Genomic DNA, 72,089 nt, shown 5'->3' with positions numbered 1-72,089 from the left:
AAAAAGAGCTATTAATCACACTATATGATGTGGGCCTGACACACAGGCCTGATGGAAAATGAAATTAGATTACACTAGCAAAATGATTTAAAAGGTTTTTTTAAAAAAATTACAATAATGTTAAGCAGATATGAGTGGTGGCTGGCACAGCAATTAACCACAGTATATGCTGTGTAAGCCTGACACACAGGCCTGATAGAAAATGAAATTAGATTACACTAGCAAAATGATTTAAAAGTTTTGTTGTTTAAATTTACACTAATGTTAAGCAGATATGAGTGGTGGCTGGCACAGAGCAATTAACCACAGTATATGCTGTGTGAGCCTGAGACACAGGTCTGATAGAAAATGAAATTAGATTACACTAGCAAAATGATTTAAAAGTTTTGTTGGTTAAATTTACACTAATGTTAAGCAGATATCAGTGAAGGCACTAATCACAGTATATGCTGTGAGCCTCACACACAGGCTGAAAGCCAGGCAAATGCAAATAAAATTACAAATAAAAAAATAAAAAAACGACTGAAGTTATAGCCCTAAAAAGGGCTTTTTGGGGGGCTGTCCTTACAGCAGAGATTAGATGAGTCCTTCAGGACTGTAGTGGACACTAAATACACTAGCCTAGCTATCTACACCAGATAGGAGTGGCGGACGGGCACTGAGGATGGAAGTAGGCACAGTATATGCTGGCAGCCTGACACACAGGCTGGCACTAATGGCAGCCAGGCTGGCCTGGCAACTAAAATTAAATAACACTAGAAGAGGACTGATGTAAAAAATAAAATAAAAAAAATGTACACTAATGTTAAGCAGATATGAGTGGTGGCTGGCACAGAGCAATTCCACAGTATATGCTGTGTGAGCCTGAGACACAGGCCTGATAGAAAATGAAATTAGATTACACTAGCAAAATGATTTAAAAGTTTTGTTGGTTAAATATACACTAATGTTAAGCAGATATCAGTGGTGGCACTAATCACAGTATATGCTGTGAGCCTCACACACAGGCTGAAAGCCAGGCAAATGCAAATAAAATTACAAATAAAAAAATAAAAAAATGACTGAAGTTATAGCCCTAAAAAGGGCTTTGTGGGGTGCTGTCCTTACAGCAGAGATTAGATGAGTCCTTCAGGACTGTAGTGGACACTAAATACACTAGCCTAGCTATCTATGTCCCTATAATATCAGCAGCAGCAACACTAAAGCTCCTCTCACTTAGAAAGCAAGATCGTAATGAATCTAAAATGGCTGCTGCCAAGGAGCTGGAAGGGTCTGTGAGGGAGTGTCTGCTGCTGATTGGCTCAAATGTGTCAGAAGGTTGTGAGATACAGGGTCAAAGTTTCCTCAATGATGACACATAGGGGGCAGATGAACATCACATATGTTCGCCCGCAGCGGCGAACGCGAACAAACTATGTTCGCTGGGGACTGTTCTCCGGCGAACAGTTCGCAACATCACTACTCAGGAACACTTTGCAGGTGTTATGGCTTAATTAGCTGATTAGAGTGGGACACTTCGAGCCTAGAATATTGCACCTTTTCACAATATTCTAATTTTCTGAGAATGTGGATTTGGGGTTTTCATGAGCTGTAAGCCATAATCATCACAATTATGACAAATCACGGCTTGAACTATCGTACTTTGCATGTAATGAGTCTATCTCATATATTAGTTTCGCCTCTTAAGTTGCATTAGTGAAATAAATTAACTTTTGCACGATATTCAAATTTTTCGAGTTTCACCTGTATATATAATTACTATTGCTTATTTTTTAGCTACTTTTGGGGGAGGGAAGGAAACAAAGTGGCTGTTGAGTAGGTCCACTATTGCTGTGTATTTATGTGTTAATATACATATATACACATATAAACACATATATAAACATATAAACACAAACACACACACACACATATATATATATATATATATATATATATATTCACTGTGTTTAAAATCTAAATATTTTACATTCCAATGTTCTTCAAATGTTCTTTGTATTTTTAAATAGATATTTCAAAATATATATCTCTCTATATATCTATGCCTGTATGTATTCATTAAATATATAAGTATAGATATATACTTTACAAAAAAATCATCACATATAAATATAGAAATTAATATTTAAAAATAAAAAGATAAATTTCTTCTATGTGAAGAACACCAGAAAGAAAAATATTCATAACTACCTTCAGCTTTAGTGCATTTGGTCTAATGTGGTGTCGGGTTAAAGCGTGAGTAATAAGTGTTTCGATTATTTTTTTAACAGCATGCTCTAAATATATGGAGTCCTGAAGTTAACGTGCATCAGACTTTTGCTTTCGCGCTAACTTTTTACTTTTAACTTGTTATACTAACCCATCCATTAGTGCGCCACTTGTAATCTGGCCAAAGGTATTTTAAGCATTATTCATACAACATTGAGATAAAAAACACCAGCATGCTCTATTAACTCCTAAGGCAAATAAATTTACTTGATAATTGCTACTGTTGGTTTTCCACAACCTGGTGTCCCTAGTTTTTATCAAAATTCGAAATACCCTACTGCATGGACTTACAACCTCATAAACGGCTAGTTTACAAGTTTTGCGTTATGAGGGGTGCGGTACTAACTTGCACGTTATTCTCACCACTCACTTTCCTATAGCACTGGTATTACAGGTTTTCCTAAACCCTGCGTTAAAAGACAAGAAGTGAGCATAGAGCAAAAACACCTGCAATAAAGCAGCGTAAAGCGCAGTAACGCAGCCCCATTGAATCCTATGGGGAAACTAAATTTATGTTTACACCTAACACCCTAACATGAACCCCAAGTCTAAACACCCCTAATCTTACAATTATTAACCCCTAATCTGCCGCCCCCGACATCACTGACACCTACATTATATTTATTAACCCCTAATCTGCCGCTCCGGACATCGCCACCACTAAAATAAACATATTAAAGGGACATTCAACACTAAATACATGCTAGATAGAATGATGCATTCAAAGAAAAGATTAGTCCATGACTAACATGTAGATGTATTTTTTAAAAGCTCATTAGTTGTTTAAAAAGTGACAAAATAAGTGTAAAGTTTTAGTGTCTATAAAACACTGGGAGCTGCCATGTTGTAACTTGTGTTACCTTCTCTGCTCTGTCCAATTAGGGACCGTTATAAATAGGTCACTAGAGTGTGCAACCAATGGTTGTGCTGGATTTAACAGTGTTCTGCACTTCCATTTCTAACAGGAACTGAAAAGCTCACAATTTCAGAATGGAATTACAGGCAAAGAGAACAAAATAAATAATGAAAGTATATTGCAGAGTTGTTTTATATATACAATTTATCATTTTATATTACCATCTCAAAGTGTTTAATGTCCCTTTAACCCCTAAACAGCCGCACTCCTGCCTCGTAAACACTTGTTAATTAGTATTAACCCCTAATCTGCCACCCCTAACATCGCTGCCACCTACCTACATTTATTAACCCCTTATCTGTCGCCCCCAACGTCGCCGCCACTATACTAAATTTATTAACCCCTAAATCTAAGTCTAACCCTAACCCTAACACCCCCTAATTTAAATCTAATTAAAATAAATCTAAATCAAACCTACTATTAATAACTAAATAATTCCTATTTAAAAATAAATACTTACCTGTAAAATAAACCCTAAGCTAGCTACAATATAACTAATAGTTACATTGTAGCTAGCTTAGGGTTTATTTACATGCAAGTTTGTATTTATTTTAACTAGGTAGAATAGTTACTAAATAGTTATTAACTATTTAATAACTACCTAGCTAAAATAAATACAAATTTACCTGTAAAATAAAACCTAACCTAAGTTAAACTAACACCTAACACTACACTACAATTAAATAAATTACCTAAATTAAATACAATTAAATAAATTAAATACAATTACCTAAATTACAAAAAAACAAACACTAAGTTACACAAAATAAAAAACAAATTACAAGATATTTAAACTAATTACGCCTAATCTATTAGGCCTATCAAAATAAAAAAAGCCCCCCCCCAAAATAAAAAAGAAACCCTAGCCTAAACTAAACTACCAATAGCCCTTAAAAGGGCCTTTTGTGGGGCATTGCCCCAAAGAAATCAGCTCTTTTACCTGAAAAAAAAAATGCAAACAATCCCCCCAACAGTAAAATCCACCACCCACACAACCAACCCCACAAATAAAACCCTAACTAAAAAAACCTAAGCTCCCCATTGCCTGAAAATGGCATTTAGATGGGTATTGCCCTTAAAAGGGCATTTAGCTCTATTGCGGCCCAAAGCCCTAACCTAAATATAAAACCCACCCAATAAACCCTTAAAAAAAAAACTAACACTAACCCCTGAAGATCCACTTACAGTTTTGAAGATCCGACATCCATCCTCAACGAAGCCGGGAGAAGTCCTCAACGAAGCAGCAAGAAGTCCTCAACGAAGCCGGGAGAAGTCTTCATCCAAGCCGGGAGAATTGGTCCTCCAGACGGGCAGAAGTCTTCATCCAGACGGCATCTTCTATCTTCATCCATCCGGCATGGGGCGACTCCATCTTCAAGACATTTTGATTGGAACAGCCAATAGAATGCAAGCTCAATCCTATTGGCTGATTGCTTCAGCCAATAGGATTTTTTTAACCTTAATTCCGATTGGCTATCAGCCAATCAGAATCTAAGATACACCATCTTGGATGACGTCACTTAAAGAGATATTCATTCTGGAAGAAGACTTCGTTAGAAGAGGATGGTCCGCCCCAGATGTTTTGAAGATGGAGCCGCTCCGCGCCGGATGGATGAAGATAGAAGATGCCGTCTGGATAAAGACTTCTGCCCATCTTGAGGACCACTTCTCCCGGCTTGGATGAAGACTTCTCCCGGATTCTTTGAGGACTTCTTACCGCTTCAATGAGGACTTATCCCGGCATCTTGAGGATGGATGTCGGATCTTCAAAACTGTAAGTGGATCTTGAGGGGTTAGTGTTAGGTTTTTTTTAAGGCTTTATTGGGTGGGTTTTAATTTTAGGTTAGGGCTTTGGGTCACAATAGAGCTAAATTCCCTTTTAAGGGCAATGTCCATCCAAATGCCCTTTTCAGGGCAATGGTGAGCTTAGGGTTTTTTTGTTAGGGTTTTATTTGGGGGGTGGGGGGTTATTTTGATAGGGTTATTAGATTAGGTGTAATTAGTTTAAATATCTTGTAATTTGTTTTTTATTTTGTGTAATTTAGTAGGGATTTTTTTTGTAATTTAGGTAATTGTATTTAATTTATTTAATTGTATTTAATTTAAGTAATTTATTTAATTGTAGTGTTAGGTGTTAGTGTAACTTAGGTTAGGTTTTATTTTACAGGTCAATTTGTATTTATTTTAACTAGGTAGTTAGTAAATAGTGAATAACTATTTAGTAACTATTCTACCTAGTTAAAATAAATACAACTTGCCTGTAAAATAAAAATAAACCCTAAGCTAGCTTCGCGCCGGATGTCTTGAAAATGGAGCCGCTCCGAACCGGATGGATGAAGATAGAATATGCCATCTGGATAAAGACTTCTGCCCGACTGGAGGACCACTTCTCCCGGCTTGGATGAAGACTTCTCCCGGCTTTGTTGAGGATGGATGTCGGATCTTCAAAACTGTAAGTGGATCTTCAGCGGTTAGTGTTAGGTTTTTTAAGGGTTTATTGGGTGGGTTTTATTTTTAGGTTAGGGCTTTGGGCCGCAATAGTGCTAAATGCCCTTTTAAGGGCAATGCCCATCCACATGCCCTTTTCAGGGGAATGGGGAGCTTAGGTTTTTTTTTAGTTAGGGTTTTATTTGGGGGGTTGTTTGGGTGGATGGTGGGTTTTACTGTTGGGGGTTGTTTGTATTTTTTTCAGGTAAAAGATCTGATTTCTTTGGGGCAATGCCCCGCAAAAGTCCGTTTTAAGGGCTATTGGTAGTTTAGGTTAGGCTAGGGTTTTTTTTTTATTTTGGGGGGGCTTTTTTAATTATTTTTTTCTTTGGGGCAATGCCAGGCAAAAGGCTCTTTTAAGGGCTATTGGTAGTTTAGTTTAGGCTAGGGTTTTTTTTTTTGTTTGGGGAGGGGGGTTATTTTGATAGGGCTATTAGATTATGTGTAATTAGTTTAAATATCTTGTAATTTGTTTTTTATTTTGTGTAATTTAGTGTTTGTTTTTTTGTAATTTAGGTAATTGTATTTAATTTATTGAATTGTATTTAATTTAGGTAATTTATTTAATTGTAGTGCAGTGTTAGGGGTTAGTGTAACTTAGGTTAGGTTTTATTTTACAGGTAAATTAATTAATTTAATTAATTTACAGGTAAATTAGGTAAAAACTATTCTACCTAGTTAAAATAAATACAAACTTGCCTGTAAAATAAAAATAAACTCTAAGCTAGCTACAATGTAACTATTAGTTATATTGTAGCTAGTTTAGGGATTATTTTACAGGTAAGTATTTATTTGTAAATAGAAATTATTTAGCTATTAATAGTAGGTTTGATTTAGAATTTTAATTATATTTAAGTTAGGGGTGTTAGGGTTAGGGTTAGACTTAGATTTTGGGGTTAATAAATTTAGTATAGTGGTGGCGACGTTGGGGGCGGCAGATTAGGGGTTAATAAATGTAGGTAGGTGGCGACGATGTTAGGGGCAGCAGATTATGGGTTAATACTATTTACTAGAGGCAGGAGTGTGGCAGTTTAGGGGTTAATATGTTTATTATAGTGGCGGCGATGTCCGGAGTGGCAGATTAGGGTTTAATAAATATAATGTAGGTGTCGGCGATGTCGGGGTGGCAGATTAGGGGTTAATAAGTGTTAGATTAGGGATGTTTAGACTCGGGGTTCATGTTAGAGTGTTAGGTGTAAACATAAATTTAGTTTCCTCACAGGAATCAATGGGGCTGCGTTACTGAGCTTTACGCTGCTTTATTGCAGGTGTTATACTTTTTCTCAGCTGGCTCTCCCTGACTATATGCAATTTGCATAAGTTGATTTGTGGTAAGGCCAAAAAAGTTTGCAGTGCCCCTAAATCTACAAAACTTGTAATAGCAGCTGTAGTTAAAAAGCAGCGTTATAACCTGATAACGCTGCTTTTTCACTATAACGCAAAACTCGTAATCTAGCCGAAAGTAATTTTAGCTCGCAAATCAATGGAGTTCTTGAGATTCATTTTAAGACATTTTCAATTCCCTCTTATGTTTGCATGTGGAGCAGGGTTCTCCACCTCTTGTTCTAACTTATTTTAGTCTGTTATGTATTTTCTATCTTACCACAATTTTTTGTAATTTTATACCCCTACCTTTGTACCCATCTCTGAGGGATTTTGTGGTACTATACAAATAAATAATGATAATATTAATAATAATAAATTCATATCTTGGTTGAAGTATCCACGTTTTTTTTTTATTTTTGTAATGGTAGGTTTTTTTATTTTTTGTAATTTTAGGTTTTAGTGTAAGGCATCTTAGGTTTTATTTCACAGGTCATTTTGTATTTATTTTTACTAGGTAGTTAGTAAATAGTGATGTCGCGAACCTAAAATTTTTGGTTCGCGAACGGCGGACTCGAACTTCCGGTATTGTTCGCGAACGCGCGAACCGCGCGAACCGCCATTGAATTCAATAGGCAGGCGAACTTTAAAACCTACAAGGACTCTTTCTGGCCACAATAGTGATGGAAAAGTTGTTTCAAGGGTACTAACACCTGGACTATTGCATGCTGGAGGGGGATCCCTGGCAAAACTCCCATGGAAAATTACATAGTTGATGCAGAGTCTGCTTTTAAGCCATAATGGGTCTAAATCAACTAACATTCCCAAAATGGCTGTCTCAAAACATCCCGGACAGAAGATAGATTGATAGTGATAGATAGGATAGATAGATATACATAGATTGATAGTTAGATAGAATCGATAGAAGAGAAATAGATAGATTTGTTAGATATATAATTACCCTAATAAATTCTAATAATCAAACATGCGTTCTTGGACCCAACTAGCTTGTGTTAATTAGTACTTTTCTTAGCACTTTAATCCATGTCCCCCCCCCCCTATCGGGGGTGTTCTATATGGCCTGCCAGATTACCCTGAAAAATTATAATAATAAGACATGTGGTCTGCTACGTATTTTAACTAGGTTGTGTTTTAAGTACTACCATTCTTAGCACTTTAATCTCTGTAACTCCCCCTATTTGGTGAGGTCTATACGGCCTGGATGATTACCCCTACAAAATATAATAATAAGACATCTGCTCTTGGTCTGCGACCCATGGTAACTATGTTGTGTTAATTAGTAATGTCCTTCGCATTTTAATAGCTGTTACTCATACTCACCCTATCGGTGGAGGTCTATATGGCCTGCATTATTACCCTTACAAAATATAACAACCAAACATATGCTCTGGGACCCATGGTAAGTAGGTTGTGTTAAGTAGTACTGTTCTTTGCATTTTCATACCTGTTACAACACCAAATGGTGGCAGGTCTATCTGGCCTTCATGATTAGCTGCACCCAAACCCAAAAAAAAGCCGAGTGGTCTTAGACTAACACCCATGGCTAACTCGGTTGTTTCAATTAGGACTATTGTTAGCACTTTCATCCCTGTTACGGGTGGTCTACATGGCCATCATGATTAGCCGAACAAAATACTACAATCCAACCTTTGCTCAGTCTTCATAGGCCCTTCATTGTCTGTATTTTGATAGTACAGTTCTTATTATTTTTATAGCTGATACAACACCGAATGGTGGCAGCTCTATATGGCCTGCATGATTAGCCGCACCCAATACAAAAATAAATCCAAGCGGTCTTGGATTACCACCCATGGCTAACTCTGTTGTTTCAAGTAGTACTATTCTTAGCACTTTCATCTCATCATCCCTGTTACTTCCAGGACTCTCGGTGGTGGTCTACATGGCCATCATGATTAGCCTAACCAAATACTACAATCCAACCTTGGCTCAGTCTTCCTAAGGCCCTTCATTGGGTGTATTTTGGTAGTACTGTTCTTATTAGTTTAATAGCTGATACGACACCGAATGGTGGCAGCTCTATATGGCCTGCATGAATAGCCGCACCCAAAGCCAAAAAAAAACCAAGCGGTTTTGCACTAACACCCATGGCTAAAAAAGTGCAATTCTAGGGCACGAGCAAACTGAGGATTACAATCATCAACAATCAAGAATTTTTTAATTTTAATTAGTAACTATACTGTGACAACAATTATGATTGGTGTAAATAGTTGGAAAGACGGCCTGGCACAAAAGGCTGGCAGGCAGGAGGTAAATGCAATTCAAGGACACTAGGGCCTAGATTTGGAGTTCGGCGGTAGCCGTCAAAACCAGCGTTAGAGGCTCCTAACGCTGGTTTTAGGCTACCGCCGGTATTTGGAGTCAGTGATTAAAGGGTCTAACGCTCACTTTTCAGCCGCGACTTTTCCATACCGCAGATCCCCCTACGCCATTTGCGTATCCTATCTTTTCAATGGGATCTTTCTAACGCTGGTATTTAGAGTCGTTTCTGAAGTGAGCGTTAGAGCTCTAACGACAAAATTCCAGCCGCCTGAAAATAGCAGGAGTTAAGAGCTTTCTGGCTAACGCCGGTTTATAAAGCTCTTAACTACTGTACCCTAAAGTACACTAACACCCATAAACTACCTATGTACCCCTAAACCGAGCTCCCCCCACATCGCCGCCACTCGATTTAAATTTTTAACCCCTAATCTGCCGACCGCCACCTACGTTATACTTATGTACCCCTAATCTGCTGCCCCTAACCCCGCCGACCCCTGTATTACATTTATTAACCCCTAACCTGCCCCCACAACGTCGCCGCCAGCTACTTAAAATAATTAACCCCTAATCTTCCGACCGCAAAGCGCCGCCACTTACGTTATCCCTATGTACCCCTAATCTGCTACCCCTAACACCGCCGACCCCTATATTATATTTATTAACCCCTAATCTGCCCCCCTCAACGTCGCCGACACCTGCCTACACTTATTAACCCCTAATCTGCCGAGCGGACCTGAGCGCTACTATAATAAAGTTATTAACCCCTAACCCGCCTCACTAACCCTATCATAAATAGTATTAACCCCTAATCTGCTCTCCCTAACATCGCCGACACCTAACTTCAATTATTAACCCCTAATCTGATGACCGGAGCTCACCGCTATTCTAATAAATTGATTAACCCCTAAAGCTAAGTCTAACCCTAACACTAACACCCCCCTAACTTAAATATAATTTTAATCTAACGAAATAAATTAACTCTTATTAAATAAATGATTCCTATTTAAAGCTAAATACTTACCTGTAAAATAAACCCTAATATAGCTACAATATAAATTATAATTATATTATAGCTATTTTAGGATTAATATTTATTTTACAGGCAACTTTGTAATTATTTTAACCAGGTACAATAGCTATTAAATAGTTAAGAACTATTTAATAGTTACCTAGTTAAAATAATAACAAATTTACCTGTAAAATAAATCCTAACCTAAGATATAATTAAACCTAACACTACCCTATCAATAAATTAATTAAATAAACTACCTACAATTACCTACAATTAACCTAACACTACACTATCAATAAATTAATTAAACACAATTGCTACAAATAAATACAATTAAATAAACTTGCTAAAGTACAAAAAATAAAAAAGAACTAAGTAACAAAAAATAATAAAATATTTACAAACATAAGAAAAATATTACAACAATTTTAAACTAATTACACCTACTCTAAGCCCCCTAATAAAATAACAAAGCCCCCCAAAATAAAAAATTCCCTACCCTATTCTAAATTAAAAAAGTTACAAGCTCTTTTACCTTACCAGCCCTGAACAGGGCCCTTTGCGGGGCATGCCCCAAGGATTTCAGCTCTTTTGCCTGTAAAAAAAACATACCATACTCCCCCCCAACATTACAACCCACCACCCACATACCCCTAATCTAACCCAAACCCCCCTTAAATAAACCTAACACTAAGCCCCTGAAGATCTTCCTACCTTGTCTTCACCATACCAGGTTCACCGATCCGTCCTGGCTCCAACATCTTCATCCAACCCAAGCGGGGGTTGGCGATCCATCATCCGGTGCTGAAGAGGTCCAGAAGAGGCTCCAAAGTCTTCCTCCTATCCGGCAAGAAGAGGACATCCGGACCGGCAAACATCTTCTCCAAGCGGCATCTTCAATCTTCTTCCATCCGGTGCGGAGCGGGTCCATCTTGAAGCAGGCGACGCGGATCCATCCTCTTCTTCCGTTGTCTCCCGACGAATGACGGTTCCTTTAAGGGACGTCATCCAAGATGGCGTCCCTCGAATTCCGATTGGCTGATAGGATTCTATCAGCCAATCGGAATTAAGGTAGGAATTTTCTGATTGGCTGATGGAATCAGCCAATCAGAATCAAGTTCAATCCGATTGGCTGATCCAATCAGCCAATCAGATTGAGCTCGCATTCTATTGGCTGTTCCGATCAGCCAATAGAATGCAAGCTCAATCTGATTGGCTGATTGGATCAGCCAATCGGATTGAACTTGATTCTGATTGGCTGATTTACTATACTGTCTGTGACAACAATTATGATTGGTGTAAATAGTTGGCTAGACGGCCTGGCACAAAAGGCTGGCAGTGGCAGGCAGGAGGTAAATGAAATTCAATGGCACTAGGAGACTGAATATTTGCAGTCCAAAAAATTATGATTTTTTTTTTTTAATTACTGTTACAAGAATTGTGATTGGTATTGGTACTAATAAAACTACTTGGGCCTGGCAGACAGGCTGGCAGATATGAGTCGTGGATGGTAGGTAGGGCAGCAATTTAACACAGTATGCTGTGTAAGTGACAAAAACACAGGACTGATAGAAAATTAAGTTAGATTACACTAGCAAAATATTTTAAAATTTTAGATTTTAATATTAAAATTATGTTAAGAAGTGCAATGCACATATGACTCTATGAGTGGTCGCACTGGCTGGCTGCTACGTAGGGCAGCAATTATAACAACAATATGCTGTGTAAGTCAGATAGACAGTTAGACACAGGCCTGATAGAAAATACAATTTGATTACACTAGCATAATGATTTAAAGACTTTTTTTTGGAAATTTAAAGAAAAAGGTTAAGTACATATATATGAGTCGTGGCTGATAGCCTTGGAAGGGCAGCTATTAAAAACAGTAGGCTCTGTAAGTCGGATACGCACACGCCTGATAGAAAATACTATTAGATTACACTAGAAAAATGATTGGAATTATTTTTTGGCGGGGGAAATTAAAAAAAGGTTAAACACATATGAGTCGTGGCTCATAGACTAGGGAGGGCAGCAAGTAAACACAGTAGGCTCTCTATGTCAGCAAAACACACAGGCCGGATAGAAAATTATATTAGATTACACTAGCAAACAAATTTAAACTTTTTTTTTTTTTATATTAAAATTAAGGTGAAGGAGAATAGATATGAGTGCTGGGTGGCTGCCTGGCACAGACCAATTAACCAAAAGACTGAAAAAAAAGAGGTATATTAATGCTGAGTGAGCCTGACAGACACAGGCCTGATAGTAAATGTAATTAGATTACACTAGCAAAATATTTTATTTATTTTTTTAATTTAAAATAATGTTATAAACGGATATTAACACTGGTGGCTGCTGGCTGGCACAGAGCAATGAACCAGAGTATATGCTGTGTGACATTGGCCTGATAGAAAATGAAAACAAATTACACTAGAAAAATAATTATATTTTTGGGTTAGTTAAATTTAAACTAATGTTGTTAGGGAGATATCAGTGGTGGCAGTAGTCACAGCATATGCTGTGAGCCTTAAACACACAGCTGAAAGCCAGGCAAATGCTAATAAAAAAAAAAGGAAAAAAAAAAAAAAGGCACGAAATATAGCCCTAAAAAGTGCTTTTTGGGGTGCTGTGCTTGCAGCAGAGATGAGTGGAGTCCTTCTGGACTGTAAATACACTAGCCTAGCTATGTTTTTCCTATTAATGTCAGGAGCAAAAACACAACACGTCCTCTCATTAAAAAAGCAAGGTCGTTATGAGTCTAAAATGGCGGATTCCGAGTAGCTGGGAGTGTCTGTAAGGGAGTGTCTGATGTTGATTGGCTCTAATGTGTCAGGTGGCTGTGACATAAAGGGTCAAAGTTTCCACAATGATGACACATAGGGGCGGATCGAACATTGCCATGTGTTCGCCCCACAAACGCGAATGCGAACAAGCTATGTTCGCTGTGAACCGTTCGCGGGCGAACAGTTCGGGACATCACTATTAGTAAATAGTTAATAACTATTTACTAACTAGTCTACCTAGTTAAAATAAATACAAACTTACCTGTGAAAAAATAAATAAAACCTTAGCTAGCTACAATATCACTATTAGTTATTTTGTAGCTCGCTTAGGTTTTATTTCACAGGTAAGTATATATTTAATTTTAACCCTTTCAGTGCTAATGACGGCTCTGAGCCGTCACAGAGTTTCTCACTCTGGTGCTAATGATGGCTTAGAGCCGTCATGAGCACTCTCCCACCTTGAGGGAGATCTGGGGACTTCTTACTGCTCCTACCCTGGCGATCGTGCCTGTAGAGTGACAGGCATCGCCGGGGCTTCACGTGATGCACGGTGACGTCATGTGCAAGTACGTGATGACGTCACAGCGCAACTTTATTTATACTTAACAATGTTAAGTATAGGAGGAGGGGGCATGCTGCTTAGAAGCCTGTATCTCAGGCATCTAAGCAGCTACAGACCCACTGTTGGAAAGGTAATTGCCTAACCTTTTCAACAGTGTAAGTCTTGGGAGTCTGTAAAAAAAAAGAAAAGTTAAAAAAAGAAAATTCAAAAAGAAAAAAAGAAAAGAAAATATTAGCACCCAGGTGGGAAATGGCTTTGCAGCCAAAGGGTTAAATAGGTATTATTTAGTCATTAATTATAAATTTAATTTCGATCTTCTTTAATTATGTTAAAGTAAGGGGTGTTAGGGTTAGGGTTACTTTAGGGTTAGGTTTAGGATTAGGGTTAGGTTTAGGGTTAGGTTTAGGGGTAGGTGTAGGGGTTAATAGTTTAATTTAGGTTGTTGCAATGTGGGAGCTGGTGGTTTAGGGGTTAATAGGTTTATTAAGTGGTAGTGATGTGGAAGGCAAGAGGTTTAGGGGTTAATAACTTTATTTAGTTGTGGCGATGTTGGGGAGCGGCGGAATAGGGGTTAATAACTTTAATATAGTGGCGACGATGTTGGGGTGTGCGGTGGAATAGGGTTTAATAACTTTAGTATAGTGTAGGCGATATCGGGAGCGGCAGATTAGGGGTTAATACCTTTATTTAGGTGGCGGTGATATCAGGAGCGGCAGATTAGGGGTTAATAACTGTAGGCAGGCATCGGAGATGTCAGTGGGGGGCAGATTAGGGGTGTTTAGACGTAGGGTTTATGTTAGGGTGTTAGGTTTACACTGTAGTTTTCTTTCCCCATAGACATAAATGGGGCTGCGTTACGAAGCTTTTCTTTAAGTGATCGCAGCTGTTAGACTTTTTTCTGACCCGCTCTCCCCACTGATGTCTATGGGGAAAGCGTGCAGGAGTAGGTCAAAACAGCGCTTGTTTTTGGTGCGGTATGGAGCTTAAAAACCCCATATAGACTTTTTTCTGACCCGCTCTCCCCATTGATGTCTATGGGGAAAGCGTGCACGAGCACATCAAAACAACGCTTGTTTTTGGTGTGGTATGGAGCTTAAAAACCCCATATCGCACGCACAAGCCGGTTTTGAAAAACTTGTAATGGCTGCGCTATAGGGGGTTAAATAACGCATATTATGTTGCGTTTGTTAATTTCCCTATATCGCTCAAAACTCGTAATCTAGCTGTAAGTTAATAATTCAAAGCTATATTGTGTGTGTGAAATGAGGCAGAGGGAAATGTAACAAATACATAATATCAATTCAGAGAATTCTAGTAGAAGACTGATACACAGAGCAAAAGGAACTTTGTCATTAGGGCTAAATATAACAAAATAATTCCATATGTAATAAAGAGTAAATAGCAATAAATTATAAAAAAAATAAAAAAGTAATCTTATCTCTGTATCCACCTCTTGGCAGGCGAAGCACCTTCTCAATAGCCTAAAAGAATAAATCAGAGCAGTTGCTGCCCCCAAGATTTATGAAAAATATTACCTAATATGGGTTCCCACATCTCTTGTTGTTCTGCCAACATACTGGAGAGAACAAAGTGTACATTAAATTAAATATATCACGGGAGGAGGAGCCTGCATTCAGGTTGTGTAGCGCAAGCACCTGTGTCCTGCAGGTAACCCACTGGCGGTGGTTTTTCGCGCGCCAGGGACCTCTGCAACCGAGGAAAAGAGACCTGCAACCGGCTTGAGCTGTGTATCAAGCCCTGAGGGACTCCCGAAGTGCCTGTCATCTGCGCTGACTTAATACATCTCAACTCGGTAGCTCCACGCAGGACATCGCGTGTAGGAGCTATTCTGAGCCGTATCATCCTTAGTGGCAGTCCCCCCTCTCCCACCGAAGCTGCGCGAGAGGGGGTAGATGGCCCGAAGACATCTGCCTTCATAGAGGGAACCGAGTACTCTTACCTGCTCTCCCCCCCCCACCGGTGCTGCGCGGGGGGAGAAGAAACAGCTACTTAGAATAAGCACGGCATTGTCCGTTTACATTACAGGAGTGTATCCACTTTGACCGCGGTCGGATTCAGTGAGACCGGCGGGTTTACAGGCAACTGTCATTCTACTGGCATGCTGTTTAGGGAGTCTCCCTGGTGAGCGTTGCAAACCACCTGGAGTCCGGAGGCTCGGAGAGAAGGGAACAAAGTTGCCATTGTACCTCATCCCTCTGGCTGTGGAGGCCTGCCTACACCTGACTGGAGGACGTCAAGGCCGGACACGAATATCATAGGGCATCAGCCCAGTCTCAATGAGTTACGGATCTCTCATCTCTCTGTGCAAGGTCAGTGAGCACAAGTCTCTCTCACGCCCGGGACAAAATTATCTTGCTTATGCCCAGCGCTCCTTCTAAGCACACAAAAGATCAACGGGCAACACTGAAGGAGATAATCTGGAAGAGGGGTGAGTGCAGAACAGCTGCAAGTTTGGTACTTTACTTTTTCTTACATATATGCACTCTGTGAGGAATATCTGTTCTTAAGACACCTACCGGTCTGGTGAGCCCTCTATGTTTCCCCCGTCTGCGGTTACCCCCAAGAAAAATTTGCATTACTTAGAATGGAACTATAAACAAATACAAAACTTGGGTTCTAGCTCCCTTTTCAATCTCTTTATCCTGTGGGAGAATGCAGGGGATTAATTGTTAGTAAAATACCTTCTAAAAATTATTCTGTCTGAGTCAAGATCTGTATTTGCTGGGAGTCAGTGTCTTAATGTTTGGAATCCCCTGGGAAAGTCTTACTTGCCTTAAAGGGACAGTATACACTCATTTTCATATAACTGCATGTAATAGACACTACTATAAAGAATAATATGCACAGATACTGATATAAAAATCCAGTATAAAACTGTTTAAAAACTTACTTAGAAGCTGTTAGTTTGGCTCTGTTGAAAAGTTAGTTGGAAAGCCCACTGCAAGTGGCAAATAAGACACTCCCCCCCTCCCCCTTATTTTGCATATGAAAAGACCCTTTACACAAACAGGAGCAAGCTGGAGTAGGTAGTCGAGCGTTTTCACATAAAACTTTGGGGCTTGGTTAGGAGTCTGAAAATCAGAGCAATGTTATTTAAAAATAAGCAAAACTATACATTAATTTAAAAAAAAAACTTTATGGGCTATATAAATAGATTATCTACAAAACATTTATGCAAAGAAAAAATGAGTGTATAATGTGCCTTTAAATTAAAAGACATTGCCCTAAAGGGTGACTTGGGACTTTGCAACAGCACTTGCAAGTATATGAGGAACACTACTGCCTAAAAACAACTGGGCAAGAGTTGGTCACGGCCATGAGGGCAATATTCTTCTTAAATCTATATTATTTAAGGCGCAAGGACAATATGTTAAAGCTATGTTAAGATAAGCACTTTCTAGGCCAATTGTTTATCTCTAGGATTAATTACTAATGGAATTATAAGTGTTTTTTTTTTTTTTATCAAATTAGTTGATGGCCCTGAAATATGATCTGTTAAAACTATAATGGAAGTTTATAATCTCATCATATGTTATGTGTATAATGTGAAGTTGCTCAATATGATTCAAGTTGCTGGTGAATATTAACGCATTTTTTCTCTCAATAACGAAAGGTCTTATATGTTCTAAAGGATCATTGCCATCCTCAGGGGTGAACTGAATTAGGTAAAGCTAATATTACCTTGAGAATACTGTTATCCACTAGGGACATCTAAAATAAGAAGGTTCCCTTGGGGAAAATTTTGGTAGACCAAAAGGTGCACTAAATTATCAGAGGGTATAGTTTACTCTTTGGGAAAGAACAACCCTGGTCGCCCCTCCCCCCACTTAGTCACTTATTCACTTGAATTCACTGGGATTTTATCACCTTAAGACACAGCACATTTTTTCCCTTAGGAGGGAGGGAAGGAGAGGGAGGAGGGGGGATTGACTGTTCTGTTTTCTCTCCCCTCTTCCTCTTTCCCTTCCCTTTTTCCCCTTCTCCTCACTTTCCTTTTTTAGCTGCACTCATTTATGGATAGATTTTTAAATTCACCAACCATTCACAAAAGCACTCCGCCGGCCATGGCTTCCAGTCTCAGGGAAAGGAAGAACAAAGCACCGCCAGAAACCTTAGTTGAACTGCACCCTGAACCTAGTTCCGCCAGAAGGACCAGCTTTAGCACAGACTCGCAAGGGCTAGTGAATAGTATTCTAGAAGCCTTGAACCCGAAATTTGAGTCACTCAGGTTAGAAATAAAACAAGATTTAAATTCTCTATCCAATGAGGTTAAAGGGACAGTACACTGTAAAATTGTTTTCCATAAATGTATTTTAAATGACTTGTTATACCAACTGCAGAGCATAAAATATTTGAGATATTGCATTTTTGGGTTTATTTGTGTATCTGAAGTAGCTGGTTTTGTGCTTTGAAATCACAGCCTATTACAATGGGTTGAGCTTCAGGTAATATCAGATCTCATTATGTTATCACTTTCATGTACACAGACTTGCTTCCTTATCTTATATTTGTCTGGAACACCAAAGCTCAATACATAGAGAGAACAATTAAAAATTATAATTTTATTACTTAACTATCATGCCCCCACTGAGGGTGTAATCTCTTCTGCTGGCTGTGTTTACTTAGGCTTGTCAATAGCGTATACGCCAGTATCAAAACTTTCAGTATAGGTTGGGAAACCACAAGCTAAATCATCTATTTCAAATGCTGAAATATGAGTAAAGGAGCTACTGGCAACCAATTTAATACACTCTAGAAGGTAAAAAGGATCATTGGGAATAATTTAAAGGGGAGAAAGTTTTTGGGTGAACTGTCCCTTTAAGCAATTTACGATGAGAATCGAAGAAGCAGAGCAAAGAGTCTCCGATCTTGAAGATCTCACATCAGTTCAAAGCACCAAAATACAGGCAAATACTTTTTCCATCAGAGAATTACAGAACAAGATCGAAGATTTAGAAAATCGATCAAGAAGGAATAATGTCAGGATAATTGGGGTCCCTGAAACTTCAGATTATTTAGATCTTCAGAAGTTCGCAGCTGAATCTCTCCCTAAATTGCTAAATTTTCCACAAGAACTGCTACCTTTAATAATAGAGAGAGCCCACAGAATAGGGAGACTTAGGGATGTAGAGGAAAATAAATCTAGGCCCAGACCTATAATTGTAAGATATTTGAGCTACCAAGATAATCTTAAAATCATGCAATTATCCCGTAAGAATTTGCCTGTGCTTTTGGAGGGGGCTAAAATATAAATTTTCCAAGACTTCGCATATGCCACGTCTCTGAAAAGAAGAGAACTCACCCCAATATGCGGCAGATTAATTAAAGAGGGTATTTTCGCCACTGTAATATATCCGGCTAAACTTAAAATAGAATTCCAGGGTCACACATATTTTTTTGAGACCGCTGCGGAGGCAGAAAAGTTTCTTTCTGAAAAAGTTGTTAAATAGGATAACAGGATTTTTGATAACTCAAATGTACTCAATCATATTTCTGATAAGCAAAATTAAATGGTTTTATAGTTTCATCTGTTTTTTTCTTCTGCACCAGGTTTCAAGGAGAATTAATCTTCTGGGGACAGGGATGGGGGGCAATATATTCTTTTTTTTTTTTTTTTCTCGTTCAGTGTAGGCTTCCTTCTTTTTTAAATTTTCCTTTTTTTTTTTTTTTATCTCTAAGTAATGTCTAAGAAAGGAAAACTGATTCTAACGTCCTGGAATGTCAGGGGTATCTCCTCTCCAATAAAACGCAAGGCAATAGTCTCGCAACTGAGGAAACATAACTCTGATATAGCCTTTATACAAGAGACTCACCTTAATGCGAAAGAATCAGTAAAATTTAAAACTTCCTGGGTGAAAGAGGTATTTTATATACCTAGTATTGGTAGGAAGAGGGGAGTTGCTATCTTATTGGGGAAGAGGTTAACTTATGAAGTACTATCAAAATACTTTGACTCAAACAGCAGAAGCCTAATCCTGAAAATTAAACTGGCAAATCTTGTCTATATACTTTGTAACATATATGACCCCAATAATTTTGATCCTAACTTTTGGGACTCGGTTCAAACTAATATTCTACGAATGGGGGAAGGAATTGTCATACTGGCAGGGGACTTTAATATGGCACCACAAACACCTATTGATAGATTCAGGAAAAAAAATATTTGTTTGCAATCTAAGAGAGACAAGTTAGAGGCTAGAATGTTTAGAACTTTAGAGAGCAACTTGGCTCTTAAAGATATTTGGAGGATACAACATCCAGATCAAAGAGAATTTACATGTAAGGCCAGAAATGTTAACTCTCTCTCAAGAATCGATTTATTTTTAGTTAGTGATAAAATAATAAAAATAGGTTCTACTACTAAGATTACACAAATAACTATCTCAGATCATGCCCCAATCTTATTAGAAATCCCAATTCATGGCAAAATGTACTCTTCACAACGGTTTTTTTTCCCAAAATTTCTATCAAAAAATTTAAAGTTTAAAAATTGGCTAACGAATAAAATGAACAAATTTTTTTCCTTAAATTTGGGCTCAGTTAATAATCCAAACTCTCTTTGGGAAGCGGGTAAAGCTGTAATGAGGGGGGAGATCATTGCATATATGGTTAAGTTCAAAAGAATAACTAGTCTTAGAGAAAATCAAGCACTGAAAGCCTTGACTAATTCTTATAATAGATATTTAACTCATCCCACCACTGTAAACTGGAAACGATACTCTGCTGCCAAGGGAGAGAGAGATACCTTACTGACCCATAATACGGTGCAAGCTGACTTAAAATCTAAAGCAAAATTCTATCGCCATGGGGACAAAGCCGGTAAACTTCTGGCCAAATTATACAAAAACATTCAAGGGAATCCCCCAATTGACTCACTTTTAGAATCTGACTCTATGATCAATGACCCGAAATAAATATTGAAAAAATTTTCAGATTATTATAAAGGGATTTACTCCTTTAAGGAGTCCGACTTGGTAGCTTCAAGAGACTTTTGGGAAGGCTTGGACCATCCAGTCCTAGGTGAAGATGCAGTAAATAAAATTAATGCCCCTATATCTGATCAAGAGATTCTCCAAACCATTAAGGAACTGCGGTCGGACAAAGCTCCTGGACCGGACTCATTGCCTAATGAGTTTTACAAAATTTTGGCACCGATTGTTACTCCCTATTTGAAGATACTTTTTAATTATTTTTATATAGAGAGAAATCGCATTCCTACATCTTTTTCTGCTTCTACCACGTCGTTAATCCTAAAACAAGGTAAAGATCCTCTAAAAAAGGAGGCCTATCGGCCCATAACATTACTTAACTCCGACTATAAACTGTTGACCTCGATCCTAGCTAAAAGACTACAGAGCGAGATTGGACCTCTCATTAACGAGGACCAGGCGGGGTTTCTAAATAAACGCAATTCGACAGCTAAAGTCAGAGAACTCTTTCTGATCCTTGATTATTTCAACAATTCTGAGAAAGCATCTTCTCAAGACCAAATGGACTTAGCGGTAATAGCGCAAGACGCAGAGAAGGATTTCGACTCAGTACATCATCAGCATATTTTGACTTCTCTTTCATCCTTTGGATTTAAAGATAACTTTCTATATTTCATTAAAAGTCTTTGTGAAAATTCATCAACCAAACTGACTATTAATCAGCTAGAATCTGGTCCAGTCAAACTCCAAAGGGGCACCAGACAAGGTTGCCCCTTATCACCTCTGTTGTTTGACCTAGCTATTGAGCCTCTAGCCCTCAGAATAAGAAAAGATCTTTAAGGCATAAAGATATTGTCAATGGAACAAAAAATTGCTCTATATGCTGATGATGTACTGGTCTATGTCTCAAATACTAGAACTAATATCCCCAAATTACTCTTGATTACAAATTCTTTTGGAGCATTCACTGGATATAAAATTAACCCTGCTAAATCAGAGTTAATGTGGATTAGGAAAAGTGAGACATCTATGACTGAGTTACCTTTTAATGAGGTCAGATCTCACTTTAGATATTTAGGCATTAATATATCGGCAAATTCACGAGAGTGGTATGACCTTAATATCTCTCCAGTCCTAGTCAAGGTAAAGGAATATATGAAGAACTGGCAAAATTTTCCCCTTTCGTTGACTGGTCGAATTGCTCTTTTCAAGATGGTTCTTCTCCCTAAGATCCTCTTTCCTCTGCAAAATGTACCAGTCATGCTGAAAACTAAAGACTGGAAGAGTTTATGTAAGGCTCCTCGGTACTTCTTATGGAGGTGCAAAAGGCCCCGAATTTCGATTATTAGACTACATCTGCCTAGGAGGTTTGGTGGCATGGCTCTACCAGACCTCAGCAGCTACAGCCTGGTCTTTTTAGCACGAACTGTAATAGATTGGTTATTAAATAAGAACTATTTCACGAATAACACTCTTGAAACAAATATATTACATCCATATAATCCCACAGCGTTAATTCATTGCCCTTTGCATCTGATCCCTAAGGAAGTGAAATGTCTTAGTTCTATATACACAATAATACAAGCTTGGAGAAAATTAGGATGTAAATTAGGTATAGATCTATCTATCCCGAAATTTCAAGGACTATGTTGCAATCCGGAATTCCAAAGAGGTACTCAATCTCAGGTATTCCAGAAATGGAATAGCCTCGGATTGACTTACCTCACACAATTTATAGATCAGGAGACTCATTTAATTAAAACTTTTGAGACCCTAAAGCGGGAATTCAAACTAAGTAACAAGGACTTCTTCGCGTATTTACAGGCTAGGCATTATCTCTCTTCACTTATCGATAAATATGGTTGGTCTTGGTCTTGGGGGAAGCTAGATAGCTGGCCGATCCTTGTTAAAAATAATCTATTTTCCATTTCAACCTGGTATGACCTGTTGGTCAGCCAAAAGGGTGAACTCAATTTAGATTACATAACGCAAAAATGGAATCTAATGTCTCAAGATTTAGATATTGGGCCACACCAGGTCGAAAAGTCTATAGCCACGATAACACAAACTACTCTATCTGCTAGTTGAAGGGAATCACACATTAAGTTATTATATAGAACCTATTACACTCCACTTAAAGGATTTAAATGGCACAATTCCAACTTTAATGCTTGCCCAAAATGCTCGCTCCCAGCGGCGGACTTAGTCCATATGATTTGGACCTGTCCTCGATTAACGCAGTTTTGGCAGAAGTTAGAATTTTGGCTTACTAGGGCGTTAAAATTGCCTTTTCTCTCTCTCTTTGGCAGAAGTAGTTTTCTTTGTTGAATCCCCTTCCACTTATAACTCTAAAAAAATAATGAATATGACAATCTTGACCGCAAGGAATTTAATTTTTAATAAATGGCGAGGCACCTCAACTCCAAGTATATCAGAAGTTAAAAATTACATGAAAAAGCAATGCATCATTGAGCAGATGGATATAACTTTGACATCCGAAAGGGAAATAATTCTTTTTCTCCAGAAATGGGCCAGATTCATTAAAATCTTCCCCCAGAAAGAAATAGATAATTTAATATATCCCCTAGACATTCAGAGACAGTTTTACTAGGGTGTTGGTAAAGAAGGGCTTTCTCTTCTTTTTTTTTTTTTTTGCCTTCCCCCATCCCCCCCGGAGATGTTAAATAGACAACGGATGAATTGAAATCCTGTTTAGAAAATTAATGGCTTTAATTATTTGTGTATTCCAAAAAATTGTTGAATTCTATTATGCTATATTATGTTTACAAGGCATTTATTTTCAATCTATCCTCATGTTCTCTAATATGAGATTTTTTTTTTCTTTTTTATGTATATGTATTCTTGTTAAGGATTGATAACTATTTGTTTATGTTGTAAATTTACCTAAAACTGAATAAAAATTATAATATAAAAAAAATAAAATAAATATATCACATAAGTACTGTTACAGTTAATGCAACCCTTGGTTTCAAATACATCATTAATTACGGCTGATCTGAAATTATTAGTCATACAAATATGGTACACCTAAATGTGCTCTTAAAATTGAGCCAAGAGTTCTCAAATCTTTCAGATTTTAACAGGCTCGGGAACAAAAGATTTCCTAAAGTAAGATGTTTCTTGTTTACATATTTACAACCCTGTGCCACTGCTTGCTTTAATTGTTTGTCTCCCAAAAGATAAGGTGTATTTAATTTATTAATGGAAGACACCTTGTCATATTGGTTTGAGAAAGCAGTTACAAAAGTAGGTCTTCTTTAAGACCTTTAAGATCCTTGCAGGGACTTTTATAAAATAAGGCTTTCTGTCCAAGACCTGCACCTCTCTAAATGGTCTCTCAATCAAATTCCCTGGATATCCTATAGTTTTCAGGTGAAATTTGAAATATTTACTTTCCTGCAAGAACTTACTCTCAAATGTACAGTTGCATTTTAAGCAAATTAATTGTCCCTTAATTATACCCTTTAAAACATGCTTAAGGTGGCTGTTTCTGGCATGCACAAGTGAATTCTCTGAAATAGGTTTTCTATACAATGAGGAAACTACACTCCTATTACTATGTTCAATCAATAATGTTATATCCAAGAAATTAATAGAGGCCCTATGCCACTCAAAAGAGAACTGTAGGCCAGCCCACAACATTAGTATTGAGATACTGGGCACATTTTTTAGCTGTCTTAAAATCTGATAATCAAAAGATCATCTTTGTAACTAAGCAAAGGGAGGGATGTTCAGTCCAAACATAAGAGAACAGACAGATACAGATCAGTCTGTGTATATGACACACCTAGGTCAGCCTGTGTATATGACACACCTAGAATATATCAAGGAAGGGATGACAGAAGGGTACACTTAGAAAATGTCACATTAGAAAGTTTAGAAGAAAGAAAAGAAAAAGGAAAGAAAGCACATGAAAATGAATTGTATGACAGCAAATGCAAGAAGCACGATGAGTAAAATGTGGGAGCTGGTAGTTCACATGACTGGGCAGTTAACTTAGAGGGTTATACTTTATTTATGGGGTATATGAATAATAAAAAGGTGGAGGAATTTGCATGTATATTAAACCTGACCATAAACCTACATTAAGTTAACCTAGAACATACAAGCCCATACCATTAACTGGGTTATGTCTAGAGGATAACAGGATAAAAACTGGATACTATTAAGGTAAATAAAATTCCAGGCCCAGATGGAATACACCCAAAGGTTTTACAAGAACCTAGCACTGTTATAGCCAAACCTCTACTTTTTCAAGACTCATTATCCTCAGGCATAGTGCCACAGAACTGGTGTAAAGCTGATGTGGTGCTATTTTTTAAAAAGGAAAGCAGGGCTGATCCAGGAAGCTATAGACCAGTTAGTCTAACATCTATAGTGGGAAAGATACTTAAAGGGATCATAAGGGATTATATTGATGAGTATATTCATGTAAACAAGATTATGAGTTCAAATCGGCATAGTTTTAGGAGAAATAGATCATGTCAAACTAATCTAATTAGATTCTATGAGAAAGTAAGTAAAAATATAGATATAGGGGAATCGGTTGATGTGATATACTTTAATTTTGCAAAGGTGTTTGATACAATGCCACATGAGAGATTAATGTACACAATTAAGGGACAGGGAATATGTGAAATTGTTAGCTCATGGATAAATAACTGGATAAAAGACAGGGAGCAACGAGTAGTAGTAGTAAATGGATCATACTTAGATTGGCCAAAGGTAATTAGTGGAGTCCCCCAGGGATTAGTTCTGGGCCCTTTTTTTAATATCTATTATGATGACTTGGAGCAAGGAACAAATAGCTATATTTTTGCAGATAATACAAAGTTGTGTAAGGTCATTAGTTCAGTGAAGTATTAAATTGCTTTACAAGGAAATTTACAAAAATTAGACGAATGGGCAGGCAAATGGAAAATGAGATTTAATACTCAGAAAATCAAGGTTCTACAATTTAGAAGTAAATATCAGCAGGCATCCTATTATTTAAATGGGAATAGATTTGTCAAAACAGAGGAAAAATGGATTTGGGAGTAATTATAGATAACAAGCTAATGATGGGTTCACAATGCAGGGCAGTGGCTTTTAAGCTAATAGAATACTAGCATGTATTAATCGATGTATTGATGCAAGGGAGGAAAGCATAATTTTGGTACTATATAAATCCCTATTAAGTATGGAGTGCAGTTCTGGGGACCAAGCTAAAAGAAAATACATTGCAGACTCAGTTCAGAGAAGGGCCACAAAACTAATAAGGGGAATGGAGAATTTAAGCTAGCCAAACTGGATCTGTTAACCAAACTGGATCTGTTTTCTCTAGAAAAAAGAGGTGACATGATTACTTTATATAAATACATTCAAGGCCCATATACAGAAATAAAAATAGGTGGGCACACACTCTCCCAAGGGTGCCTTTCAAGAAGCTCTGGGATCAGATGCACATCCACTTCTGCAGCGCGGTTCTGGAGGCAAAGCTTCTAGAAATCCTCCTCACTGGAGTGGGAGGATGTGAAAGATCTGTAAAACAAAAGGTGGGGAAGAAGCACCACACCGGAGGCAGATCTAAGAGTAGACGTGTCCACTTCACAATAAGGTTTAATAGAAAAGTAAAATATATTCACAAAATGAACCTCGCTTAGAGCCAAGGTACACTGCAATCTTTAATCACTCAAATAGTCCCAGTGTAAAGTCCAAGTATTTCCAGATGTACACAGGGGTCTCCAGATGTTAAAATATTCGCTGTCCACATTCGCAGCTCACTGAAGTAAAGCTATACCCTCCAAACGGCTAGCATGTGTGACTGTGAGTAAAGAGGGGTGATGCTATCTAATACCCAAAAAGGACTAGTAGAGGGGATTTAAGGGATTATGGGCATACAGACTTGCCAGCAAATATAAACAATAAATACACGTTAAAACAACAAATATAATCACATCTAAAAACAGTGTTTACAAACACTGAGACGTGGCAGTACGCATTTCACAGTGTTTGTTGTAATTTAACAATAGTCTCTCTCTCCTCCTTGGACAAGCTGGGTCTGTTACTGGCCCTGGACCTAGAGAGTTCAGTAAAATCATCTACAACCCTTTTATAGAAAAGCTCAAAGGAAAAAAAGTAGTCTTAGGTTTCAATTTAACATTCATGTTTGCATTTACATCACCACTAGAGTGTATACTGGATATCTTCATCCCATTTAGTAAAGTAAAGGCAGAAATATCAGTAAAAGATAGTTGGTCAAGATTGTTGCACCTTTGCATACCTACAAGATAACAGGCACTGTGCTATCAGATGGACTAGGAATCTCACTGTGATCAAAATATTTCCTTAAAGTTAAGTCTCTGATAAGTTTGTTTGCATCTAGAATAGTCTGAAATAGGTACAAATCTCTAGCCATAACTCATCACCATCTGTTCAACCTCAGTCAGGGGATATGACAAGAGATTAATCACCATATTTACTTATATTTAGGCTTGTTTTTGATGCCCCTTTCCATATAATTTATTATTCTGCCTCTCATTAATTGTCCTCCTCCTTGGAGTTGTTTTTGGGCCCACTGAAAATCCTGCATGTTTTATTTATTTTGTGGTGTGTTTTTTTTACCCATTATATTAGTACTTTTTGTAGCATAATTAGCTTGTACTATTGCTTATTTCTGAGCTACCTTTGGGGGAGGGAAGGAATCAAAGTGGCTGTTGAGTAGGTCCACTATTGCTGTGTATTTATGTGTTAATATACATATATGCACATATAAACACATGTATAAACATATAAACACAAACACACACACATACATATATATATATATATATATATATATATATACTGTGTTTTAAATGTAAATATTTTACATTCCAATGTTCTTCAAATGTTGTTTGTATTTTTAAATAGATATTTCAAAATATATCTCTCTATATATCTATGGCTGTATGTATTCATTAAATATATAGGTATAGATATATACTTTACAAAAATATCATCAGACATAAATATAGAAATGAATATTTAAAAATAAAAAGATCATTTTCTTCTATGTGAAGAACACCGGAAAGAAAAATATTCATAACTACCTTCAGCTTTAGTGCATTTGGTCTAATGTGGTGTCGGGTTAAAGCGTGAGTAATAAGTGTTTGGATTTTTTTTTAACAGCATGCTCTAAATATATGGAGTCCTGAAGTTAACGTGCATCAGACTTTTGCTTTCGCGCTAACGTTTTACTTTTAACTTGTTATACTAACCCATTCATTAGTGCGCCACTTGTAATCTGGCCAAAGGTATTTTAAGCATTATTCATACAACATTGAGATAAAAAAACACCAGCATGCTCTATTAAGTCCTAAGGCAAATAAATTAACTTGATAATTGCTACTGTTGGTTTTCCACAACCTGGTGTCCCTAGTTTTTATCAAAATTCGAAATACTCTACTGCATGGACTTACAACCTCATAAAGTAATTTTAACTAGCAAATCAATGGAGAATTTTAAGTTATTTTCAATTACTTCTTATGTTTGCATGTGGAGCAGGGTTCTCCGCCTCTTCTTCTAACTTGTTTTAGTCTGTTATGCATTTTCTATCTTACCACAATTCTTTGTCATTTTATACCCCTACCTTTGTATCCATTTCTGGGGGATTTTATGGTACTATACAAATAAATAATAATAATCTTAATAATAATAAATTCATATCTTGGTTGATTTATTCACATTGGATTTATCAGCCAATATATAGTAATATCTATTACTAAGAAAAATAAGAGGCATGTCAAAGGAAATTTTATTTTTATTTTTTATGCATTTAATTAGCCACTGTGTTATTTTAAAAAAGTAAATAATAAATGGATTAAGTAATACAATTTAAAAAAATATTTTTCTTTATTTTTTAAAGTTAATTTTTAAGGTTCAATTAATAGTGTCCAATGGCTTGTTTTATTTCATATAAGTTTAATTTTTTTATATATAAGCCCCGTCGTATGCCAACCTATTCATGGCATGGTTTGAAAGCAAGTAGATCTTTAAAAATAGGGACCCCAATGTCCTCCTGTACCGGCGGTACATAGATGATCTGTTTGTAGTCTGGGGTGGCTCCCCGGATTAATTAACCACTTGGATCAACTGCTTGAACAGATCTGAAACATCTGTCAAACTGAGAAGTGAAAGTATGAGCAGAAGATACATTTTATGGATTTCTGTATCTACAAGGTTGAGACTGAACTGGGTTGTCAATTGATGACAACACTATATTCCAAACCTACGAATAGGAATACTATTTTACAATTTAGCAGTTTCCATCCGCTGCAATTCAAAACAGGCATTGGGAAGTCACAATTTCTAACAGTTGTCCAGAACAATTCAGACTTTGCTCTAAAAGGGGCATAGCTCGACGAGATGAAAAAAAAGTTCTTGCATAGAGGGTACAACCCCAACATGGTAAATGGCATACTTGACAAAGTTATACACCTGAACCAGCTGGAATTGTTACAAAGGAAACCCAAGCCCACTGATGGATCAAGTGATCAAACAATCAACTTCATTACTAGCTTCACTTGGCCACTAAAAGAGTCGGAGAATTCCTGAAAAGAAACTGGCATCTTATCAGAAGTGACAAGTCTCTACCATTTAAAGATACGCCCCCCCCCCCCTAGACTGGTGCACAGAACTAGACTCAGCCTTAAATCTCTATTAATGAAGACAGATCAGAGGGATAAAACATGGTTGGGAAAGACAAAGAATGGCTGCTACAAATGTGGAAGCTGTATCACTTGCAGCACATTGCTGACAGGAGAAAAATTCCACCACCCCAACTTTACAAATATTACTGGATAAGACATTGTCTCACGTGTACATCTGAACATGTGGTCTATTATCTACCTTGTCCATGTGACCAATTTTATATAGGCAAGACCTGTACAACCTTCCGTGAGAGACTTGCCAACCATAAAAGTGCCATTAGAGCAGCATATAAAGATGGACGCTAAGAAGAACCAGTGGCCAGGCATTTTCTTGAGTTTAAACATCCTATGGCCTGTATTTATCATTGGTCTTGCGGACCAGATCCGACAGGCGGACAGGGTTATGGAGCAGCGGTCTTTAGACCGCTGCTTCATAACTTGTGTTTCTGGTGAGTCTTCAGACTCGCCAGAAACACGGCCCATCAAGCTCCATACGGAGCTTGATAAATATGGGCCTATATCTTCTCTAAGAGCTATGCTGGTTGACAGGGTTGCCCTAATTTTTTGAGTTAATTTTTAAAGGTTCACTTAATAGTCTCCAATGGTTTGTTTTATTTCATATAAGTTGAATTTTTATATATATAAGCCCTGTTGTATGCAAACCTATTCATGGCATGGTTTGAAAGCAAGTAGATCTTTATAAACAGGAACCCCAATGTCCCCCTGTACCGGAGTTACATAGATGATCTGTTTGTAGTCTAGGGTTAGCACCCCGGATGAATTAACCACTTGGATCAACTGTTTGAACAAATCAGAAACATCTGTCAAACTGAAAAGTGAAAGTAATGAGCAGAAGATACATTTTCTGGATTTCTGTATCTACAAGGTCAAGACTGAACTGGGTTGTCAATTATTGACAACACTATATTCCAAACCCATGGATAGGAATACTCTTTTATAATTTACCAGTTTCCATCCGCTGAAATTCAAAACAGGCATTGTGAAGTCACAATTTCTAACAGTTGTCCGGAACAATTCGGACTTTGCTCTAAAAGTGGCACAGCTCGACGAGATGAAAAACAAGTTTCTGCATAGAGGGTACAACCCCAACATGGTCAATGGCATACTTGACGAAGTTATACACCTGAACCAGCTGGAATTGTTACAAAGGAAACCCAAGCCCAATGATGGATCAAGTGATCAAACAATCAACTTCATTACTAGCTTCACTCCGGCCACTAAAAGAGTCGGAGAAGTGCTGAAAAAAACCTGACATCTTATCAGAAGTGACAAGTCTCTACAATTTAAAGATACGCCACCCCCTACACTGGTGCACAGAAGTGGACGCAGTCTTAAATTTCTATTACTGAAGACAGATCCTTGGCAGAGGGATAAAACATGTTTGGGAAAGACAAAGAATGGCTGCTACAAATGTGACAGCTTTGTCACTTGCAGCACGTTGCTGACAGGAGAAAATTCCACCACCCCAAATCAGCAAGATATTACTGGATAAGACATCATCTCACGTGAAAATCTGAATATGTGGTCTATTATCTATCTTGTGCATGTGGCAAATTTTATATAGGCAAGACCTGTACAACCTTCCATGAGAGACTTGCCAACCATAAAAGTGCCATCAGTGCAGCATATAAAGATGGACGCTAAGACCAACCAGTGGCCAGGCATTTTCTTGAGTTTAAACATCCTATATCTTCTCTAAGAGCTATTCTGATTGACAGGGTTGCCCCTCTCAAATGTGGGGGCAACAGGGATAAAGAGTTGCTGAAGTGTGAATCCCGATGGATTTACAGACTTAATACCCTTACACCGGGAGGCCTGAATGTCCACCTTGACTATTCTGTATGTTATTGATTGCTTCTGTTTGAACTGCTTCTATTATATATTATTCAAGGTCATTTGTATCATCTTCACCTGAGTATTGGTCCCTTTGTATGGTACCCCTGATCTGTTGTGGTTCATATTGCTCTGAGCTTCTTGTTTCTGTTTTTTTTACTATTAATTAGCATGCTTAGAATTTGAACTACAATGGATAAACATGCAGTGGTATATGAAATAATTGTTTCCAGTGTTGAGTTTGTGGCTTACATTTTATGTTTTCCCATTGATGCTGGAAGTATGTTTATTCTTTAATTTATGCAGCCTTCTCGTGTCTGGCTGTAGTTTATCCATGGTTGAACTTTATATTTTGTCTCATTATTCCTTAGTTTTTTTTACATTTGGGGCTTCTGGATTATTGGTGATCTATATTATGTGGCCACTTGGTGTGCTACATAATATATATTTTTTGTCTTTTATTCCTCTTTGGTCAATATCTAGTATGTACCTTCTCCTTGAGTCTATATAGTTGGTATTTATGTGCTCTTATCCCTGGCGCTATGTAGAAGCTGTTAAGACTGATGGTTGGCTTTTTCCAATTTTTTTCATACCGCCCCCTGCCTGTCATAGTACCTTTATATGACGCTTGTACCTATGTATGAGTTTGATAGTGTATTATGCATGGTTTATTGACTATATTGTATTTACTTAGCGAGGTCTCTCATTTTAATTGAGGGTGTTTGCTTCTAATTGCTCTCTGCCGTGATTGATGGTCAGGTGTCAGCTGACATATCTTCATCACAGCTCCTCAGGTGTCTTATAGGTGCGGTAGGTAGGCTTTTAGTATCTGCCTGACTAGGCTTTCCTTTTGGGAGAACAGCTGTGATGCTGGTTTGAATTGTTGCAGCGGCTATAACCGAGTGTAAGTACTAGGTTTTGTTTTCTCTTTCCGTTGTGGTATTATCTAGCTTGTCTCTGTTTTAAGATTTGGGTAGTGTGTGAGTTCCTTTTTTTACTAGCACCCCCATAGTTGTGTTTACTGTGTTGTTCCATGTTGTTTCCATGGCTTCCACCATGCCGTTATGTTATGCAGCTGCTCACCTGCATTTACTTGTATGCTGACCTGCGCTCATTGCATGTAGTACACTGTTGGGTCCTGAGTATTTTCTTATGTTGATCCTGCTTGTTTATGCATGCTTTTATAGTCACATATTTCGTCCATGTTTCCAGTGCTATCTGGTAATTATGTTTGCTTGATACATGTGAACAGATGCAGCTTTTGGAACTATTTACGGTTCTATGGTTAAGTTCAGTTTGCTGTAGTATTACCACTTCAATACTAGTGTATATATTTCTCGTATTCATTTTTGGTTGGCTGTGTTTTCCTATCTATGATGTTGTCCTTTTATCTGCTCATTGATTCTATTTCTGGTGTTTAATACATTGTATTTCAGATTCTGACATTTTGCTCTAAAGTTCTTCTCTCTTATCTAAATGGTAATAGCTCATTCTGATCGCTTGTTCATATTATTAGGCCATGCTCTGAACGTCCATGATTGGCATGTGGTAGAGAGCCTTATCAGTGGCTTATGTGTATTTAATTACTTGGAGGTTTTGCGCTGTATGTTTGTATGATTGCATCCAGTCCCAGCATGCACTATTCTCTGTTTACCATGTTTTTATTTCTTTTCATTGATTATTTTGGGGTGAGGGATGTCACTGTTGTATGTTTTGCTTGTCTTGTTGCTTGTATGTATCTTTTGAAATATATGTCTCCAATTTTTTATAGAACATATTTATCTTGAACAAGGCCCAATCAGTGGTCGAAACGTCAACTACACTATGAACTTGATGTATGATTAATAAAAATTAATTTGGATTACTATTTAAATACCTGTGAGTGCCCTTCTAAATCTATGGAACATATATATATATATATATATATATATATATATATAATTTTTTTTAAATAATTGACTTTTTAAAGTCAAATTTATTTTGAATGTTATTTTGATCTTTTTGCAAGCCATTTCAATCCTGCTATTCATATACTGTTGCAGATGGCTTCCCTAGAAAAAACTCCATGCTCTTTCTATAATGGAACCCATGGGAATAACCTGCTTCATGAACTGAAGATCCCTTTTCCTTCCAAACCTCCTCTATAACCCATTAATGAGTTGCAACAAAAACAAGAAAAGTCAATGGAAGAAATAAAAAAGTAACCACCATTGCCATGGAATAGTTATGCACTATTTTCTGAGTTAAATAATTAAATCAACCATTTGCTCAATAGTGGTTTCTTTTAAACATGCTTTATGAAATCCATCCACCTATTAAAAATTATTTGGCTTGAATTATTTATGAAATACATAATTTTAAATAAATGAAAGCATGTACAACTCCCAAAATAGAAATATATTTTCTCACATAAAAATACCATACCATACCATATGTTATTAAAAGTTTCCGTTTAGTGCATAATCTTTCCACAAAGTTATAATAAACATATTTGGTTTTCTGTGTGCTACTACGTATTTTAAACCCTTAAATAATACTAGGACACAACAGATATCTGACCAAAACTGAGTATTTGTGTATATGAAATTCAAAAAATTCTAAATAATCCATAGAATATATATATATATATATATATATATATATATATATATATATATATATATATATATATATATATATATTCTCTATGGATTATTTAGAATTTTCTACAGTATGTATAATATTTTTTGATATTATCACTATTGTTTAATATATTATATTTAAAATTTAAAGAACGTACTTTGAGAATAATAATTCTTCAAGTGCTCTAAGCTGCCACTGCGTTGGTCCTAAATCACAAAACACGATTTGTGTTACGTATATTTTACATTCCTATGTTCTTTACAAAGGAACAATAACATATATATAAATACAGGTATATATTTACAATAAAAAATAAAAATGTCCTGTATGTGAAGAACATTGAAATGTGAAATATGTACAGTAAATACTGTATACAGTAAAACACAAATATATGTACAAACACACACACACACACACACACACATATATATATATATATATATATATATATATATATATATAAATATATATATATATACATACATGCACATGTTTAGACATGCATATGTAGGTACTGTATATACTGTATATACTATATAGACCTTTGCAGTAAACTTATATATTATGTAGATTGATTCATCTGTATTTGCAGTTGTTCCATCTTTAAAATATGATTGTTTGTATCTGACAATAAGATCTTCCCTTTGTTACTTCAAATACAATTTCAGAAAGAACTAAAGATAATCAGCTCTAAATGAATTAGCTACAGCTTTGTATTTCTGTATTGACCACATATATTTTGTTTCTGTTAAAAACGCTTATCATATGCAGAAATTGGGCCGCTTAATTATAATTAAAGTGATGGTAAAATCTCCTTTTTTTAAAGTCAGATCCAGAATGTTAGTGATATTTTAGATGGAGTTTCATTTATCAGTTGTAATAAAGTTGCACTAAAACACACGGCTAGATTTAGAGTTTGGCGTTAGCCGTCAAAACCAGCGTTAGAGGCTCCTAACGCTGGTTTTGGGCTACCGCTGCTATTTAGAGTCAGTCAGGAAAGGGTCTAACGCTCACTTTGCAGCCGCGACTTTTCCATACCGAAGAACCCCTTACGTCAATTGCATATCCTATCTTTTCAATGGGATCTTTCTAACCCCGGTATTTAGAGTCGTGGCTGAAGTGAGCGTTAGAAATCTAACGACAAAACTCCAGCCGCAGAAAAAAGTCAGTAGTTAAGAGCTTTAAGAGACGACCGCACACACCGCCGCAACCTACGTTATCCCTATGTACTCCTAATCTGGTGCCCCTAACACCGCCGACCCCTATATTATATTTATTAACCCCTAATCTGCCGCCCCCAACGTCGACTCCACCTACCTACAATTATTAACCCCTAATCTGCCGACTGTACCTCACCGCCACTATAATAAATGTATTAACCCCTAATCCGCCTCACTCCTGCCTCAATAACCCTATAATAAATAGTATTAACCCCTAATCTGCCCTACATCGCCGACACCTAACTTCAAGTATTAACCCATAATCTGCCGACCAGACCTCACCGCTACTCTAATAAATGTATTAACCCCTAAAGCTAAGTCTAACCCTAACCCTAACACCCCCTAAGTTAAATATAATTTAAATCTAACGAAATAAATTAACTCTTATTAAATAAATTATTCCTATTTAAAGCTAAATACTTACCTGTAAAATAAACCCTAATATAGCTACAATATAAATAATAATTATATTGTAGCTATTTTAGGATTAATATTTATTTTACAGGCAACTTTGTATTTATTTTAACTAGGTACAATAGCTATTAAATAGTTAATAACTATTTAATAGCTACCTAGTTAAAATAATTACAAAATTACCTGTAAAATAAATCCTAACCTAAGTTACAATTAAACCTAACACTACACTATCAATAAATTAATTAAATAAACTACCTACAATTACCTACAATTAAACCTAACACTACACTACCAATAAATAAATTAAATAAAATACCTACAAATAAATACAATTAAATAAACTAACTAAAGTACAAAAAATAAAAAAAGCTAAGTTACAAAAAATAAAAAAAATATTTACAAACATAATAAAAATATTGCAATAATTTTAAGCTAATTACACCTACTCTAAGCCCCCTAATAAAATAACAAAGCCCCCCAAAATAAAAAAATGCCCTACCCTATTCTAAAATTAAAATAGAAAAGCTCTTTTACCTTACCAGCCCTGAAAAGGGCCCTTTGTGGGGCATGCCCCAAAGAATTCAGCTCTTTTGCCTGTAAAAAAAAACATACAATACCCCCCACCAACATTACAACCCACCACCCACATACCCCTAATCTAACCCAAACCCCCCTTAAATAAACCTAACACTAAGCCCCTGAAGATCTTCCTACCTTGTCTTCACCATGCCAGGTATCACCGATCGCTCCAGGCTCCGAAGTCTTCATCCAAGCCCAAGCGGGGGCTGGCGATCCATCATCCGGCGGAAGTCTTCTATCAAGCGACGGCTGAAGAGGTCCAGAAGAGGCTCCAAAGTCTTCCTCCTATCCGGACAGAAGAGTAGATCCGGACCGGCAACCATCGTCTTCCAAGCGGTCACAAGCGGCTCCATGTTGAAGACCTCCGGCGCGGATCCATCCGCTTCTTGCGACGTCCTAAGTCCGAATGAAGGTTCCTTTAAATGACGTCATCCAAGATAGCGTCCCTCGAATTCCGATTGGCTGAAAGGATTCTATCAGCCAATCGGAATTAAGGTAGGGAAAATCTTATTGGCTGATTGAATCAGCCGATCAGATTGAGCTTGCATCCTATTGGCTGTTCCGATCAGCCAATAGAATGCGAGCTTAATCTGATTGGCTGATTGGATCAGCCAATCGGATTGAACTTGAATCTGATTGGCTGATTCCATCAGCCAATCAGATTTTCCTACCTTAATTCCGATTGGCTGATAGAATCCTATCAGCCAATCGGAATTCGAGGGACGTCATCTTGGATGACGTCATTTAAAGGAACCTTCATTCGGACTTAGGACGTCGCAAGAAGAGGATGGATCCCCGCCGGAGGTCTTCAACATGGAGCCGCTTGTCACCGCTTTGAAGAAGATGGTTGCCAGTCCGGATCTACTCTTCTGCCCGGATAGTTTGAAGACTTTGGAGAGTCTTCTGGACCTCTTCAACCATCGCTTGATAGAAGACTTCAGCCGGATGATGGATCGCCAGCCCCCGCTTGGGCTTGGATGAAGACTTCGGAGCCTGGAGCGATCGGTGATACCTGGCATGGTGAAGACAAGGCAGGAAGATCTTCAGGGGCTTAGTGTTAGGTTTATTTAAGGGGGGTTTGGGTTAGATTAGGGGTATGTGGGTGGTGGGTTGTAATGTTGGTGGGGGGTATTGTATGTTTTTTTTTTACAGGCAAAAGAGCTGAATTCTCTGGGGCATGCCCCACAAAGGGCCCTTTTCAGGGCTGGTAAGGTAAAAGAGCTTTTCTATTTTAATTTTAGAATAGGGTAGGGCATTTTTTTATTTTGGGGGGCTTTGTTATTTTATTAGGGGGCTTAGAGTAGGTGTAATTAGTTTAAAATTGTTGTAATATTTTTCTAATGTTTGTAAATATTTTTTTATTTTTTGTAACTTAGTTATTTTTTATTTTTTGTACTTTAGTTAGTTTATTTCATTGTATTTATTTGTAGGTATTTTATGTAATTAATTTATTCATAGTGTAGTGTTAGGTTTAATTGTAGATAATTATAGGTATTTTATTTAATTAATTTATTGATAGTGTAGTGTTAGGTTTAATTGTAACTTAGGTTAGGATTTATTTTACAGGTAATTTTGTAATTATTTTAACTAGGTAGCTATTAAACAGTTATTAACTATTTAATAGCTATTGTACCTGGTTAAAATAATTACAAAGTTGCCTGTAAAATAAATATTAATCCTAAAATAGCTACAATATAATTATAATTTATATTGTAGCTATATTAGGGTTTATTTTACAGGTAAGTATTTAGCTTTAAATAGGAATAATTTATTTAATAAGAGTTAATTTATTTAGTTAGATTTAAATTATATTTAACTTAGGGGGGTGTTAGTGTTAGGGTTAGACTTAGCTTTAGGGGTTAATACATTTATTAGAGTAGCGGTGCGGTCCGGTCGGCAGATTAGGGGTTAATTATTGTAGGTAGGTGGCGGCGACGCTGGGGGCGGCAGATTAGGGGTAAATAAATATAATATAGGGTTCGGTGGTGTTAGGGGCAGCAGATTTGGGGTACATAGGGATAACGTAGGTTGCGGCAGTGTACGGAGCGGCAGATTAGGGGTTAATAATAATATGCAGGGGTCAGCGATAGCGGGGGCGGCAGATTAGGGGTTAATTTTTGTAGGTAGGTGGCGGCGACATTGGGGGCGGAAGATTACGGGATAATAAATATAATATAGGGGTCGGAGGTGTTAGGGGCAGCAGATTAGGGGTACATAGGGATAACGTAGGTTGCGGCGGTGTTCGGAGCGGCAGATTAGGGGTTAATAATAATATGCAGGGGTCAGCGATAGCGGGGGCGGCAGATTAGGGGTTAATAAGTGTAAGGTTAGGGGTGTTTAGCCTCGGGGTACATGTTAGAGTGTTAGGTGCAGACATAGGAAGTGTTTCCCCATAGGAAACAATGGGGCTGAGTTAGGAGCTGAACGCTGCTTTTTTGCAGGTGTTAGGTTTTTTTTCAGCTCAAACAGCCCCATTGTTTCCTATGGGGGAATCGTGCACGAACACGTTTTTGAAGCTGGCCGCGTCCGTAAGCACCGCTGGTATCGAGAGTTGCAGTGGCGATAAATTATGCTCTACGCTCCCTTTTTGGAGCTTAACGCACTGAAAACGCAGCCATTCTGTGAACTCTAAATACCAGCGGTATTTAAAAGGTGCTGGGAAAAAAAAGCATGCGTTAGCTACGCGGGTCATTACCGACAAAACTCTAAATCTAGCCGTTAATTTTTAAGATAGATATAAAATTAAAATTCCATGCTCTCCGCCACCCACTTCAAAAGTAAATTTTTCTGTGAGCAGAAACAGTTTAAATTGCTGTCCAATGAGTGCTCTCCCCATTTGGCACTTTTGTTTTAGCTAGAGTGCTGATTGGAAAACAATTCAAACCTTTAGTTAAAAGAAACATTTATTTTTTAAGTAGGCGGCGGAGTGCAGGGTATTTGAATTTCATAACTATATTACAAAGTAAGTTATGGCACAACTTCATTATAACTGATAAATTAAACTCCATCTAAAATATCATTAACATTCCAGATTTGATTTTAAAAAGGGGAGAGTTTACATCACTTTAATTCAAACATATGTGTCCCATATAGATTGGAATAGACTAGTAAAGGAAAACAAAAACACTTTACTTTAAAGGATTGGAATTGCAACCATATTAATGAAACAAGACTCAAAATAGGTAGTTGTGATGAGAGTGGGAAGTGACGTCATCGGATGGGGCGGGGCTTAGGTCCATTAGTCTATGTCGCAGTTAGTTAGTAAGATCAATGGTACCAGATGTATATTCTCATGCTGTACAATAAAATAGTGTTGTACCCTCTTTGCTGTGTCCTGCATCTCATGACATGGTGTCAGAAGTCCTTGCCTGCGCTTCTGTTTCCTGATTGATGACGATATCGAAGTTTACCCCACCTGAGCCTTTTGATTTCTCTCAGCCTGCAGCTTGGCCCACATGGCGTCAGCAGTTTCAGTGCTTCAGGATTGCTTCCAAGCTGGACAAGGAAACTGGTGAAGTACAAGTTAATTCTCTTTTATACTCTATGGGGAAAGATGTGGTGCCAGTTTTCAATGCCTTTACATTCCAAGAAGGGGAAGAATTTGACTTTAAAATAGTTATGAACAAACTCAGTGGCCACTTTGTGCCCAAAAGAAATGTGATTCATGAGAGGGCTTGTTTTTACAAACGTGCCCAGTGTGTGGGAGAATCTGTGGAGTCATTTGTGCGCAGCCTGTATGAACTAGCTGAATTCTGTGAGTTTGGTGTTGCTGAAGAGGAGCAGAATAGACTGAATAGTTATAGGAATTGCAGATGCTGAAGTCTCACTGAAGCTACAGTTGGAGGCTGATTTAACATTGGATGGGGCTATTAGGATGGCCCGCCAGAGGGAACTGGTGAAAAAGCAAAGTGCTGATCTAAGGTCTGAGAGTATTGTGGATGAAGTGCAGCAGTTTAGGAGGGCTGCTAGTGAAAGGCACAGTGTGTGCGGTAGACCAAGGGCAACAAATAGGCCCAGAAGCGGATGGGCGCAGCATTTCCGCTGCACCTGGTGCAACCGTACCCATGATCAGAGTGTCATATGTCCTGCTAAAGACAAAAGAGGTAGAAAATGTAACCGAATGGGCCATTTTGAAGTGGTGTGTAAAACTGAATATATTAAGGAGATGCAGGGGGATAGTGACCAGGAGGGTCAAGAAGTGTCCTTTGTAGGGTCTGTTGTTGAACGAACGGCCTGGTTCAGATGAAGATTGGAGGGTTACTCTTACTTTAATGGGAGCCAAAGTTGCCTTTAAGATTGACACAGGAGCAGACATCACTGTTATGTCCCTTGCAGCATTCATAAAGCTGCCTCGACAGCATCAGCTGGTGAAAGTCACAACAAAAGTCCATAGTCCTGGTGGCCGCATTGATTGTGTGGGGAAATTTCTTGCCAGCTGCGAGTACAAGCAGAGGAAATTAACCATGTGGGTGCATGTGATTAGAGGTCAGTGTGTTAACAACCTATTGAGCAGAAAAGCAGCCTGTGGTTTGGGCCTGGTCACCAGAGTGAATGAGATTTCAGAAGATATGTTTGGTGAATTGGGCCTATTGAATTGCAACCCAGTCCGAATATCACTTAAAAGTGACGCAGTCCCATACAGCATTACCACTCCACATAGAATTCTGTTCCCGCTCATGCTTTAAGTGGAGAAGGAGCTTCTGCGTATGAAGAATATGTGAGTTATTGAAGAGGTTGTTGAAGCAACTGACTGGTGTGCACCCATTACGCCTGTGGCAAAGAAAAATGGGAAAGTATGCATCTGCGTAGACTTGAAAAGGCTGAATAAGGCGGTGAAGAGAGAGAGATATGTGCTGCAGACTATCAGAGAGTCTGGGCTGAAGCTAAATAAAGAGAAATGCCCTTTTTGAAAAGCTGAGTTATGTTACTTTGGGTATATCATCAATGGGGATGGCATCAAGCCAGACCCCGAGAAAATTCGTGCTATTGAACAGATGAAAAGTCCTTCTGATGTACATGAGCTTAGACAAATATTGGGCCTTGTAAATTATGTGGGCAGGTTCCTTCCAGATTTATCCACAATACTACACCCTATCACAGAGTTACTAAAGAAAGATGTTGCCTGGGTCTGGGTACCTTCACAAGAAGAATCTTTTATGCAGGTCAAGTCCCTTCTGGGGTCTGCCCCAGTGTTGGGGTTCTACGACCCTTGCAAAAAGACTGTGGTTAGTGCTGATGTGAGCAGTTATGAGTTAGGGACCGCCCTCCTGCAATTGAATGAGAACAAACTACAGCCCATCGCCTACTGTTCCCGTACACTGACGACTGCGGGGTCAAAATACACTCAAATTGAGAGAGTGCCTTGCTGCTGTTTGGTCCTGTGAGTGCTTTCAGCGTTACCTAGTGGGTTTAGAGAAATTTAGTCTGGAGACTGACCATAAACCGCTAGTCCCTCTAATCAACTCCTATGATATTGACAAAACCCCCCTAAGATGCCAGAGACTTCTAATGAGGCTGCTAAGATTCAACGTTCAGGCAGTGCATGTGCCGGGAAAACAACTGGTAGTGGCAGATACACTTTCCAGGCTCCCGCTGGCTGCTGCTGAAGAGTCTTCAACTGAATAAGATGTGAAAGTGTATGTATATTCAGTTCTGGACTCCAAATCCTCCAAAAATTAGAAGAGAGACATATTTAGATACAGACCTTCAAGAAGTTATAAAGTACATAAAAGAAGGTTGGCCCGAGAGTCGGGCAGCATGGATATCTTTAAGCTCTTACCAGTTAGAAAGGTCGCAGCTCACGGAGCTGTATTGGTTGGTGCTGTTCCAGGACCGCATTGTTATTCCTGTCAGCATGCGGCAGGAGATGTTAAACAGGATTCATGATGGCCATTTAGGCATTACAAAGTGCAGAGAAAGGGCAGCTACGGCAGTATCGTGGCCTGGGATCAGTTCTGACATTGCAAGCCATGTGTCTAAACGTGCCTTTTACCGGGAACGCCGGCCTACTCAGAGAAGGGAGCCCTTGATTTTTACACCACTGCCTGCAGGCCCATGGCAGAAAATAGCTGCTGACTTGTGCGAACTGCATGGGAAAAAGTACCTAGTCGTGTTCGACTACTATTCCAGGTATTTGGAGATTGCACCCTTGAATGAAATCACAAGTCAAACTGTTATCACTCATCTCAAAAGCTTGTTCACCCGGTGGGGCATACCAATGGAGTTGGTGAGTGATAACGGAATGCAATTTCCTTCCACAGAGTTCAGTTCTTTCAGCAGAGAATATGATTTTTTACATTCCACATCAAGTGCACATTACCCGCAGGCCAATGGAATGGCTGAAAGGGCAGTTCAAACAACAAAGTTCATTTTGAAGTAATCTGAGCCATACCTTGCCCTCTTCTCCTGTAGGGCGACTCCCATTCAAGCCACAGGGTTTAGCCCGGCACAGCTGATGCTAGGATGCCAGATTCGCACCACCTTACCCTCTGTGGGTGTCTTCCAGCCAACTAGCTCTATTCCTCTGGACGAGGTCTTTAGGAGGGATGAAGAGGCAAAAAGGGGCTATTGATTCTTCTACGACAGGAGACATTCTGTGAGGTTCTTGCAGGAGCTGAATGCAGGGCAAAGTGTCAGAATTAAACTGGATGATGAGAAGAAATGGAAGATGCCTGCTACGGTAATTGGACGCTCTCCAGAACCAAGGTCTTATGTAGGCCTTACTAATGGAAGGACGGTTACACGTCAAAATCGTAAACATCTTCAGCCTGTACCTGAGAGTTTGGAACAGGATGCCTCAGTACCACCACCGGTGGGATCCCCTGTTTTAAAAGGGGTGCCTTCCCCTCAGCAAGATCACAGCGGGGATATGTCTTTGCCTCCAACGGACTCTCAATCACCTTCTTCTGTATCAGAGGACAGTTCATGTAGAGTTACATCTAGGGGAAGAGTGGTGAAACTTCCAGCCCGATATCATGATTAACATTAGTTAGAACAGTGACCGGAAGTATGGGCATAATAATCCCATGGTCACTGTGGACTAGGGTAGTCTACCCCGATGTTCAAGTCAGGATGTAATTCATGTTGTTTATGCAGATATTCTCTTTAACCTGTTACTTGTTATAATCTATACAAAACTGTTGTTGTATGTTTCTTGTATACCTTGTTATTTGTTGTATCCAAATGAAAAAAAATGTATGCCTTGTCCTTTGAAAAGGGGGAAGATGTGATGAGAGTGGGAAGTTATGTCACTGGATGGGGGCGGGGCTTAGGTCTGTTAGTCTATGTTGCAGATAGTTAGTAAGATCAATGGTACCAGATGTATATTCTCATGCTGTACAATAAAATATTGTTGTACCCTCTTTGCTGTGTCCTGCATCTCACAACAGGTGGTTTTTAGAGCAATTTCATATATAGGGTTCCATTTTCAAGCACTGGCTGATGCTATGGAGCCAGCTGTTTTTAACCTGTTAACAGCACCTGTTCAAGTGTAATTGGTTGCCCAAGAGCGGGAGTTCCTTCTGCAATGTTAAATGCTTGTTGGAAACCTTATCTGTACATGATTTGATAAATGGTGGCCGTATCATTTTCATTTAAGATTAATAACATTAGAGCAGCACTCCAACTAAGCAGAATGTGAAACGTTATTATGCCATGCAAACAATGTTTTGGGGATCCTACTACCCCTTTATCAAATCCCGAACATTGCTCACATCGGCTAATAAAGTTTCACATTCTGTTTTCTTGGAGTGCTGTCCCCCTGTTGTTTTTGTGGATTTTCAGGCTGGTTGGGGTAAGAGTGCTTTAGAGTAAGCAGCCTATTTTTCTCTGCATGCTGTTGGGATATATATATATTCTTGAGTGCTGATCTCTTCTATTTTGGATTTGTTTTTATTTAAGCATGTTTGCTTGCATTTCAAAATTCAGCCAATCCTGCAGACGTAATGGACAACTTTGAATATGAAAATGTATAAACATATCTTTGTCCAGCCAGCTTGGCAATAAAGCAAGATTAATTTTTGTGAGTTCAATATTAATTGCTTTTGTAAATTTTAAAACTCATATTACTAAATACACTGCAATACACAAAATAGAAAAATTAAAGTCTTAAGTTAATAAAATGCAAACACATTTGTAATTCAATGTTCCCAATCAATCAAAAATGTAACCATAACCCTCTGAGATATTTCAACATAATATTTTTCATTTAAGAATCTCATTAGAGTCACATGGTTTTGTGGACTTTTCATGAGGGAGCTTACAGTTGCAGCAAGCTGTATTTTATCTAAGTAATGTTGTTAATTGGTTCTTCAGTAGTCCAAATTTTTTCACATTATATTTTTCACAAAATATAAAAGTAAAACATTGCATTTTAAAAGTATTATGAAGTGCCATACAAATTCAAGGCTGCATACCTTAACCTTATCAATTAGTTTAGGAAAATACAATTATTATAATGTTTTGGAAAGGTGTAGTGGCTTTAATAAATTGCCAACAGCTATCTAGGAAATTCAACACAATGTTAATAATAGGACTGATTAAAAGTCATACTCTTTAGTAGCCTTACTCTCTGCCACCATTACTGAAGATCAACACCTGTACATATTGCACTCATTTTTAAGCTTACTATGCACCTTGGAAAGAAGGTGCGTGTGCCTTCAAAACAAAACCAATTACACAGACTAAAGGTGGCTTTTTTTCTACTAACAGAACTTCAAAGTATACATTTTAAAGAGAAATTTATAGTGGAAAATATACATTTGTACTTATTGCAGACCTACAAAGAGAGGAACATATGGTAACCTTGAGGTGCTAGTTTCTGTTAATGAAACTGCAAAACATGTGTTATGTTTGATACTGAGCTGGAACAAAAGCACATATAAACATCATTAGAACTTCCTAGGATGGCCTGGTCTTGCTTTACAGTTTTGATCTTGAATTTTAATTCAATCAGTACGAACACAATGCAGTTTAAATTATATTTGAGTGTTTGTCTGCCCTTCTCTCTTCTACACTTACACACACTCTCATATGCACACACACGCACATACACTCACACACACTCTCATATGCACACACACTCACATACACTTACACACATAAAAAGCACACACTCATACGCACGCACATACACACACACACACTCTCATATGCACACACACTCACATACACTTACACACACTCTCATATGCACACACACTCACATACACTTACACACACTCTCATATGCACACACTCATACGCACGCACATACACACACACACACTCACATACACTTACACACACTCTCATATGCACACACACTCACATACACTTACACACACTCTCATATGCACACACTCATACGCACGCACATACACACACACACACTCACATACACTTACACACACTCTCATATGCACACACACTCACATACACTCACACACATAAAAAGCACACACTCATACACACGCACACTCTCATATGCACACACACTCACATACACTCACACACATAAAAAGCACACACTCATACACACGCACACTCTCATATGCACACACACTCACATACACTCACACACATAAAAAACACACACACATACACACGCACACGCACATACACACACGCACACTCTCATATGCACACACACGCACATACACTCACACACATAAAAAACACACACTCATACGCACGCACGCGCACATACACACACACTCTCATATGCACACACACGCACATACACTCACACACATAAAAAACACACACTCATACGCACGCACATACACACACACACACACACTCTCATATGCACACACACACGCACATACACTCACACACATAAAAAGCACACACTCATACGCACGCACATACACACACGCACATACACTCACACACATAAAAAGCACACACTCATACGCACGCACATACACACACGCACACTCTCATATGCACACACACTCACATACACTCACACACATAAAAAGCACACACTCATACGCACGCACATACACACACACACACTCTCATATGCACACACACTCACATACACTCACACACATAAAAAGCACACACTCATACGCACGCACATACACACACACACACACTCTCATATGCACACACACTCACATACACTCACACACATAAAAAGCACACACTCATACGCACGCACATACACACACACACACTCTCATATGCACACACACTCACATACACTCACACACATAAAAAGCACACACTCATACGCACGCACATACACACACACACACTCTCATATGCACACACACTCACATACACACACGCACACTCTCATATGCACACACACGCACATACACTCACACACATAAAAAACACACTCTCACACACACTCACATACGCACGCACATACACACACGCACACTCTCATATGCACACACACTCACATACACTCACACACATAAAAAGCACACACTCATACGCACGCACATACACACACACACACACTCTCATATGCACACACACACGCACATACACTCACACACATAAAAAACACACACTCATACGCACGCACACGCACACTCTCATATGCACACACACTCACATACACTTACACACATAAAAAGCACACACTCATACGCACGCACATACACACACACACACACTCTCATATGCACACACACACGCACATACACTCACACACATAAAAAACACACACTCATACGCACGCACGCGCACATACACACACGCACACTCTCATATGCACACACACGCACATACACTCACACACATAAAAAACACACACTCATACGCACGCACACGCACACTCTCATATGCACACACACGCACATACACTCACACACATAAAAAACACACTCTCACACACACTCACATACGCACGCACATACACACACGCACACTCTCATATGCACATACACTCAAACACATAAAAAACACACACTCATACGCACGCACGCGCACATACACACACGCACACTCTCATATGCACACACACGCACATACACTTACACACATAAAAAACACACACTCATACGCACGCACACGCACACTCTCATATGCACACACACGCACATACACTCACACACATAAAAAACACACTCTCACACACACTCACATACGCACGCACATACACACACGCACACTCTCATATGCACACACACGCACATACACTCACACACATAAAAAACACACACTCATACGCACGCACGCGCACATACACACACGCACACTCTCATATGCACACACACGCACATACACTTACACACATAAAAAGCACACACTCATACGCACGCACATACACACACACACACACTCTCATATGCACACACACACGCACATACACTCACACACATAAAAAACACACACTCATACGCACGCACGCGCACATACACACACGCACACTCTCATATGCACACACAAGCACATACACTTACACACATAAAAAGCACACACTCATACGCACGCACATACACACACACACACACTCTCATATGCACACACACACGCACATACACTCACACACATAAAAAACACACACTCATACGCACGCACACGCACATACACACACGCACACTCTCATATGCACACACACGCACATACACTCACACACATAAAAAACACACACTCATACGCACGCACGCGCACATACACACACGCACACTCTCATATGCACACACACGTACATACACTTACACACATAAAAAGCACACACTCATACGCACGCACATACACACACACACACACTCTCATATGCACACACACACGCACATACACTCACACACATAAAAAACACACACTCATACGCACGCACACGCACATACACACACGCACACTCTCATATGCACACACACGCACATACACTTACACACATAAAAAGCACACACTCATACGCACGCACATACACACACACACTCACTCTCATATGCACACACACACACGCACATACACTCACACACATAAAAAACACACACTCATACGCACGCACATGCACATACACACACGCACACTCTCATATGCACACACACGCACATACACTCACACACATAAAAAACACACACTCATACGCAAGCACATGCACATACACACACGCACACTCTCATATGCACACACACGCACATACACTCACACACATAAAAAACACACTCTCACACACACTCACATACGCACGCACATACACACACGCACACTCTCATATGCACACACACGCACATACACTCACACACATAAAAAGCACACACTCATACGCACGCACATACACACACACACACACTCTCATATGCACACACACACGCACATACACTCACACACATAAAAAGCACACACTCATACGCACACACACGCACATACACACACGCACACTCTCATATGCACACACACGCACATACACTCACACACATAAAAAACACACACACATACGCACGCACAGGCACATACACACACGCACACTCTCATATGCACACACACGCACATACACTCACACACATAAAAACACACACACATACACACGCACACACACATACACACACGCACACTCATATGCACACACACGCACATACACTCACACACATAAAAAGCACACACTCATACGCACGCACATACGCACACACACACACACTCTCATATGCACACACACACGCACATACACTCACACACATAAAAAGCACACACTCATACGCACGCACATATACACACACACACTCTCATATGCACACACACTCACATACACACACGCACACTCTCATATGCACACACACGCACATACACTCACACACATAAAAAACACACTCTCACACACACTCACATACGCACGCACATACACACACGCACACTCTCATATGCACACACACTCACATACACTCACACACATAAAAAGCACACACTCATACGCACGCACATACACACACACACACTCTCATATGCACACACACACGCACATACACTCACACACATAAAAAACACACACTCATACGCACGCACACGCACACTCTCATATGCACACACACTCACATACACTTACACACATAAAAAGCACACACTCATACGCACGCACATACACACACACACACACTCTCATATGCACACACACACGCACATACACTCACACACATAAAAAACACACACTCATGCGCACGCACGCGCACATACACACACGCACACTCTCATATGCACACACACGCACATACACTCACACACATAAAAAACACACACTCATACGCACGCACACGCACACTCTCATATGCACACACACGCACATACACTCACACACATAAAAAACACACTCTCACACACACTCACATACGCACGCACATACACACACGCACACTCTCATATGCACACACACGCACATACACTCACACACATAAAAAACACACACTCATACGCACGCACGCGCACATACACACACGCACACTCTCATATGCACACACACGCACATACACTTACACACATAAAAAACACACACTCATACGCACGCACACGCACACTCTCATATGCACACACACGCACATACACTCACACACATAAAAAACACACTCTCACACACACTCACATACGCACGCACATACACACACGCACACTCTCATATGCACACACACGCACATACACTCACACACATAAAAAACACACACTCATACGCACGCACGCGCACATACACACACGCACACTCTCATATGCACACACACGCACATACACTTACACACATAAAAAGCACACACTCATACGCACGCACATACACACACACACACACTCTCATATGCACACACACACGCACATACACTCACACACATAAAATACACACACTCATACGCACGCACACGCACATACACACACGCACACTCTCATATGCACACACACGCACATACCCTTACACACATAAAAAGCACACACTCATACGCACGCACATACACACACACACACACTCTCATATGCACACACACACGCACATACACTCACACACATAAAAAACACACACTCATACGCACGCACACGCACATACACACACGCACACTCTCATATGCACACACACGCACATACACTCACACACATAAAAAACACACACTCATACGCACGCACGCGCACATACACACACGCACACTCTCATATGCACACACACGCACATACACTTACACACATAAAAAGCACACACTCATACGCACGCACATACACACACACACACACTCTCATATGCACACACACACGCACATACACTCACACACATAAAAAACACACACTCATACGCACGCACACGCACATACACACACGCACACTCTCATATGCACACACACGCACATACACTTACACACATAAAAAGCACACACTCATACGCACGCACATACACACACTCTCATATGCACACACACACGCACATACACTCACACACATAAAAAACACACACTCATACGCACGCACACGCACATACACACACGCACACTCTCATATGCACACACACGCACATACACTCACACACATAAAAAACACACACTCATACGCAAGCACATGCACATACACACACGCACACTCTCATATGCACACACACGCACATACACTCACACACATAAAAAACACACTCTCACACACACTCACATACGCACGCACATACACACACGCACACTCTCATATGCACACACACGCACATACACTCACACACATAAAAAGCACACACTCATACGCACACACACGCACATACACACACGCACACTCTCATATGCACACACACGCACATACACTCACACACATAAAAAACACACACACATACGCACGCACACGCACATACACACACGCACACTCTCATATGCACACACACGCACATACACTCACACACATAAAAACACACACACATACACACGCACACACACATACACACACGCACACTCTCATATGCACACACACGCACATACACTCACACACATAAAAAGCACACACTCATACGCACGCACATACGCACACACACACACACTCTCATATGCACACACACACGCACATACACTCACACACATAAAAAGCACACACTCATACGCACGCACATACACACACACACACTCTCATATGCACACACACTCACATACACACACGCACACTCTCATATGCACACACACGCACATACACTCACACACATAAAAAACACACTCTCACACACACTCACATACGCACGCACATACACACACGCACACTCTCATATGCACACACACTCACATACACTCACACACATAAAAAGCACACACTCATACGCACGCACATACACACACACACACACTCTCATATGCACACACACACGCACATACACTCACACACATAAAAAACACACACTCATACGCACGCACACGCACACTCTCATATGCACACACACTCACATACACTTACACACATAAAAAGCACACACTCATACGCACGCACATACACACACACACACACTCTCATATGCACACACACACGCACATACACTCACACACATAAAAAACACACACTCATACGCACGCACGCGCACATACACACACGCACACTCTCATATGCACACACACGCACATACACTCACACACATAAAAAACACACACTCATACGCACGCACACGCACACTCTCATATGCACACACACGCACATACACTCACACACATAAAAAACACACTCTCACACACACTCACATACGCACGCACATACACACACGCACACTCTCATATGCACACACACGCACATACACTCACACACATAAAAAACACACACTCATACGCACGCACGCGCACATACACACACGCACACTCTCATATGCACACACACGCACATACACTTACACACATAAAAAACACACACTCATACGCACGCACATGCACACTCTCATATGCACACACACGCACATACACTCACACGCATAAAAAACACACTCACACACACTCACATACGCACGCACATACACACACGCACACTCTCATATGCACACACACGCACATACACTCACACACATAAAAAACACACACTCATACGCACGCACGCGCACATACACACACGCACACTCTCATATGCACACACACGCACATACACTTACACACATAAAAAGCACACACTCATACGCACGCACATACACACACACTCTCATATGCACACACACACGCACATACACTCACACACATAAAAAACACACACTCATACGCACGCACACGCACATACACACACGCACACTCTCATATGCACACACACGCACATACACTTACACACATAAAAAGCACACACTCATACGCACGCACATACACACACACACACACTCTCATATGCACACACACACGCACATACACTCACACACATAAAAAACACACACTCATATGCACGCACACGCACATACACACACGCACACTCTCATATGCACACACACGCACATACACTCACACACATAAAAAACACACACTCATACGCACGCACGCGCACATACACACACGCACACTCTCATATGCACACACACGCACATACACTTACACACATAAAAAGCACACACTCATACGCACGCACATACACACACACACACACTCTCATATGCACACACACACGCACATACACTCACACACATAAAAAACACACACTCATACGCACGCACACGCACATACACACATGCACACTCTCATATGCACACACACGCACATACACTTACACACATAAAAAGCACACACTCATACGCACGCACATACACACACACACTCTCATATGCACACACACACACACATACACTCACACACATAAAAAACACACACTCATACGCACGCACACGCACATACACACACGCACACTCTCATATGCACACACACGCACATACACTCACACACATAAAAAACACACACTCATACGCAAGCACATGCACATACACACACGCACACTCTCATATGCACACACACGCACATACACTCACACACATAAAAAACACACTCTCACACACACTCACATACGCACGCACATACACACACGCACACTCTCATATGCACACACACGCACATACACTCACACACATAAAAAGCACACACTCATACGCACACACACGCACATACACACACGCACACTCTCATATGCACACACACGCACATACACTCACACACATAAAAAACACACACACATACGCACGCACACGCACATACACACACGCACACTCTCATATGCACACACACGCACATACACTCACACACATAAAAACACACACACATACACACGCACACACACATACACACACGCACACTCTCATATGCACACACACGCACATACACTCACACACATAAAAAACATACACTCATACGCACGCACACGCACATGCACACTCTCATATGCACACACACGCACATACACTCACACACATAAAAAACACACTCTCACACACACTCACATACGCACGTACACGCACATACACACACGCACACTCTCATATGCACACACACGCACATACACTCACACACATAAAAAACACACTCTCACACACACTCACTCACATACGCACGCAGATACACACATGCAAATACACACTCGAAAAAACGCACACACACGCACATCCACACATCCACACACGCAAATACACACTCACATACACACACACTCGCATACACACACACTCACATACACACACTCACGCACATAGACACACATTTCAATAGAAATCTGTGAAGCCATAAACATGTTATTAACATTCATCTTCTGTTGCCCCTGCAAAGGTAACAGAAAAACAAACAAGAAATACAATACAAGAGATAACATATTTAAAAAAATAAAAAAAAGAGTCTGGTAAATTCACCATGTACCTGCTTGTTTCTTTTCAAATGACAATTTACAGCTGGATTTTCCAGAAAAGGATGAACATTACTTTAAATCTACTAAATGAAAAACATTTTAGTTTATGTAGGATTTGGCTCTACAACACAAACTGGAGCTGCTATCAGCCTTCTGGAACCATGCAGGTTTACTGATCCTAAACAGTCATACGCAATCTCTAGTAATGAGCTGTGTTTCTTATTTAAAGGGACAGTCTAGGCCAAAATAAACTTTCATGATTCAGATAGGGCATGTACTTTTAAACAATTTTCCAATTTACTTTTATCACCAATTTTGCTTTGTTCTCTTGGTATTCTTAGTTGAAAGCTTAACCTAGGAGGTTCATATGCTAATTTCTTAGACCTTGAAGCCCACCTCTTTCAGATTCAGTTTTTCACCACTAGAGGGTGTTAGTTCACATATTTTATATAGATAACACTGTGCTCGTACACGTCAAGTAATCTGGGAGCAGGCACTGATTGGCTAGACTGCAAGTCTGTCAAAAGAACTGAAAAAAGGGGCAGTTTGCAAAGGCTTAGATACAAGATAATCACAGAGGTTAAAAGTATATTATTATAACTGTGTTGGTTATGCAAAACTGGGGAATGGGTAATAAAGGGATTATCTATCTTTTAAAACAATAAAAATTCGGGTGTAGACTGTCCCTTTAAGTTCTAGCAAATTAAACGTGAAAGGAGATTCATGTAACATAGGTACTCTGAAAGTACAACATATTAATCATTTTCTACAAAATGAGAAAAGGTAAAATTGTCTGATACCTTGTCCAAGACTAGAAAAGTAAAAAAATCAAAGCTTTTGAGTTTTTACATTTTTTTTTGTTTTGTTATTACTGGAAGAATAGTATAACATTTAAGAAACAAAGAACCTGCATGTAGGGGACACAATGCACTAAAAGTCTCCTCAGTCTCTTCATTTGATGTTTATTACACATTTATTCACTAAAGCTCACCTTACCATGTGTTTGTTCTGCTGCACTGAATAAAACATGACACTTGTGAAGTTGGAGAGATAAGATAATTCTTTTGCTGAATGCTGCCCGCTGTGTATTATTAAAATACTGTCCCTGTTACTTGCATAGTTGTCAACAGTACCTGATTTCTAGGGACAGTCCCTAGATTTTGTTGTATGTCCCTGGATTTTTTTTTTGTCCCTGGAAATGTCCCTGAAAATCTCTTTTGCACAACATTTATTGTTTGCATACACACACACACACACATATATATATATATATATATATATATATATATATATACATACATACGCACACACATACATATATACAGATAGATAGATGATAAATAGATATAGTGTATTATTTAAATATAATTCATTCCTAATGGAATATTAGTATTATTGAACGGGTTCACATATTATTTGTCTTTCTAATTTTGATGCTGTGTTGTAAAAATAACCATATGCCCAGAATGTGTTCCAGAGACTGGGTAGGTGTAAGAGCTTGGTGCTGTAATCTATATAATAAACTATGGATAAGTCTAAATTATACTATTACTTTCAAATGGGTGTGTTTTGATTGCAGAACTGAGTGGGCGGAGCAGTTGAACAGTAAGTCGTCAATACTCCAGTAACCCGCTTGCTTGCTCTGCTGCAAAGTGTCCCTGGAATTATTTTTGAAATGTTGGCAACTATGTACTTGTTACTTCAGAAGAATCTTCATGTTTTATGCTATCAAACAAAATTGTTTTCTAATACAACATTTGTTTAGTCATGTTATATAGTATGCCCTTTTAGAATTACATTTTGCAGTGTCTTTGAAATCAATTGTTAGAAATGATTATACTAATAAAAAGAATATTCTTACCTGATAAATTAATTTCTTTCATTACTTATGGAAATTACTCTTCATTACCACTAGGAGGAGGCAAAGATTCCCAAACTACAAGAGACCTTTAAAGTCCCTCCTACCTCACACATACCTCAGTCTAATGTACAGCCAAGAAAAGTGAATAAGAAAAAAGGATTAAGAGCCATAAAAGGAGAGGGGAAAAAAGATGTGCTAAACACAAATTAGCCACAAAAGACATAAGGGTGGGGTCTCGTGGACTCTCGCCACCATGAAATAAATTAATTTATCAGGTAAACATAAATTGTGTTTTCTTTCATACAGGTGGTGAGAGTCCACATTCTATTACTCCTAGGAACTAATACCCCAGTTGTGGAGTCCACAAGGAAGAATATAAAGGGAGGGATTTAAAAAAAAAAAAAAAAAAAAAATTCTTACTAAAAAATAAAATTCACAACCCCAATAAAAATTCTCTCTTTTTTTTAATGCACTTAAAATAAATCAAACAGTTACAAAATAAAACTAAAACAGCTGCCTGAAGAACCTTTTTACCAAAGGCTGCAAAAACGACCATGTAGCTACCTTGCAAATCTGGTCAACTGAAGCCTCATTCTTGAAAGCCCAAGAAGTGGCAACTGACCTAGTAGAATGAACAGTAATCCACTGTATGGACAAGAGCCTGAACAAAACAATTAATATCAGGGAAATTAGCAATCTTCCTGTGGAACAAAACTGAAAGAACAGAAATCTGCCTGCAAAACCCTTAACACCACGTTAAGATTCCATGGAGGAGAAATTGACTTGATTACAAGTTTAATATGAACCAGAGCCTGAACAAAACAATTAATAAAAGGGGAAATTAGCAACCTTCCTGTGGAACAAAACTGAAAGAGCAGAAATCTGCTTCATCAGATAACTGGCGGATAGGCCCTTAACCAGACCATCCTGTAAGAATTACAAAATCCTAGGAGTTCTAAAATAATGCCATTCAAAACCATGAAATAAAGGCCTTCCAGAGCTCGTTATAGATCCTCATAGTTACAGGCTTACAAGCCTGAATCAAGGTTTCAATCACAGAATCAGAGAAATCCCTATGTCTAAGGACTACAAATTACATTTCCATGCTATCAACGTCAAAGACTTGAGATCCAGATGAAAAATGAAACTTGAGACATAAGGTCTGACCACAGAGGAAGAGGCAAAGGAGGTCAACTGGACATCTGAACCAGATCTGCATACCAAATTTTGCGAAGAAGACTTCTCTCGTATTATCTTTAAAATCACTCTGGGAAGAAGAACCAGAGGAGGAAACAATGTCTAATGAACTACTAGAGCATCCACTAATTCTGTCTGAGGGTCCCTGGATCTTGCAAAGTATCTGGAAAGTTTGTTGTTAAAATAAGAAGAGATTAGATCTATTCCTGGGAGACCCCAAAGATCCACAGTCTGATTGAACACATCCTAGTGAAGAGACCGCTCCCCTGGATATAGAGAACCCCTGAATAATAAACTGATGATCCAGCCACCAAATTAGAGACTGACTTGTACTGGGATCCAAAACATCCTTTGAGATAGCTGAGTATAATCTCTGCACCATTGATGCACCGTACAAAGCTGAAGAGGTCTCATGTGAAAATGAGCAAATGGAATTGCATCTGAAGTTGCAATCATGAGACCTAGGACTTCCATACAAAGAGCAACCAAGGTGAAAGTGAGAGACTGAAGGTTCAGACAAGTTGACACCAATTTTAACTTTCTCTGCTCTGTTAGAGTAGGTTTTGAGGAACCAAAGATCTTTTTGGAAAATTGATCCTCCTTCCATGCTGTTGAAGAAATAACATTTATCATTTGGTGTGAGATTTTGCTAAAGGAAAAGACAGAGCTTGAACCAAGATGTCTCCAAGTATGGAGACACTGCAAAAACCTTAGACTTGATCACAGACAAAAGTGCACCCAGAACCTTTGTGAATATTCTTGGAACTGTAGCCAGACCAAATGGTAGAGCAGCAAACTGAAAATGCCTGTCCAGAAAGGCAAACCTCAGAAACTGGAAATGTTCTCTATGAATTGGAACGTGAAAGGTAAGCAACCTTTAAATCAATTGTGAAAATAAACTGACATTGCTGAACAAAAGGCAGAATAGTCATAATAGTTTCCATTTTGAAAGATGGAACCCTTATAAACATGTTCAGATCTTTCAGATCCAGAACTAATCTGAAAGTACCTTCTTTCTTTGGAACAATGAAGACATTTGAATAAAATCTCAACAATAACTACCATCGCTTCCAGATCTGACAGACTTGAAAAACAACTTGGGCTTTTACAGGATTCCTTGGAACATTGGACTGATAAAACCTCTGGTAGGCCTTGTTCTGAATACTATTTGATATCCCTGAGAAACTATTGTCAAAATCCAGGGACCTGAAAGAGGCTTAATCTGCTCCTACCAGAACTTCTGGATCAGGGGCCGCACCTTCTTAGTAGTAGGGGTATATTTCTGACCCTTCTTTAACTTTTTCCAGTTAGAACTAGGTCTCCAGGTTGAATCAGAAGAGCCTTGATTCTGACAAAAGGAACAAAAACAATTAGAAGCTTTAGATATCCCTCTAGACTTTTTGTCCTGAGGAAGATAAGACCCTTTACCTCCAGTAACATTAGATATTTTAGAATCTAAATCAGAAACAAACAACTTCTTTCCCTGAAAGGAAAGAGATAATAAGCTAGATTTTGACACCATATCAGCAGACACCATATCTAGATTTTGACACCATATCGGCTCTCCTGGCAAGAACTGCCAAAGATTCTTTTGATATTAATATCGGTCTGCTTCTCTTCTCAATCTACACATCATTATTCAGTTCCCTAGTAAAGTCCCACGGGTTCCAATATCATTTGTATGTCGACGACACCCAAATCTACTACTTGGCACCAGACCTATCTCCTTCCTTGCTAACCCGTTTCACAAACTGTCTTTCTAACATCTCTTCCTAGATGTCCTCTCACTACCTTAAGCTAAATTACTCCAAAACTGAGCTCCTTATTTCCCCCCCTTCTTCCAAAATCTCCACCCCAATCTTTCTATAACTGTCGACAACTCCATCATTACCCCTACCACGCATGCCCAAAGTCTTGGGGTCACATTTGACTCAGATTTTTCTTTCACTCCTCACATTCAGTCCTTGGCTAAATCCTACCACTTCCATATTAAAAACATCTCTAAAAATTAGACATTTTCTTACACAAGACACAACTAAGTTTTAATCCACTCTCTCTAATCCTTTCCTGCCTCGACTACTGCAACCCCGTCCTCTCTGGTCTTCCTAGCTCCTTTACAATCCATAATGAATGCCTCTGTCAGGCTCATCTTCCTTACACATCACTCTTCACCTACTGCACCTCTCTGTCAATCCCTTCACTGGCTTCCTCTTGCCTCCAGGATTAAACACAAAATGCTGACTCTGACATACAAGGCCCTCAACTGCACTGCTTCCCCCTATTTCTCAGACCTTGTCTCCAGATACTCTCTTTCCCGTCACCTTCGCTCTCCTCATGACCTCCTACTCTACTCTTATCTTGTTACTTCCTCACATTCCTTTACAGGATTTCTCCAGACAGACTCCCATCTGCCTCGCTCCACAAGACTCTCCCCTAGTTTTGAAAGCTTCAAGCGCTCCCTAAAGTCTCTACTGTTCAGGGATGAATACAACTTACACTAAACTTTCTTTATACCAGTTCCTCTCCTCCATTGCTATCCCCTTGAACCCTCTTAGCATGTCAGCCTAAGAGCCCAGCTTCTTCAGAGCTGAATACAACAGTGTGACTCTTGGCAGGGCCCTCTACCCATTTGATCCCTATAAATGTTTCCTTGTATATCACCTATATTTATAGCTCTGTGGAATCCCTGTTGGTGCTGTACAAATAACCGATAATAATAATAATAATAATGGTGACTCACCGACAGCACCAAGAGAAGCAGCCTCGCCGCACGGATTTCGCCTGTTTGATTGATTGAACTTTCATAAGACTTTTATCTTATTTTTGGCATCACTGATGGACACTTTTTGGGTTTGCATTATTTTATAATCATTAATCACCGTTTTTTTCACTTGACCATTTACCGTTATTTTTATGTTATAAATTGCATCACATCACCAAGTTTTATAAGCACTACCATTACCATTATCAATTCCACTATATTCTACCTCAGAATCACTTACCTGTCTGAGACATAACACAAACACCACCTCAGCTTTGAAACATTTCTGTTTATTTATAACAAAAATTCTGCCACATAGATACACACTTTTTTCCACAGATTTTTTCCAAATATATTTTTTCAGTACTCAGCAACATATCTTTTCTCTAAGAAATTTTCTATATGGCGCCCCCTATCTATATTCAATAATAATAATAATACTAAATACAGAATCACATATGAAAGAATTGGCACTCTTGAGTAAACTAAAACGATTTGCTCTAGCACAGTCATTAGAATAATGTTCTACAATACTAGACAACCAGTAAGTAGAAGCAGCAGCTACAATAGCAATATAAATAGCTTGTCTGATCAAATACTCTGCTTATAAAAAGGTCCTTCTATGAAAAGACTGTAATTTTCTATATAAAGGTTCTTTAAAATAAGTACAGTCTTCCGAAGTAAAAGTAGTATGTTTAACCAGAGTGAAAATGGCCCCATCAACCTGGGGAACTGTTTCCCACAAATCAATATTTGCAGCAGGTAAAGGATATAACTTTTTAAACCTTGTAGAATGAGTAACCCTTGTTTAGACCATACCCTAGAAATCATGTCAGAGACAGCATAAGAAAAATCTCTGGGAGATTAAAAAAAACAGAATTTAAATGATTACAAGGGTTATCATCAGAAACTTTAACCCCTAAAGTAATTAGGACGCCCTTTAAAAGAAAAAGATTTTCAACTTTAAACAAAAAAGAGGAACTATCATGTTCAAAGTCAGTTGAATAATCATCATCACCAGAGGAAACTTACCATCTGAAAACATTACAGTTACCCTGGTTTCAGGACACATAGAAATTGTAGAAGGTAAATTTGAACTGACCTTTTATGCTTGTTTGAAGGCGGGAGAGCAGCCAGCACCTCAAACTGCAGCCTTGATAAAAAAAATCACAGTAGGTAAAAGAAGCCCCGGAAGGAATGAATTGAGAGCAGGGGCATGTGACCACACTGCAGGCCAATAGCAGTGGGTTGCTAGGCAGAATTTTGAGGAGCAGGAGCGAGTATAAATATTGAGGGTTGTGAGGCGGAAGCCAGCATCATTTCCCTTGTGAAGCGGGAAAAGCTGACAGGCAGAATGGAGAGCGTGAGCCTTTTGCTGGAACAGGTAAAGACCTTGGTAGCGGAAAAAGGTGTTACCTGGCTCCAGCAGAGGCTCTTTTCAGAGGACAGCGGTTCCGGTGAAGGGTTGTCGACAGTCGAGCCAGCAGGGACATCAGGTCAGGAGCGGTGCGGTCGGCCGGTGAGGCGGACGAAGCCGCCGGTGCGGCTTAGTCCGGATGACAGGAGGGGAGCTTTGGGTCAAGGGAGGCCTGATACGGCCAAGGGTGAAGTTAGCGGAAAGTCGGGAGGCAAGAGAAGGGCTGTGGAGGAGCTGCGCACATCTCCAGTGTCAGCAGGGAGTAGGAAGGGAACACTGAGGCCTAGGTTGCTGGGGACGAGCGTAGGCAGCGTGGAGGGGGGAGTAATGGTGACACATGAGGTTTGTGCGGGGAGCAGGGAGGGTGAGGTGGCAGTCGCCAGGAGCGGTATAAGTAAACAGGGGGCTGAGAAGGGAGGGGATGGCTTGGGCTTTGAGGGAGCGAGTGTGGATAGAAGGAGAAGGGGGGAGGGGATGAGTGGGAATGAGAGAAGCGGTAGGGGCGTTGGAGGAACAGGTGTAAACTTAAGGAGCAGTGAGAGGAGGGATAAGGAAACTGTAGGTGCTGCGAGTGGTAGCGGAGGAATTGGAGGGAACATGAGGGAGAATAGTGGACGTTGTTTGGGCAGGGGAAGAGGAGGTTTTGGGAAGGGGCAAGCTAAGGCAAGAGGTAAAAAGGGAAAAGAGGGAGGTGGAGAAAGGGGAGCTGAGGCAAATAGGGACGTCAGGCATAGTGCAGGAGGGATATCAAGTGGGATTGGAGAGGCCGTTGAGGTTTTAGTACAGGATATAAGGGAAAGGGATAGGGTTACAGGGGGTAGGGGGGATGGGGTGAATAGGGGTACAGAGACAGAGAGGGGCAGGGAGAACAGGAGTGGGGGAAAAAGGACTGAGAAAAGGAATAATTTGGAAGTTAATGATTGTGTTTCAGAACCGGAGGAGTCGGACGGCGTCCCGGTGGAAAGGCCGGGGTTGCCTGCGGTGCAGTCTTCATTACAGGAGCTGGAGGAGGACGTCCTGTGGATGAATGAATCCTACAGTGACTTCGCTGGTGAAGAATTGCAATTGGGACAGCAGACGGAACCGGAGAGTTCGGCACAGGTAGGAGAGATGGCTACTTTAATGCAGCTGCTCAATTCTCTGGTGCCTGGGGGGGGACACGTAACTCAGAGTGGAGGACAAATTGGGGGAATGAGGGAAGAACGAGAGAGGGGCAGGGGAAGAGAGAAGGAAGACACTAGGAGGCAGAGACATCATGTTAATCATTCTCCACAGAGATCAGGTGGAGGTTCAGGTGGACAGAGCAGAAGGGACAGGAGCAGGAGCAGAGGGACACGGCGGAGGGAGAGATCTCGGACGCCAAGGATAGACTACAGGGAGCGGGAAAGGCATACGTCCCCCACATGGGGCAGGCGGGATAGAGATCGAGAACATACACGTAGGAGGGAAAGCTCTATGTCTTATAACATTGATGATAGGGGGAGAGGATCTGCAGGTGACAGGGCGGAAAGGAGAAGACAGGATACAATAGTGGTACAGGAGCCTGAGTCAAGGCCGCCAGGTGAGATGGCGGGTTCCCTGCAGGGGGGGAAAGAAAAAGAAGAGTCGGGGGGAGTGTATGAGACGGTGATGAAAGGTCTGAAGGAGCTGGTGGCTCAATTAGAAGACAAAAGGAAAGTTGGGGGTGATGTAGGAACAGTAGCGGGAGCATGGGTACCGGTAGTGAAGGAGGTTAGTGTACCGGTGGTTGGAACCCCTTCGGGGAGTGGGGTAGAAAAAGGAGGGTCGGTGCCGGTTACAAGCGGTGAAGTGTTAATTGTGGCGGATCAAGCCTTGCGTAGGCCTTGCTTGTGCTCAATTGGACCACTTGGTATCCATCTGAGTAAAGAGGTTAAAGAAAAGATATGGAAACGAGAGTTTGTAGAGATCTTTTCATTGTTGCCGTTGGACCACTTTATTGAGTTAAAGGAAGATCCAAAAGGGGAACAGGGTAAAAAGGAAGAGGAGGAGAGAAAGAAAAAGTGGAGGAAATTACCTAAAACTTTTTCAAACTGGACGAGGGCTTTTTGCATATTAGCCAGCGTGATCGGGGAGAAATTCCCCGAGCAGAGCTCGACTATGTTTTGCTATTTTGATGAAATATCAGGGGCTCAGAGGACATATGGGGGTCTTGCTTGGTGGCGGTACGATGAACAGTTCCGCCAGAGGCTGGCGGTACGTCCAGAGATGCGGTGGGACGACAGAGAAATGGGGGTGTGGTTGGAGTTAATGACCCCTTTGAGGGGGCAGTCCTTTCGGAATGGTGGAACGGGGGCTAGTGGAACGTCAGTGGGGACCACATCGGTGGCAATTAAAAAAGGCCTCTGCTTCCAGTTTAATGAAGGGGTGTGTAGGTTCGGAGGGGCGTGCAAATACAAGCACGAGTGCTCAGGATGCGGAGGTGCGCACTCTGGGGCAAAATGTTTCCGAAAAGGAAAGGGGAATGGAAAAGGAGGTGAGGGTGCTGCTACGGGCTCGGACCCCGGTGAGGGTAAGAGAGATGGCCCCGTGGCTAAGCCTATACGGTAAGACAAAGGGTAGAGCGGGGGATGCGGAGCTGTTACTGACGGGCTTCAGTTCCGGATTTCGTATCCCGTTCGAGGGTTCAAAGGGTTCGGGAGTTCCTGGGAATTTAAAATCGGCTGAGCAATTCCCAGAGGTGGTTCAAGTTAAGTTGAAAAAGGAGGTGGCACTGGGGAGAATGGCGGGCCCCTTCAAGGACCCTCCATTCCCGAATTTGAGGGTGTCCCCACTTGGGGTGGTCCCAAAGAAGACGGAGGGACAATTTAGAATTATTCACCACCTGTCTCATCCTAAGGGCGCGTCTGTTAACGACGGGATTGACCGGTCTTTGACGGCAGTACGTTATGCTTCATTTGATAAGGCGGTGAGTGTGGTCAGGAGAGCGGGGATTGGAGCATTGTTGGCAAAGGTGGATGTGGAGGCAGCCTTTCGGCTTTTACCAGTCCATCCGGTGTGTCATCATTTATTGGGTTGCCAATTTCAAGGGGAATTTTTCGTTGATCTGTGTTTACCCATGGGATGCTCCATATCCTGTGCGTATTTCGAAAAATTTAGTACATTTGTGGAATGGGTGGTGAAGAAAAAGGCGGGCAGGTCATCGATGGTCCATTATTTGGATGATTACCTGTTTGTGGGGGAAGCTGGTTCTGGAGTTTGTGAAATGTTGTTGAAAACATTTGTTGAAGTGGCTGAGCAATTCGGGATTCCGATTGCACCAGGAAAGACGGAAGGGCCGGTGACTAAGTTGAGTTTTCTGGGGATCCAGATTGACTCAGTATTGATGGAGTGCTCGTTACCTTGGGAAAAGGTGGTAGATCTAAAAAAGGTCATAATTGGGATGCTTGGGAAGGGGAAAGTGTCGTTGCGAGAAATGCAATCGCTACTGGGCAAGCTTAATTTTGCTTGTCGTGTGATCCCAGTTGGAAGGGTTTTTGGAAGGCGCCTGGCATTGGCCACGGTTGGGGTGAAGGAACCACACCACAGGATCCGGCTTTCAAAGGAGTTGAAGGAGGATCTTAGAGTGTGGTTGATTTTTCTGGAAGAGTTCAATGGGCGGTCGCTCATTCAGGAGGGGCCGGTATCGGATGAGATGTTGCACCTATACACAGATGCTTCAGGAGCACATGGCTTTGGGGCATATTTTGATGGCAGATGGTGCGTGGATACATGGCCTGAGGAATGGAAGGATCAAGGTTTAACCAAGAACTTGGTGTTTCTAGAATTGTTTCCGTTGGTGGTGGCTGTTATGGTTTGGAATGGTGAGCTGAGGGATAGGAAGGTGACTTTCCACTCTGACAATCTTGGAGTGGTATTTGCGATTAATAAGTTGACAGCGAAGTCGAGGCCAGTGATTCGGCTTCTCCGAGTGTTTGTCCTGGAATGCTTGAGGGGGAATGTGTTTTTTCGGGCAGTGCATGTGCCCGGGAAGCAAAATGTGATTGCTGACTCTCTTTCCCGGTTGCAGTGGCAGAAGTTTCGGGAAGCAGCCCCGGAGGCAAAGTTGGATGGGGAAGAATGCCCAAGGGCTTTGTGGCAGATGGACTTCTTAAAGGATTGAAATTAGCGAGAGGGGCTTTAGCCCAGAGTACGTTAAGAGCTTACGTGCCAGTATGGAAACGGTGGTTTGGTAGACTGCACAGGGATGGAATCAGGCTGTCAAAAGAGGATTGGGTGTGGTACTTGGTTGATTGGGTGCAGGAATGGAAAGAGGCGAAGATGTCAAAATCCATGGTGAATCGTCAGGTGGCGGCGTTAGCCTTTCTGTTTAAGCTGATGGGATGGGTTGATTTGACAAAGGAATTTTGGGTAAAATTGGCGGTGAGAGGTGTTTGTAGAGGTGGAGCTAAGGGGGACAAAAGACGTCCACTTGTATTTGGTTTACTATTAAAGGTAGTTGGGGCTTTGGAGGTGGTGTGCAATTCTAAGTTTGAGTATTATTTGTTTCGGGTTGCTTTTGTTTTAGCCTTTTTTGGGGCTTTTAGAGTGTTGGAATTGGTTGGGGCTAATAGAAAGGACAATGGCGGTATAGGTTTCGGTGATGTGGTGATATCAAGGGAGGAAGTGTCCATTTGGCTTAGAAAATCTAAGACAGATCAGGAGGGTATGGGCCGCTTAATCAAGTTATTTGCTATCGGGGGTGTTTGTTGCCCGGTAGGTTCACTGGTGGATTATCTGAGGATCAGGCCTAGTGGTGAGGGCCCTCTTTTGAGGCACGAGGATGGAGGAGCATTGTCAAAATATCAGTTTGGGGCGGTACTTAAAAGGGCTTTGTCCGTGGCTGGGGTGGACCCTAAAGATTTTGGATGCCATTCGTTTAGAATAGGCGCGGTAACTGAGGCGCATGAATTGGGTTTGAGTGAGGAAGTTGTGAAAAAGGTGGGAAGGTGGAAGTCGGGGTGTTATAAGCGTTATGTTCGTCCTAACATGTTAGTTTAGTTTTGTTTTTTCTTAACAGGTCCAGTTCAGTGTTGGATAGTTGGACATTCTTTCATTTACTGGGCGAGAAAAGCTGCAGCAACAAAGGAAGGGGGAATCCAGCTGGGTCTTCCTCGGGAACAGGTTGGGGTAAAGTGGTTTGGGGTAAGAGGTCTCAAATGGGAAGGGATAGTGAGTACAGTGAGTAAGTTTGCCAGGCTGTACAAGCCTCCTGACATTTTGGTGTTACACGCTGGAGGAAATGACTTAGGGTTTATGGCTCAAAAAGATTTGATTGACCAGTTGAAGGGTGGCATGCGTAGGTTGAAGGTTTTGTTCCCGAAGGTGTTAATTGTGTGGTCAGAAATTGAGACAAGGTTGGAATGGCGCTCAGCTTGGGATGTCAGGAGGCTGGATTTATCCAGGAGAAAGGTTAACAGGACTCTATCAGGTTTTGTTGTTCAGTTGGGGGGTTTTGGCATTCGCCATGTTGAATTCGAAGGGGAATCAGGCAGATGCTTTTTTATTAAGGATGGGGTGCATCTCAATGAAGTAGGGTTGCACTTATTTAATTTTAACCTAAAAGAAGGGGTACAGAAGGCCTTAGCCCGGTTGGGCGGTGTCCGACGGTAGGTCGGTCTGTGGCGGGTGCTGGCCTTATCAGGCGAGTTTTATGTGGTAATGGTACCTCATCGGACGATGGGGAGAGTTTAAGAAAAGGGGGCGTGCCTGGCAACAGCCAGTGGAAGGCACGTGTGGTGGATGATGGACAGCACCCCAGAGTTCTTTGTAACCACATTGGTTAAGTGGTTGTGTTATTTGTAAACACTTGTTTGTTTAATAAATGCGGGCTGCGGCCTTTTGTACCCAAAACTTTGTCATGTTTGGTTATTGATTCACAAGAAGAGTGCCGAATGTGTGTGTCAAAGAAGCCCCGGAAGGAATGAATTGAGAGCAGGGGCATGTGACCACACTGCAGGCCAATAGCAGTGGGTTGCTAGGCAGAATTTTGAGGAGCAGGAGCGAGTATAAATATTGAGGGTTGTGAGGCGGAAGCCAGCATCATTTCCCTTGTGAAGCGGGAAAAGCTCCCTCCCTCCCTCCCTGTTTTAAGAATTTGGAAGTCGCAGCTAAGGGCGGGTGCTGGCCTTATCAGGCGAGTTTTATGTGGTAATGGTACCTCATCGGACGATGGGGAGAGTTTAAGAAAAGGGGGCGTGCCTGGCAACAGCCAGTGGAAGGCACGTGTGGTGGATGATGGACAGCACCCCAGAGTTCTTTGTAACCACATTGGTTAAGTGGTTGTGTTATTTGTAAACACTTGTTTGTTTAATAAATGCGGGCTGCGGCCTTTTGTACCCAAAACTTTGTCATGTTTGGTTATTGATTCACAAGAAGAGTGCCGAATGTGTGTGTCAAACAATGTCAGCATTATCCTGTAATGAACTAACAGAAGGTGTGCTAATACCCAAAGAAACAGCATAAGGTTGGTCTGATTGCATTAATAATTCTAAACATTAAACACATAAATTAGCTAGAAAAGGCACCTCAGCTTTTTTACAATAAGCATTCCTAATATTGGTAGAAATGTGCTTAGGGGACTCAGCTTCTTGGGTAGATTTAGGGACAAAATCAGACTGCTCCATTATAGCACATGGCAAAGCAATTCAATAAACTCAATAACCCCCTTAAAAAGCTCTTGTGGTATGAAAAACACTTAACACTTCCTAAGTAGCTTTTTAAATAAACTCACAGGTACAATGCACGCTAAACTGAACTGCAAAACAAAGCAGGAGACATTAACATAACATCCGAAGGGCAGATAATGCTCATAAGAGAGAATTAATGCCCGCAAAAATAAACCTAAAAGCTATAAGGAATTAAGCACAGCAAAAACTGAAGTGCACATAGCCGAGGACGAAGGTGCGCTAACGTGACATACACAAACCCAACAAGTGTTAACTCAGCGTTTGTAACTGCGACAAGCGTAAACAAACAAGCCAACGTGTGAAATTCAAACTAAGCATACCAAAAAAGCCGATTTGCAAAAAAACAGCAAGGAAATAGTGAAAATGATTCAGTCCCAGGGCTATATATATATATATATATATATATATATATATAAATACAAACTAAAAATGTGCCCATAACATAATAATAATAATAATAATAGAGTGTCTAAAATGGTTAATTAATTATACTTCCTCCTCTTAGTGGTAGAGAAAAGTAATTCCCAGGAGAAATTTATCATGGACTTTCAAAAAATTGTATGAAAGAAAACAATTGTTCTTCATGTTTGTTTATTCATTTGAATATGTATGTGACAAGTTGAGTTGATTTTGGGGCTCAGCAGTCAGGTGCTAAATTGTAAAAAAAAGTAGTTATGGTCCTTATCTTACTGTTATTGCTTGAGGCTGCAACACAATATGAGGTTCTTGGGTGATAAGAATCAAGTAGTATGGAAGAATTATAAATATCTAACAAAAGTCTTATTATCAAAACATATGAATTGATATCGCAATTTATGATAAATAAAACAAACTTCCTTTTTTCAGAAAACTAAGCTTGCTTTTGTTAAAAATGAAATAATTTTATTTGTAGTGTGACATCACCTTAGACAGCCCAATATATGTGTCCAATCATCTTGGCCACTTGAATATTATAATTGGCCGTTGCACTTTCAAACACAAGAGCAGCAGTGAAAGAAGAGGATTGCATGTGCACTGGATTCCTGATGAATTTCTTTCAAGCCCTTACTACTAGCTTTGCACATGCTAACTTAAAATTACACTTTTGTCTGTGCTCTTATAGACAGCACTTTCGTTCTATTGTATATAGCTCTGTTTGAGAGTTGCCTCCTGCACGGCTTGATTTATGGCTGTATTAGCTTCGAGCCACAGCAAACATGAGATTGAAAAAGAAATTGATTAAATAAACCTGCTTTTCATTTCAGAGATTGATTTCTTGAAGTGCTGTCTTGCTCTTGTGATTGTCTTGTTCTAAGCAACACAGAATAAAGGTAAGTTATTAGAGTGTTATTTGTATTGTTTACAAAGTTATAATAGTAGTAATTGGAAATTAATTTACTTATATATAGATAATTTTACCAAAATAATTTATGAATTACTATGCATCTCACATTTCACATGATATCGTTAAAGATTAGAGTACTTTTTTGTGAAAGACAAGGGAAAGCTTAACAATAGCGGCAAAAATAGGAATGGTCACTACATATGATGAAGCGGCCCCAGAAATTAAGAACATTCTTAAAAAATACTGGCCAATACCGGAACAAGACATATTTTTAAAAAACAGCATAGGCTCTGCACCTAAGATCACTTTCAGAAAAAACAGATGTTTGAAACAAATATTAGCACCAAGCAGACTAAAAGATACAACTCCAAAGACAAATTAACTAGCTTCCAACACCAAAGGCTTTTTTTAAGTGCAATAGGGCTAATTGCAAAAGCTGTGAACATACTTATGATGTAAAAAAAAAAAAAAAAATTGTTCATTCAAAAGCCTTTCCTCAAAAAAATTGTCCAATCAAAACATTAATTAATTGTAAATGTACCTTCGTAGTATATCTACTAGAATGCACGTGTAATTTACAATATATCGGACGTACAAAACGCCCATACAAAAAAAGATTACTTGAACACCTTAAAAACATAGAAGCTGGTTACAAAGGCCATAGTGTTTCAAGACATTTTAAGAAAACACACAATCAAGATCCAAAATTTCTTAGAGGTACAATTTTGGAACAAATACCAGTTCCCCTAAGAGGTGGAGACAGGTTCCTAAAATTACGCCAAAGGGAAACATTCTGGATACACTACATGGGAACAATGAGGCTAATGGGACTAAACGAGGACATTGACCTAGCAGCCTTTTTGTAACATACACAAAAGTAACAAATACAATAATACTAGCTGAGTGAACAGCAAATTTCAGACTTTCAACTAGGGAGAATCAGGCACATATGTAACTCTAACTGAACCCTCTCATATAATTTAGAATATCATATATACTTATTTCTGCCATAAGAGGAACAGAACATAATGTATATATATATATATATATATATATAATATCCCAAGAGGTAGAAGCACTCACGATAACATAATCCTTATTCAGCCTGCCCGGGGTGCTTAAAAATAACAATATAAGCATCCAGAGGGAAAAGCACTCACCGGGTCTTATTGAGCAAAAAACACTTTTAATCCGTGACGTTTCGGGGTTGCCCCCGTCTTCAGACAACAATTACAGGTACATACAATTACTCACCCTTTATAACAAACAAACCCGCTCCCAAGTGCAGTCCCGCCGGTGGCGTACCGGAAGTCAGCAGCTGGGCGCAGAACACTACATCACCGGTTGCCATAGCAACCAGGACGCCTCCCGGCGGAATCCCTGTTATATGTTAAAACTTAGACATTAAAAATTAATTAACTGTGCAAAGATACAGCATTAATTACAAAAGGCTAAATGAAAAATATATGCTGGGAAAAACACTTCTAAAGAATGGGCTCTAACATCCAGGTAATAATTCGTAACATCATCGTTAGAAAAACATCCTAAATATCCCTAAGTCCCCATACTATAATAGTCAATATACAATATCAATGAAATCCTAAATTAAGTATGTAACAAACAAATAATTCCTAAACGGGGATAAATTATATCCTAACACCGTAACAAACAAGATAAGCTAAACAAGCAAATCTAAATATACTCCATATTGAGTCTCCAGCAACATAACATTAGGAATAGCAAAGTATCATTGTCCATGAATCTTAGATCAGAAGTAAAACCTGAAAATCAAAAATTAATTAAAGAAACCTAACAAACGAAGAGAAAAACCACCATGTGAAAAAATAAAAATAAAAATAAAAAATAAATAAACATTAGAATAAAAACAAAAACAAAAAATAATAAAAATAAAAATAAGTATGAATAAAAATAAATAAAAATGTGAGTAAGAGCAAAAAGAAGGAGAAGGCCAGAATACAAGAAAAAGAAAAAGAAGAACCAAGAAACATGCAATTTAATAAAAATAAAAATATAGGGAGAAATTTCATAGAAAACAATGCCAATCCAAGTTGACATTCAGGCCCCGTGGAGCCATAGTGCCCAGATTGAAAATCCATTTAGATTCTCGCTGTAATAATATTCTTCCTCTGTCACCCCCTCTTGTAAGTGGGGGCACATGATCAATGATGATATACTTTAGATCAGCGACTGAGTGTTTCAATAAGGCAAAGTGCCTGGCCACCGGTTGCTCAGAGTCACCACGATCAATAGCTGTTCTTATAGCCGATCTGTGGTTGGCCATTCTTGTACGGAGGTCGTCCACAGTTTTCCCCACATAGAACAAACCGCATACACAGTGTAACAAATACACTATGTATTTGGTTGTACATGTGACCCGATGTTTGATGCTATAAGTCCTATTCTTGTAGGGATGTCTAAACACTTTACCAGTTGTTAATCCACTGCATGTTGTGCATCCCAAGCAGCGGTAACAACCAGGTTTAGATTGCAGCCAAGTCTCCTTCATATAACAACCCCTGGGGTCCGTCTTGACAAGCTGATCTCTTAAGGATCTCGCTCTCCGATACCCAATTCTAGGAGGTGCTGTCCCCTCAAACGGCAGATCCGGGTCTGAAGAGATTAGAGACCAGTGTTTGCGTATACTCTCAGCAATAGCTGGTTTGTCAACATCGAAGGTTGTGGAGAACGTCATTCTATTATCTCCCAAAACTGTTTCATTGTAGGTTAGCAGATCCTCCTGCTGTAACTTCAATGTATCCATCTTCTGTAGTGCTAAATTTTGCTTGTTGTATCCCCTCTGAATGAAACGTGATTCCATAGCATGCATTTGTTGTTCCCTAAGACCAGCTATAGTATTGTTCCTTGCTGTTCTCTTAAATTGTGATATGGGTAGAGCACGTTTGAGGGCTGGGGGGTGGCAGCTGTGGGCATGTAACAGAGAATTACGGTCTGTTTCTTTTGTGTATAGTGTCGTGCACAATCGACCTTCTTTTTTAAAAATTCTCAGGTCCAGAAAATCCACACTCGAGCTGTTATACGTCAGTTTGAACTTGATAGTGGGATGTGCTTCATTGACACATGCAAACCATAATAGTAAATCCTCCTCTGTGCCCCGCC

The sequence above is a fragment of the Bombina bombina genome, chromosome 5 (assembly GCF_027579735.1).
Source record: "Bombina bombina isolate aBomBom1 chromosome 5, aBomBom1.pri, whole genome shotgun sequence".
Classification (NCBI taxonomy): Eukaryota; Metazoa; Chordata; class Amphibia; order Anura; family Bombinatoridae; genus Bombina; species Bombina bombina.
Note: the sequence above shows the minus strand (reverse complement) of the source record.